A 72,089-nucleotide genomic window follows, 5' to 3' on the forward strand; every position below is an offset into this window, starting at 1 on the left:
TTCAAAATCATCTCACCATTGAAAAAGCAGTCTTGGGTTCTACGTGATTAGATTACAACCACTTGTGGAATGTTAAATGGCTTCACATAGATATAAACATACCTAAGAGAAATAATGGGAAAATCGATAGAGTAAGGGCTCACTCTGATATCAATGTAATGTTAGCGAATATTGCTCATGCTTTAGTCTCCGCTCTTCGTCTGAAGCCAAATCTATTCTTGAGGTTCCAACATTTTTCAAAAGCAAGTTGGTTTTAAATGTGAGTTGTCGATCAAGTTATTTTCTGTCCCGTCGTTTGAAGCATACCTGTTAGCTCCGGCATTGATCTTCCATTACTATTTAACATTCACGGTTTGATTTAAACTCCAGTTTCAGGCTCTCGCACGCCCCCCTCATTTAGGCAGAGTTACTGTTTGCCTCCCCTCAGGCATTAAGCTTGTGAAAGTGGGAAAAATCCATAAATAAGCCGCGTCATTGTAAAAGCCGCGAGGTTCAACGCGTGAGAAAAAAGTAGCGGCTTATAGTCCGGGAATTACGGTACATATGTCTGAGCTGCTGATGACTGATGATATGAATCTGCTTGCTTTTGATTCTTTGTGCCCCAGGAACAACTCCAGACCACGAGATGGCGGTAAGATACATCTTTGTGAAAATGTGCCAATTCAGATTCGTCGCCGAGAAACGCAAATTTACATGGGTTAAGTTCTATTGGTCTGTTTAGGTTGTCTGGGCAGAACAACAATGCTTTATATATTTAACAACACACTGGCTATGCTAGTTTCGTTTACAACATTGTAACATGACGCTTACATTGTGTGCGTTAACATATGCCTAACTACTGTCTGTAAATTCCAAACTAGTTTAACGTTAGCCTGACCATTAGCTAGCTAGCTACATTCAAATTACTGTACATACCCAGCCATTGAACAAGCATATCTTGCTCGAGGAGAAAATACATTTGTGTAGATTTCATCTTAACACTGATTTAATTAATTTAACTTATTTAATTTTCATTTAAGATATGTATTATCACAATGAAATACATTCTCAGATGACTTTTCCTCTCTACATTTTGAAGTAAAATGCAGATCCGTTTTAAGTGGCACAAAGATTCAGTGAAGACACGTGCATGTCCATGTTCTTTTATTCACGCTGTTATAGGGGGAAAACCTACTTGAGGTGGCCATGACGGAGGCAGAGTTGGTCATTCATAAAAAGAACAAGAGCAAGAAGCAACTTTTAGAGGCGATGCCAGAGGCCGGCAGTCCTGCTGAGACCACCACTACGGAATTCGACTCTCATAAGAAACATAAACACAAAAAGAAGAAAACAAAGAGTGAGAAAGATGACTGTAGACACGTCGAGAGCCAGTGTGACACAAGAGAAGGTCGAAACAAAAAGAAAAGAAAACACGATGCAGAGAACGTAAGTGTGACACAAGAGGCTGCAGATGCTGCTGCTGCTCAGGAGAGAGAGGTGAAGAAAAAGAACAAGAAAAGGAGAATTGAAGAGCCAGACCGTCCTGGAGAGACGGCAGAAGCAGAGGCGGCACTCACAGCAGTGCAAACCAACCGTGAACCAGTCCCCCAGAAACGAGTGAAGCGCAAGGCGAAGGTCAGAAAGGCACACACACAGCCTGCTGCAGACACACACTCTCCCACAGACGCACAGCTTCACCCAGATTATGTGGCTAAAGCGCTTGTACTGGACGTTGAAGATCCCATCAGGCAGGAGATCCTAGAGTTCCTGCCTAACTTCACGTTTTGCAACACCGTCATGGTTAACGCTGTCATCAGGTACGACCTGCCCCGCTTCAGGGTATATAAGAAGCAAGGTGAGTAAGCAAGCTTTATTTTAGCCATTGGGAGTATCCAAAGCCTGCAGTGCACTGTGAAACAGGGTGATTAAGTTTACATTTTGGGGCGAATGAGTTTATCTCCATTCAGGCCATAGGGAATATGTGAGGCCTGCAGCAGTGCTATGTATACTAGTGCAGTGCCCGTAGGAATTATGCATTCTGTAGTGTTAGCAGACGTAGTGATAGGTGAAAAATTCACCCTAGTTAGTTCAGGACTCCGGAGCTGCATGAAAGTACATTTATTAGACAGACAAACAACAACAATTGCAATTGGGCTCCCCTCCCAGCCGAGGCTGACAGTGAAGCCATGATAAACTCTTCGCACCAAGTTTATATAGTCAGAAGTTTAGCTTTCAGCAGGGATGATCACGTGGTGGATTTCTCAAGTCCGAGGCTCCCTGTCTTGTAAGGATGGCAGTTTTGCACAAGGTCGGAAGAAGCACAGTTCCTTTCTTATCTCCTCTGGTCTAAACATGCTCTTGTTCATATGCAGACTTAGTGGCACCTAATATTCTAGTTACACACACAGAGAGAAAAGCCATGCTCCTGCTTTCAGAAGCACATAATTCACAGGAATATATTCAAACAAGTCACTTGATTATTATATTCTTAAGTCATTAACAGTGTTTGGAAATAATCTCTATCAATCCCTCCTTTTATCCGTTTCAATGGATAATCAAAAATTAAAATCAAAATCACAAATCATCTTTCTTAAGCATTAATGATCAATTTCAATGGATAACTTCAAAATCATCATTCTGAGCTTCATCACATGGATTTTCGGAACAGAGGTCATTAATGAGCATTGTTTCATCTACCTTAGTAAGTAATTATTAAGCAAAGTTTCCATCAGAGGCACAGGCTACGTATTTGTAAGGCAAGGTATTCGTCGTCAGCAGTTTTAATCATTCCAGCCACCATCTTCTGTATACAGGGTTCTACACAGCATGCACATGTAGCCAACACACAAAGAATACCCAAAATCAATCCCACACAAGACATCAACATTCCTTCCCATGAGGAAAACATTGTCGACAGGGCACACATAAACCAATCATGCGTGCCAGAACTCGCTTGCATTTTATTTGTAGGATCAGATCTAAGTCTTTCCCATCTCTGGTGTTGTCAGGGACATGTGTGCAATATTGGTCAGTACCAAGCATGACACAAATGCCTCCATTCTCGGCAGTGAGGATCTCAAGCACAGCCGTGTTTTGCTGTGTTACCCTGGAGTTGGCGTGTAGTTCTTCTCTGATCATTTGTAGTCCGTCTCTGGTCAGGTTTTGGAATATCATCTCAGCGTAGTAAAGGAAATTAATCCAATCTGTGTGTGCTCCGATGACGCACCAGGGGCAGGGGGTAGATGCCAGGCCATTCGCTGCTGGGTTCAAGGCCTTGTAGTCGTCTGGAATGCCCTGGGGAATGCCCAGGCTGTCGAACCCTGCTTCTCTCCTCCCTCGTATGGAATGCATTGGAACGTTCCTCAGGTACTGGTGTATCTTGGACCTGGGGGTAATCTTAAAAGGTTGTACTAACATTGTTCTAGACCAACCCACAGGCAGTGTAGCTCTTAATTCACAATTCCCACATAACCACCACATATCAGCTATGGCTATGTCCTGTACTTCAAGAAGTCTGCCATTCAAACACATCCCCGCAGTTTTACATTCAGATGAAGTATTTAACTGTATTTCTCTTCCATGATCAAGCACATATGTAATGGTTTTACATTGTGTCCAGTGTCCTAGGTGTGCATCGTTCTTTTCCCCAGGTTTTAAATAGCATTCAAACACAGCATCTTTGCTAATAATGTGTGGAGGTGGTGAAGCATTGTCTGGCATTAAAATGTGAAAAGTGATGCTGTATAGCTATCATTTATAAGCATGTTATTAGACCAACAATGTAAAATCCCACAGTCGTTACTAGGAGTCCCCCACATACTTTGGCCCACTTTGCGTAACCTCCCATGACTTTGCAGAGGAATAGACCTTTTACTCCACAATTTCCACTCGGTTCTAATCCCACAGGACAGTACTATATCTACTGCCAGCGTTTGAGACGAGAAGAATCTATACATCAACCCCCCTTTGTAGACTGGTCTTTCTGTCACTGCGGGCAATACCTGGAAACAGCAAAGAAAGATGGTCCTTACTCCTCTGCATCCGCCATCTGCAGGCTTACCCATTTACAGTGAGTCAGATGAATCCACGTGGCTTAGGGCTGGGCGATATGGACCAAAAGTCATATCTCGATATTTTCAAGCAAAATGTCGATATAAGATAAATATCGATATTTTTTGACGCAATAATAACATAGTTGCCGTTGGCACGCTCCAACTCCGCATTCTGTGCTCTCTTTTTCAGTGACGTCGCTGTGCTTGTTCTCAATCCTAAATTTGTTAAATGAATCAGTCTACCTTCATGAAAAGAATCACGCAAGTTGCTGATGTGCCTGTTATATTTGTGTGATGTCATTAACGTATCTCATCAAATTATACAGCTCTTCAGAATGTTCCAAAAAGTTCCGTTGATTATTTGATTAACACCCGCGTAAAGTGAATTGACTTGTCATTTGCAACGGTTTTTGTGCTTCACATCTTTCATAGCAAGTAGTCTGGTCAACTTGTATTGAAACTGACGGCTGACGAACTGTGTTCCTGGTAAGTGTACACTATGTAACCTTTTAGCCTATTTAAATCACATGTATGTACAATTTCCAACAAAGTGTGCGTCAACAATGTATCTATCAGTCAGGTGTCAGCCACAGATAGCCTAATTGCTAACTAACTAACATTAGCAGTGATGCTACTTAAACCGTACTATTCCTGATCAAGTTAGAGAGGAAGAGACCGACCAAGCAGCTGCACCTGCAGCAAGTTGCAAAGTTCGCAATCCTGTTGAGACAACGGGCGGTGCAGAGTGTAACCAAGATTTTCAATGAGTCGCAGCATAACCATTAACTTACGTGACGGCAGCTGCATTAAAATAGGCAAATTCATAAATCGTCCCGACCTACCGAAACTGCACGTAGCCTCGCCATAGGGATCTTTACCGTCCGTTCATTTGATATTGGGGGTAATCGGGCCTACGTGTCGTTTAGATTCGATGTAGCCTGCGAAAGCGCAGTCGCGCATGAGATGCCTGCCAGTCTTTATTCGGCCCATGACAGAAAGACGCATCTGCAACGTTTCAGTCAAAGCCACACGTTGTGTGATGTTATTTAATTGAATTAAATGTAACTTAAACATGACAGGAATCTCAATCGTAACAGAAAATTATTTTCGCGCTGTAGGGGATTTAAAAAAAGTGACGTGAGTGAGGGCGGGTCTGTGTTTGTGTGAGCCGGAGGCAGAGCGGGAGACAGAAGCAGAGTAGGAGGCGGCAGCCGCGGCTCGAAATGGCTGTTATTTGGAACAAATGTGCTGTACTTTAAACGGAAATGAAATTATATCGATGTTGACGATAGCGTCTCATTCCATATCTCGTTTTTAAAAATATCGATATACCTCAAATATCGATATACCGCCCAGCCCTAACGTGGCTCTCTCAGCTATTTTGACTGGTAGATGTTGACAGTAGCACTTGGTCTGCTCTGTCCCACTTGGGCAAGTGGAAGTGTTTTCTTTAGAGGCTGTTGATTAGGACCCAATCTCCTGGCCCAACCTTGGATTCAGCCTCACAGTGTTCCTGTGTAGGGAAGAGAAGTCTGAGAGCATTTAGTTTCAAACATCATCTTTGCCATGTATTTTCAATCTCTTTGTCTGTTTTAGCAAATGGTTTGAGAGTTTAGGCAGTGTCGATTCTTCCATACATCATTTCAAACAGTGATATCGACATGCATGCTTAATATCACTAATTTCTCTCTCTGAATTGGCTTACAATAGATCGGTTCTTTCTTTTCTACCAGTCTGGCTGACTGGAGGTTGTATGGGCAGTGATTGTCTATGGCTAGACAATATTTCTTTCTTTCGTTGGGATTTAACTCAATAAAATCTATAACTGAATGTTAAAACATCTTTCAAACTACATAATTCAATAAGAAGTAAAACAATATAAAATCAATGATGAATGATTAACTTTCTTTCTCAAAAAATAAAAACAAGAACTAAAAATAGATGCTTACTATCCCCTCTTATTGAGGCATGTTTTCACCATGGCTCAATACTGCAGCATATCTTTTAGTATTGTGTGTTTTAATTCTTCAAATGTGTATGTGTCAGATGGTTGTTGCAGTTGAAAGTGTTTTACATAAAATTAGTAAAAGCAAGCAGCAATAGCAATATCTGGAGTAAAATAATGGTCAACATCGTATCAGAACCTTATGTTCCAATAGGCTTCTTGGATTACTAAAATCATAATAAAAGAAATAAAAGTAATAAAACTTTCTGCTAGGTTAGTGGCTTTGTCTGCTTTGTGGTTTCCCAATGAAACCCTTTTGCACCTGTGTGCACAATCAGGGCAATCAGTTCCGCTGCCTGTGCGGAATAGTGTGGAAGTAGTGGCTATGTGTTCAAGGTTTGTTTGCTTGAACCATCAACAATGGTTAAATCAGCTTTTGGAATAGGCATATCTTGTAGGTCAGCTCTGGCTGCCATAGTTTTTATCTGTTTGTGCTGTACGTAAAAGTGTAGCTGGCTTAAATGTCACGCAGTGCTCAAAAGTGATATGAGGCTGTGAGAGCAAAACAAATTAAATAAAAAAAATAAGCATGTGGAACTTTCAGTGTAAGTGTCTGTTTAGTACAATAGGAGCAGAGGCCTGCACCGTCAAGGCTGCAGCCACTCCTGCTTGTAAACATTCAGACATTGCTTGGGCTACTGGATCTAGCCGTGTTGAATAATATGCCACTGGTCTCAACTTTAAGTCCCCACTTATGCATTAACACAAATATCATACAACCTTTTTCCTTTTTCCTTTTTCTTTTTTTTTTTACAGTCTACAGCTTGTACGAATGGCTTTGTCGTGTATATGCTAAGACAGTAGAACTAACCAATAGTTTCTTAATGTGATCAAATGCTTGCCTTCCCGCTTCAGGCTTTTTAATAATATCTCCAGCTGACATGGTCTGAGAATAAAGTAAACTCTGCAACATTTGTGTTTCTAATGCATGGTTAGGATTCCATTATCTACATAATTAAGTTATTTCCAGAAAATGTATAATTTATTTTTTTTGTGTCTGGCAAAGGTGCTTTTTAAAAGATAGCTTTACTTTAGTGAACCACAGCTGCTAATTTTGTGGCCTTGTTTCTGCTAAAATCTTCTTATCTGGAGAACAGCACAAGATGTTCAACAACAATTGACTGTCTCTCGAACTGTAGCTAAGTTTGAGCTCATGGCTTGTGAGAATGTAGTCTTTTGAGCCAGCACTCAGCCCCCACCCATCCTGTGTTAGTCCAATGCATCAATCTAAGTTAATATAGTTAGTGTCACAGGCTTAAATTTCTCTTTAAATCGTTTGGCCTAAACAGTGTATATTCTATACATAACATTTTGGGACAACATTATTTAATTTATTCTAAAACCCATGTATTGTTGGAACAATTGTAATGCCCATCCCACATCATATCTCTTCCTAATAAGTTTGTAGAGCATGTTTTTTAAACATAATCTGCATTTTTAATATCTCTCCCGTTTCAGACTCTTCAAAAGTAATGGGTTATGTGTATGACTGCTTTTAGATGTCTCATTCTTTTTCTGTTCTGTGCATGTTATTCTCTGGTTACTGAGGCTCTGGTTCTGCAGGCACCAAAGTCACACAAAACAAAACAAAACAAAAAATCATTGGCTCTCCTGCCACCATTAACGTAAGCTTTTCTCTGTTTGGCGCAACCAATAATGCAAAAACATTTTCAAAGCTGTGTTTACAATTTTCTTTTTGTTGTAGACATTTTAAATCCATCTCTTATTGCCATTATCATGTACGTCTTCTGATTTTGACGCACTTTTTCCCATTTCTAAGTCAATTTTTCTTCTTGTTGTAGTCATTTTATGTATTTCTCCTTAAACTGATATTGAAACCTTTTAAATTACCGTTAGTTTATTCTTCACATTAGGGTTAGTTATGTTTCTATTTTCAGACTCTCATAGTTTGTTCTTGAGATCGCAATGCTGAGTCAACCCGAGCCCGACCAGAGGTCCTCCATCTCACTCGTTTTCTGAGGAGGTTGAGGCCAGGGAATTTCCCTGGGGTGATCAGTCCCCTACTGGTTCCGGGTCAAGGCATCTCAGTAATGAGAAATCTTTAATTACATAGATTATAACTATATTTATCTGGTTTTACCCATTGTAAAAAGTTTGTCTCAACCCCACAGGAAAATAACAGACAAGTATTAGTATATTAGAGTATCTCTGACTCTTTTTCTTTATCTCTTAAAGAGACTCCTTAAAATCCAAAATCTTGTTTCCACATATGTCTGTGCATTACACAGTCAGCATTTTCTTGTATTGCCATATGTTTCATGTCCCCTTCTAACTGGGATATGTCATCAATTTTAGATCCCTTGTTTCCCATTTTTTCTTATTGTTAAAATCCGGCTAGACAGGTATGTCTCTATATGTTTCAGACTATATCCTTCTTTATAGCCCTTTTTTTCTTTTTTAACAATGCACCAAGAGGCCTACCAGAAGGCCCAACAGGAAAACAGAAAGTGAAAAGTGTGTTCCCTTCATTCAAGGCGAACAGGAATGTATACAGAAATATCCGGAGAAAATAGGCCTAGGAAGTTTTCAAATTCAGACACAAGCACTATCCTTCACATAAGGAAAATGGCATTCTTTACATATAACCTTTACCGTTTAAAACAAAACTTAACGGTACCCTTCCTTCCACCCTTCATACAAGGCAAACAACCGGAAGGTGAACAGTGCTTATATAACCATATAGCGCGCGCTATCCTTCACATAAGGCAATTGGCATACTTTACATATAACCTTTCGAACGGTACCCTTTTTTTCCCTTCAAACAAGGTGCTATCCTTCACATAAGGCAAATAGCAGGTACGTGAACAGTATTATATAACCTTAGCGCATCTCTGAATAGGAAAATTACAGACAGGAGTCTCTCTAACTCTTGCAATTCGTTCAACACACGGGGCAAACAGGAATAAATCCCTCCATGAACCTTAGTTCCCCTTTCCACCCCACGGCAAACAGGCAAAAAGTTAGTCACAAACCCCACCTGAAGACAAGTGTACGCAAAACCGAAACAACCAAGAACCACATACAAGCGTACACTTACAATAAAACAACCAATATACTCACAAACAGCTCGGAGTCCTCCCCTTATAGTCAAATTCAATTCCTTCACTCTCGGCTCTCCTCGCTGGCAGGCCCTGGCCTCCATCCAATTCAATTTGGAGGTCTTTGGAGTCTCGTACTCCTCCATACGGTTCAGGTCCTGATGATTAGACCAGCAAGGAGAGTCGAAGAGGTTGTTGGAATCCCGGACGAGCCCCCAATTATGATAGGTGAAAAATTCACCCTAGTTAGTTCAGGACTCCGGAGCTGCATGAAAGTACATTTATTAGACAGACAAACAACAACAATTGCAATTGGGCTCCCCTCCCAGCCGAGGCTGACAGTGAAGCCATGATAAACTCTTCGCACCAAGTTTATATAGTCAGAAGTTTAGCTTTCAGCAGGGATGATCACGTGGTGGATTTCTCAAGTCCGAGGCTCCCTGTCTTGCAAGGATGGCAGTTTTGCACAAGGTCGGAAGAAGCACAGTTCCTTTCTTATCTCCTCTGGTCTAAACATGCTCTTGTTCATATGCAGACTTAGTGGCACCTAATATTCTAGTTACACACACAGAGAGAAAAGCCATGCTCCTGCTTTCAGAAGCACATAATTCACAGGAATATATTCAAACAAGTCACTTGATTATTATATTCTTAAGTCATTAACAGTGTTTGGAAATAATCTCTATCACGTAGGTGTAGCTGTTGGGTAGTGTAATAATGACATCATTCACGTTGCGCGGGTCCGCCCCTCTTTCTCTGAATTACTACACTACCCATAGTGCCTACGGCAAACGATAAAATTCAAATATGTCGCAAACTATGAATTCAGAAATCTTCAAAATCAAGGATGCACATGTTCGTGACATGCGTAAGCTACATGTGAAATCTCATAACTAACGTCAGGGAGATACCAGGGTTCCCGCAGGGACCTTAAAAAGACTTAAAGTCTTGAATTTTGATATCTGTGTCTTAAAAAATTTGGCAGTATAATTTCTCCGTATCACATTCTCCTCAAAAGTTTCATTTGTCAACCACTATTATTTTGATTAAATAACTTAGCCTAAATAAAGAGTGGCGGAACTCATAATTGAGAGCGCAGCGCTTCCCCGGGTCGCAAAATGGTCCTAACACGTCACTTTGCTACAGCAGTGCAACTGCAACACAGGCACAGACCACAAGCAACAAGCCAAGCAGAAGCGCGAAAAATCTAAGAACATCTCAGCAGAACACAAGAAAGTTTGACTAACGACGTTATGTTATTTTCTAACTTTTTTACGTTAGCTTGCTACCCATTTTATGCTTGGGGTTATGGGGAAGTGGAAGATTAATGAAGCGTGGAAGGATAAGCAAGCATTTTGCCACTGGTTGAGGTAACCAGCCAGCTGCTAGCACTAGCTCTTCCAGTTACGACCGCTAAGGTGGATCTGCGCACATATTTTGGGTCCACACCAACTATGAAAGCAGCTGTTGTGGACCCTGAACACCATCGCCAAACACCAGTCCTACAATGGAAATCCAAGTAATCTGCGAACGCCAGCTGTCATTCAGGTGAAGGCATTTTCAAAAAACTTTTAAAAAGTTTTTAATATGATATTTACGGTAATGTGTGACATTGGTACACTGCAAGGGCGTTTGGCTATGTAACGTAGGCTATCCTGCTAATGTCAGACAGTTCTCTGACAGACGCCTCGCAAATCACATTCACCATTTTTGCTGGTTAGTGGTTACAATAACGGTGTTAACAGATAGTACAGTGTCTATTTCTCGGTCACTTAGGAAAAATCTAAGCGCGAAAACACAGAAAAAATTTACATAAAAGACACGGTCGTCAGCGGAGTTTAGTTGCTAATAAGTTACAGATGCAGTATCTTAAATAACCATTAAAGTGGCAGCTTGCACATTCATGACAGGTTTCTAACTTTTCCCATTATAGTTTTATGAGTTAAATCGCAGAGACTATAACATCAGCTAGATCACTAGCTATCATTAAATGCAAATTGAACCCTTCTATTTAGCAACCAGAAAACGCAACTTTAGCTGCAATTTAAGTTTAATTTCTCAAAATCAGCTCACCAATAAAAAGCAGTCTAGGACTTGTGTGGTTTTTAAATTCACATTAAAAAATCCAGGTTCCAAACATTTTCGAAGCAATTTGACCTTGAATGTGTAGTTGATCGAGTTATCATCTGCCCCGTCTTTTGATGAAATCCTTTTAGCTCTGGCATTGGTCGCCCATTATGTATTTATCACTTCACTGGATTGTAAGTCCACTTTCCAGGCTCTCGCACGCCCCCTTCAGTGAGGCAGAGGTTACGTTTGCCTCCCCTATGTGGAATGTTTATGATAAAACTGTTACCAGAGCACAAAATAGTTTACAACAGCAAAACGTTCTTCATAGATCTAGCCTCATAATTTTGCTGTCAAAGTTCACCAGTTTGATGCATTGAACTTCAAAATGTGAAACATTCTCATACTGTATATAAAATATACTCCCCGTGGATCATGCCCCAGATTCTCCTAGGGTGTTCACATTATTGTCACCTTTTTCATCACTGATGAGTTTGCACCCCTGTATTTATTGTGGAGTTGAGTTCATTGTTCATTGTTGAGTTCATTGTTTATTGCTCTACTCCCCATAACCCCAGCATAAAATGGGTAGCTAGCTAACGTAAAAAAGTTAGAAATTAACATAACAACGTTAGTCAAACTTTTTTGTGGTTGATTTTTCAAGCCTCTGTTTGGCTTGTTGTCTGTGGTCTGTGCTGTGGTGTTGTAGCGTAAGTACAGTCCACATTTTTACATTTGTTTGATAAAAAAAAAAAGTTTTTGTCTTTGCCGGTAGGTCTGTTAAATAGGCTGTGATAGGTATTACGTTTTTATTTAAATGGTCTTCAAAAGGTCTTAAAAATACTTGAATTTGACTTGAAGAAACTTGTAGGAACCCTGGATACGCCCTAGACAGACTGACTGACAGACACACACAGGGTGTCCGCGGGGTCTTAAAAAGTCTTAAAAAGTCTCAAATTACACATTTTCCATTTTAGGCCTTGAAAAGTCTAGAATATAGCGATTTTTTTGCACTATATGTCTAAAATTGAGTTGGAGTAATTTTAGACCTACGTTTCAATGCAAAATATCGACCCAAAAAAAATATTTTTTTACGTCCTTTTCCACGCCGTTCTGTTTTTTCTTTTCCTGTAATGGGCGCAGTTATGGTCCGTGTAGTTCTACATGACATGTTGCTGTTAGTGGAACGTAATAAGAAAACTACGGATGTGAAACGGAAATGTACTCTCGTCACTTGCAGTAGCAAGTATTTTGATTCCCTGTGTGCGAGCAAGGCGGGAAGTTATGAAGTAGAAGACAACTAAATGGCAGAAGAAGATGGGGAAATGCAAATTTAATGATAACTGGCTCTTGGGACCGGAATTTTCGGACTGGTTGAAACGCGTTCCCGACGACAGTGAGGCTTACTGCATTCTCTGCAAAAGAACTCTAAAACTCGTCACCCTGGGCATTAAGGCACTGGAATCGCACACAAAGTCAAGCAAGCACCAGGACTCGGAAAATGCGGCGCGACATCGCATGGTATAGCCCAGTTTTGTTCTGCAGCTAGCATAAATAATAGCTCTACCGGTAGTACTAGTTCTAGTGCTGCGTCCAGCATTCGCGAACAATTGGGCTCATCTGACACTATGGGCAAGGCTGGCAGCAAAATGGCAGAGCTCCTCTCAAAATCCAATGCTCTGAGGAGGGCTGCTAAAGACAAACTCTCCCAGCTTAAGGTTCTGGAGGATGAAATTGCCACCAAAAGTGCACAGCTTAGAAGCATGTAAAATAATGGATGTATATACAGCAGCGGAAAAAATTAAGAGACCACTTCAAAATTATCAGTTTCCATGCTAGTTTGACCAATTGTCATTTTTCTGCAAATAAATGATCTAAATGACAATATTTTTATTTGAAATTTGGTAGGAATGTTGCCAGTAGGTTATAGAATAAAACTAAAATGTACGTTTTACTTTAACACATACCAATAAATAGTAAAACCAGAGAAACTGATAATTTTGAAGTGGTCTCTTAATTTTTTCCGCGGCTGTATGTTTGTTTCATTGACAATAAATGTCAATTGACCGCAGTCTGGCTTTGTTATTTCTTTTTTTTGATACGCCGTGAAGGTCTTAAATTGAACCCATGATGGTCTAAAAAAGGTCTAAAAAAGTCTAAAATTGCACTTGTTAAAACCTGCAGACACCCTGCACACAGAGATTTCTGGATTTATAGATAGATGTTGCCCAGGATGTTTTCTCAGTGCATAGTTGCATGATTCTGGTATGATATGTTATGACATCCTGGGCCCTATCTTGCTGATCAGAAACGCAAGTAGGACGGCGCCAAACGCAATAGCTGTGTGGGCGGCTCTATGGCGCAGTTGCTATTTTAACGGCGGAAAAAAACACTTGCGTCCAGCGCAAGTGTCAAAAGGGTTGGTCCAAAGGAGGTTACTCAGCCATAGGTGTGGTTTGGGCGTAATATGCAATAAACCAATCAGAGCGTCATCTCACATTCCCTTTAAGAGCGAGGAGCGCATATTGCAAAGCGGCTTGTTATCGTAATTGCGGAATTACCGGGAGGAAGACCGTGAGGCCACCAGAACGTGTGTTACCAGAAACAATCACGGCAATATTTTCCCATGCTTGTTTGGAGAAATGGTTCTACTTTTCATTTCTCGTTTGTATTTTTTCAGTTACTAGCATTCGTTTTTTGGTGGCAACATATTTGAAATAAGTCACAAAAACATACTTTCCGATGTTTTGGGTTCACCCTCACTGAATCACTAGGTTATGTATGCATGGTAATAATATTGCACCCATCCATGCAGTTCAACCTCACGTCTTCTAAAGTCCTCTAATCTATCCTCATTTATGTCATTGACACATCCATGATTCATGGCAATGTTGTGTAAAACACTGGGGGGGCACGTAAGTGAATATGGGTGCAGTCTGTAGCGCCAAGGACGCCAGGGAACCCATACTTACCCGATTCAGCACCCTCCCGCGGCAGATGCACCCCCTCGAGGGCGCGCACCACTCGCTTGATCGGAAAGGAAAGCAGTTCGCCTAACAAACGCAGGGAAAAATACTATACTACGATTTCATTATTTGTGAAAGAGATGGAAGAGAAGAACACAAGTGATTACAGTCTTTAGAACTGTTCTAAAGAGTACAAACAACCGATGTTTTCCTTCCAAAAACCTCAGATAATAGCGAACGCAAAAGAACACCTTTTTGTTCTGTGGAAATATATAGCCTACCCCAGCCATGACTACAAAATGAATTAACTTAATTTTCCTTTGAGCAAGTTGAATGTATTTGACACGGCGTTTCACAAGACTAAATATCGAGGGGGTGCATCTGCCGCGGGTGCTGAATCGGGTACAACACTGCCATTACAATTAACCTGAATCATTTGGGTAAATGTGTACGCTAGATGTATGCCTATTTTTAAAATATCTTGGATATGGATATCACAATGATTTCCTCATGTGGTAAATACTTTATTTTCCTTGTAATTATATATGGCTTGCCAAAAAATTGGTGTAAATCTCTCGTGAAGACGACAGAAGTAAAGTGTAGCCTATAGGTCCTATACTGTGCGGGCAAGCACATGCGCCCTTAAAATAGCGTTCTGAATACGCGTTACAGACTTTAGACATTGCGCCTCTGACATTAGACCAGCTTTTTTGTGGTCAATGGTGCACGGCGTTGTTTTGAAACTGCAAAATACCACTTGCGCCAGAGAAACGCCTTCTCTGTTCCGCCCCCGCCCATGTCGACGCAAGTTCATTTCGAAGTGCGCCTCAGGAGGGTAAATCGCGCTGTGCGCCGGGTGCAAGATAGGAATGATACATGCGTCGGTGACAATGTCAATTTCGTGGGTGCAAGATAGGGCCCCCTGAGTTAAACATGTCATACTGGGTTCATGTGTCCATCATCATTTAGGTTTTTGGGTGGACTGTGTTTGAGAAGTTGAAGGACCACTGACCACTTGAGTAGGGCCAATAGTTTTCCGCGTCAAAAAAAAGCAAATTCCGTGTCACGTTTTTGGTAATTCCGTGATTCCGCGTCAAAAAAATAAAAACAGCCGTATAATGCCTTTCCGCACGTTAACTGTATGAAAAACTCTGTTGATAGTGATGTTGCCTAGCAACGCTGTTTGCGTGCGTGTGCAGCACCCTCAGTTAACATACTGTCGAGTTCAGTTTGTCGCTAAGTAGTTGACCATACTGTGCCTTATACATTTCCAATGCGTAAATCATCATTGTTCGACCTGTATGTGAGGCATTATGTGCATACTTAATGAAAGTAAGGGTTTTCATGAAGTTGCTTCTGTGATATATCGTGTATTAAATACCAAATTTTGGGCTACCTGCTCGTGCTATTAGTAGTGATTAGCATGATGCTAAGCGGAGATTTAGCTATGTTCTGTTCTTATGTTGATACGCTGTAATAAAGATGGGTTCAATCCTGTTAAGATTTCGACTGGATGAGATATGAATGAGATCCATGTTGCCTAGTGTAATGTCCACTATTATATGTATCTAGTAATATTAGTTGTGTAATTGTTATTGTGTAGCAATAACTCTGGTAATGTAATTCAGTGCAGTGCTAATTAGTCCCCATAAATTAGACTGCTTGGTAACTCAGTGAATAATACGTGCCCTTCTTAGATTGTTGTTTGACAGCCATCAACACAACAGAAGACTTAACATTTTTAGTTTTTAATGCGATTGGGAAGAGAGTGCGTGACTACCGTTGAAAAGGGGGGCGTGGCCGGAGCAGAGTTCAGCGCAGACGTGACATTTTCTGACTGCTTTGGTTCTTTAATTAATGTTTGTTCATTGTTGCGATCGTTGTTGAATTTATTTGAAAGAAATTCAGTCTTACAGGGTAAAATACAGGGGGTTTTGGGCGATTTTGATGCACAAAATTATGTTTCCGTTTGAAAAGTTGCAATTCCGTTTTCAGTGGTCCATTCCGTTTCAGATGGTCCATTCCGCGTATTCCGTCCGTTTTCCGTTTTCGCGGAAAACTATTGGCCCTACTTGAGGGATAACTTCAGTCATGTGATCCAGGGTTTTTTGGTTTACTGCTTTCCCTCTGCCCCCACCATGCCACAGGGATCCCTCTGCGAACGGGGCAGTTCACCGCGGGCGAGAACAAGCAGCTGAAACAGAACGTGAAGGACTTCCTGGACGTTTCCGGGATCGACAGCGAGTTCAAGCTTTTTAGACCCCAACGCTTCCCAGATGAGATGGTTACCATCAAAAGGCTGAAGAGGAAGTTCAACTTCGTCAGGAGTGTATGTGAGTATAGATATCAGATGTCATGTCATGTATGAGCATGAGACGTGTGAGTGACACAGGCTGAGTTTGTTCTGTGAGAGTGCCCACTGCTGGCATGCCGACATTTTTTTTTTTTGGAGATGTGATTTGTCAAATTGTATCAAGTGACTGGAACTAAGAGGTATACAACAGTCCAGCCTGCAGTGCAGCAGTGAATGGTGTCCTGTGCCTGAACAGGTGCTGGGATCCCTCGTTCCTGGGATAATATACTACAGAGAGCCAGGAGGTACTGCAACAAGGAGAATTACAAGGGGAGGTAAACACAAGCTTCTCAACAACTGGTTCTCTTTATAAAGAAATGTGCCCAGACAGACATTTTAATGTGGCCTAAGGTAACTTAAAGTTCTCCACCAGGTGAGCAGCACAGTTCAGTGTGTGTGTGTGCGCGTGTGCGTGTGCGTGTGCGTGTGTGTGCTTGTGTGCGTGTGTGAGAGCAGCATCATGTTAGGGGTATTTTCAGTGTTATGACTGTGTCCCTCATCTGCAGGTTTACAGAAGATGAGAACAAGGACTTGAAGAAACTGTATACGCAGCATGGGTCAAACTGGACGACCATATCAGACAAGATGGGCCGCAGTTGCACAGCCGTGAGGGATCGCTTTGGCGCGATGTGTGAGTGATCATATGCACACCAGAACATCCATAGTGATAAAGGTTCAGTCTGCAAATCTAATCCCATACACCTATTGTCAATTTCAGTTAATTGCTCTTCATGGCCCAATAGATGTCCTTTCAGTGTTTGCTCTGAAAAGAAATCTGATGTTTGTGAGTAATTTGTGGCAAACAGTGAATTTCAGCCATAAATCATTTCCAGGCCATCAATGCATTACTTCAGGGTTAGGCTGAAAGGGAGGGGTGTAATGTGACTAGGGTTGGGCGATGCCTCCTTATTTGGCAGAAGACGATGTTTACATTGAAACGTCGTGATGGACGATGATATTGTCTCGTCGGGGGGGGGGGGGGGGGGGGGGGTGTACACTACTCAGTCCCATTTATTTTTTTAAATGCCGTTACCAATGTTGAACAGTGACTAGCGGTGAGCTTCGTGGCTGCGGAGGCACCGACTCTTGCAGTGTCAGATTTACAAATACAGTCCCGCTCAGCAGTATTGGCACCCCTAGTGAATATGAGCAAACAGGCTATGAAAAAATATGTCTTTGCTGTTTATCCTCTTGGTCTTCCACTCAAAATATTCATAAAAATCTTACCTTTTCATTGAGGTAAAATAATTGAGAGAAAATTAGTTTTTTTTACATTAAATAAATATTATTCTTCAAAACATGTGTGCACAGGTATTGGCACCCCTTAATTAAATGTTTTGTGCAGCCTCCCTTTGCCAAGATAACAGCTCTGAGTCTTCTCCTATAATGCCTGATAAGGTTGGTGAACACATGGCACGGGATCTGACACCATTCTTACATACAGTATCTCTCCAGATCTTTCAGATTCTGAGGTCAACGCTTGTAGACTCGGCTTCAGCTCATCCCACATATTTTCTTTGGGGTTTAGGTCGGGGGACTGTGATGGCCATGGCAAAACCTTTATTCTGCGGCCGGTGAACCATTTTTGTGTTGATTTTGAGGTATGCTTCGGATCATTGTCCTGCTGGAAGGTCCAACCATGGCCCATTTTAAGCTTACTAGAGGGGGCTGTTAGGTTTTCATTTAATATCTGCTGGTATTTGATCCTAACAAGATTTCCAGTGCCTTTGGAAGAAAAACAGCCCCACAACATCAAAGATCGGCCACCATACTTCACAGTAGGTATGGGGTGCTTTTCTGTATGGCTATCTTTCTGTCTACGCCAAACCCACCTTTGTTGTTTTTGCCAAAAAGCTTTATTTTGGTCTCATCTGACCATTTAACTCAGTCCAATTGAAAGTCTGACTTCCAATTGGCAAACTGTAGGCACTATAGTTTGTAGTTGACTGACAGCAGAGGCTTTTTTCTGGCAACCCTTCAAAACAACCTGTGGTGATGAAGGTGGCGTCTGATGGTAGTTTTGGAGACTTTCTAACCCCAAGATTCAACTAATGTCTGCAATTCTCCAGCTGTGATCCTTCGGGATTATTTTGCCAGTTGAACCATCCTCCTTACGGTGCGTGGCCTCAATGTACACACACGTCGTCTTTCAGGCTGATTCTTAACATCACCTGACGCTTTAAACTTCTTTATTATTTCCATGATACTGGAAATGGGTATTTTCAACTGGTACGAGATTTTCTTGTGTCCATTTCTTGATTTGTGCAGCTCAACAACTTTTTATTGCACATCGTCACTGTGTTCTTGGGTCTTTCCCATTGTGATGAATGACTAATGGAATTTGGCCTGTGTCATCTCATATTTGTACATCAGTGGAACAGGAAGTCATGGTTAACCTCTTCAGAGTTCATAATTAAACAGGTTAATTTAAAACTGTAAAACATGACTGGAAATATACTTCAGTTAGATTTCAATTATAAGATTTTTCTAGGGGTGCCAATAATAGTGGTACACATGTTTTTGTAAAAAATATTTATTAAATCTCAATCGTTGTTTTCTCTTACAATAATTTGACTTCAATGTAAAGGTAAGATTTTTGTGAATATTTTGAGTGAAACACCAAGAGGATAAATAGCACAGACATATTTTTTCATACCCTGTTTGCTCATATTCACTAGGGGTGCCAATACTGCTGAGCGGGACTGTACATGAACCCAATAGAGGAGCTTAAATCACCACTCATTTGGTAGCTTGCACATTGACAATTGGTTGTTTTTCATATTTCATATCAGTATTCTTTACATACACATTGGTAAGGTTCATACAGTTGGCAGTTGCTAGCCTGTGATGAATTCGTTTTAATATCTGGATATATGGACTCATGAATATGAACTGTTTCATACGAAGTTGCACAGGCACCTGAGGGTTTCTACCAGTTTCCATTATAATTGTATAGTTAAATCGAGGAGACTAAAACATCAGCTAGATAACTAGCTGTCATTTCATGCAAATTGAACTCTTCCATTTAAATCGTTGAAGGTAATTTAAAGTGTCCTTAGCTAGCTAGTAAGCTAGCATAGCAGGTATTTAACCGTAACAACCAGGAAACAACTTCAGCTGGAGTTAAATTCCTAAAAATCAGCTCACCAATAAAAAGCAGTCTTAGGTTCAAAGTGATCACAACCACTTGTATGATGTTAAATGGCTTCACATAGATATGAAACAATCCTCAGATAAATTATGTGAAATCAACGGAGCAAGGGCTATTCTGATAACAATGTAATGTTAGCGAATGAGGGGTGAGAAGCTCCCCCTTGCTAATATTTAGGCCGAATCTCGATTCTTCCCCTTGCCCCTTTTGCTTTGTCTTTGTCTTAACCCTAGCACTTACAAGTGTAAGGGCCAAGGGCTGAAAACTTTCCCCTATGAAATGAGACGCCACTCGGTTTCGAGTACGTCATGCGTGACTGTATGAGCTATGAAACTAGCGATTAAAAAAAAGTTTCAATGAAGAACATGGTTGCAAATATATATGTATACAACTGTGTAGAGCACGAAACAAGACTGTCGTAATTTTTTAATTAATTATAAGCCAAAAATACTTACATGTAGTGTATGTAGCATCTAGCTAGAAAGCTACCATATAACCCAATGAAGTGGTGGCATACGCGCTAATTGTAACCTAAAACTACCGTTTGAAAGCTTCAGTTAAGACCTACAATACTATGCATCGTTCGAGTAGCACATTTCAGATCAAACCGAGTCATTATAAACATATAAAAAGTTGTGTAGATAGCTTTATTCATGTAAAATATTCCTCGCTTCAAGCAGCCATGTTTTTTTGATCATACCCGAGCTGGTTTCGCTGTGTGCTCTGGGATAGCCCTTGGAGGAGCAAGTGAGCTCCAGACCTGCCCACATGTACGCATTTTGCGTACCTGGCACGCATTTTGACATCAAAGTATGCTGGTACGAGTTGATGGTCTAAAAGTACCCATAACCAAAAACAAATATATACTGTATATATATATTTTTTTTAAGAACGCATAACGCTCAATAATGCATTGCCGGTTTTCAACGGGTTCAAACTTCACAGTCTGTCTCGAGTCACCAATGCGTATAGGCAGCTGCAGCTGCAGTAGAGCAAGAAGCAGAAGAGGAGTTTGACCAATCACAGACCCCCTGCCGTTACTATCGTTACTATCACCATCGAAATCAGAGAATACTAGGTTACTCTGCGGTCACAAGAATCAACCGCTGTCTAGGTGTCAGTTAGCGATTTTTTCATTCATGAATACTTACCTAACTCTCCCTTCCCGACCACATCTGGCCAATTCTTCAAGTGAGTACATTAAACCAAGTCAAAAATCACTGAAAGGTAAACTAACAAGTAATGTAGAGATAAGACGTTAAAAATGTATTTAATTTTTAGCCCAACGATGTTAACCATGTGGTTTTCGTGTTCGCCATCGATTTAAAATGGCAAATAAATCTAAGTGTCTTGGCTGTGTTAGAAATGGTTTGACTTTACGCTTTTTGGGTTTTTTGAAACTACTTATTTTAGACAAACTCTTGTAGTATGTTACCATGGCAGAACCACCGGATAAAATAACAAGTCCGACCGGACAAAGATGCGTCCGGGAGCTCCAAGCCAAAAACTCAACTCTGCCACCTTGTGGACACAGGAGGGAATTACAAGTGAAAGAATGCGTTTCAGACGGACAGACCGACCGACCGACGGACGGACATACCCTCTTAGAGATGCCGGACGCATCTAAAAAGATCGCAAAAAAAATCATTGATAGTTACCGGGAGAGATGGCCATGACTCCGCTCTTTTCAGACATCCCCACCATGCTTTCTGCACAGTGTGCAATGTCATTATTGACATCAGTCACCAAGGAGCAACAGGTAACGAACACAGTAAGATGCATATTATCAGAAAATCATAGGCCTATCTGTCAAGTTCATGCTAGAGGTCCGCGGCAGCCTTCTACGTACAGTGTCCACACATGCTTACGCACAGCTGTTGTCATGTCACAGTGTAAAAGGCTGTATGTTTTAACTCATAAATGAATAACAATAGGCTAATGATAATAGCAGACATCCAAAGTCTCCCGGAAGTTCCGGGAGTCTCCCGCATATTGATAACCACTCCCTGATGCCCGCAAATGACTTAAAATCTCCCGGAATCTAGAGCGACCGACGTACTCCAAACCGTGTTAGCATCTGTGTAGCGCGCGCACGAGGGAGAGGGACCTGGAGACTGTGCGTGTGTGAGGCAGTGTGGGTGTGTGCCTCAGGAGCATCCTGATTGGCCTGTTTCGGTAAGTCAACCAATCCATTTTTAGTGTGGGCGGCCTTTTATCTCTTCTCCCGGACCGAATTAATCAGTTCAGTGTATCTAGGAACAGGGGCACCATGACACAGGGAAAGTGCCCCCCCCCCCCCCCCAAAAGAAAATATAAGACATTTTACAACAGACTATACAAAGGTATACCCCTGTCTTATAAAATTAAATCACAATGACAGTCTTGCATGCTGTACTATCTGTAACAGTGATTTCAGCATTGCCCATGGTGGGTTAAATTACTGTAATAGACATGTTGAGGTAAGTTCAACAAGTTTCATTTCATGTGCATATTATTCATGCCGGCTTGTTGCCAGGGTGACATGAAAACAACAAGCTCCTTAAACTTGTTTAAAGTTGCAATGGAATACAAATAAATACAATGTAATTGGGCTTGCATTCGAACATCAGACATGGGGAGAAAAAAGAATGATGAATCATGACACTTGATAGGTATGAGGTAGGGAAAAAATACAACATGACCATTGTTGGAGAAGTTTCTTAAGTAGCCTAGAGTGAAATAACATCCCAGAGGAAATATAATAGGCCTGCTGTGGAGAGAAATGTCTCACCAGGCTACAAATTTGTTGTCACAGTTATCACTTATAAATGTTATCACAGTCTTTTTTTTTTTTTCATTAGGCCTTCTAAAGTGGTTCAGAACTGCATTATTTATTAGCTCAGAATGTCGTCGATTGGTTCAAACATGCAACAACAGCATTATAACTAATAAAATGAAGGCCACAAAATCGCGTCGCACCGCACTGCGCCACACCGGGGTGGTACTCAAACACATTTTCCAATGTTAGCAGGTCTGGAGCTCTCCGATCATCTTAAAAACGAGGGCTACACGGCACTCAATCTTAGCCCTTGATCTTGATCAAATTGGGTATTGAGACACCACTAGCTCTCACATGAACGCGCAAATTCAAGGGTAAGGGGTAAGATAAGGGGTAAGGGGAAGTATTGAGATTGGGCCTTAGTCTCCGCTGTTTGTTCAAAGCCAAATATATCCTCGTGGTTCCAAATAGCAATTTAGCTTTGAATGTGAGTAGTTGATCGAGCTATCTTCTGTCCCTTCGTGTCTATTCTATTTTGTAGCCATTGCACTGAAGTTAATGCTTTCGCTAAAGTTGAACGTCATATTTCTGTTGACATGAGCAAGTTTCCCGACGCAGGAGCAGGCTTAGTTAACGTGAATAACATGAAATGTTTGACGTGGGAAAAACGAAGAAAAGCTGTAACCTAGACATAATACCATAATAATAAATTGTATAAGAATAAGCCCATTAGGCATATTGTAGCAGTAGCCTATTTCATTTTCATGCCTGACTTCAATTCATATGGGGGGGGGGCGTGGCATCACGATGGTTACCATCCATCGTGAAGGTGGATCAAAAATGACGATGGACTATGATATCGTCCATCGGCACAACCCTAAATGTGACTGGCGGTTAAGCTTAAATATTAATAACCATTTTCCAGAATTGTGGACTGTACCTTTAAGCTAATTGTGTGATTGGCAGCCAGCTAGATTGACAGTACATAAACTGAAAGACACAGGGTAGGTAGACATTAAAACTAATGCATGACGAATGAGGTCTGTGAATACTGACCCAGTCTTGTTTTATGCTTTGACACTTTCTCTCCCTTAGCTGAGAATCATGGGGCATGGTCAGAGCCAGAGTTGAAGGTCCTCCTGACGTGTTTACACCAGCAGCTGCTGAAGAAGGCTGAGCCTGGAGGAGAGGGGGGTGACAGGTCTGCGGTCATCCAGAAGATGGACTTGTGTAACAAACTGCCCTGGATTCGTGTGGCCAAGCAGGTCAAGACTCGCAGCTGGATGCAGTGCAGGTCGAAGTGGTGAGAGCTCATGTGACAGTCACATCAAATTGTCAGTTCAGGTACATTTTTCTCTGACCGGCTGAATAATCCATCAGAACATAGACAACACTAGCAGGGAAGAGTTTTCCTTCAACACAGAGACCATATGCAGATCCTGCTTCTGTTTGTCACAGCTTTGATCTGCCAGCCTCTGTCTGGTAGGCAAAGACAGATAACCACTAACTCTCATCCAAATGGCAACTTCCTTAAGCCTCTCTTCTCAAGCTTCACCTGTCTCTCTCTAACTTCACTCTGTTATCGAAACAGCTGCTTTAAGTAATACTCAAGATTAGATTTTCTATTGAAATATCTCCGTCTGAACATTCAAGAAATCCCACTTGTGTGAGAATCTCCTGTGATCTCCTTATTTCGGAAGTTAACCCAGTTTCTGTGTGCCCCGACCAGGATCAATGAAATGGCTGTGGAGGAATCTTCAGACATAGACTGGGATGACCTCACTCATCTCTTTGGGTAAGATAGATAGATAGATAGATAGATAAAGTGTTATTAATCCCGTGAGGGAAATTCAGTTATCAAAGCAGCAAGGTAGTAGGAATAGGATTCAAATATATACATAAACTATTTTTTTATTTTAATGAATACAAATTTGAAATGAAATAAATAGACAACATAGTGCAGTGTACATTACATAAAACTAAATGTTTGGTTGTGTTGGTTGTGGGGCCATGTAAGGGGCTCATGTTAGCAAGTACATGCAGACATGAGAATCACTCACCTTTCAGCGAAATTCGCCGTTTTGAAAACAAAATAGGTGACCTACGTGAATCGTGTAGATTCGATGAGTTTTGTTTTTGTGTGTGTGGGGGGGGGCATATTCAGTGGCGGCAGGCGTCAGTGTTGCCAGATTGTAAATAAGGCTCCAAATGATCGTATTTGGAGGATAATATCTGTCAACACTGGGAAAGTTTGACCAATGACAATTCTGCCTACAGTCAGAGCTCGCGCAAGAAGGTGGAACGTAAGTCTTAGATACAGTTTCCAAACGTGTAAAGACGTAACTAATTGGCAAAATCCCGGACAATTTTGGAATCCCTGCTGGACGCATTTTTTGTGTGTGACCGTAATGTAAGCATATACAACGTTAAAACACGTGTTCGGTAACTTAACGAGATAATTCATTTCAAGGGGTATAACATTCAGATACATTTGTATAAAAAAGTTAGCAAGCATATGATGTGATTAGCCTGGTTACGAGACGGCTACGGTGTGAATAACTGGAGTACTGAATAACTGAGTAAGCTCATTTAGCTACATTAACTCAAACGCCACGGAGACTCCCTGTTCTAACTTTGAATCGCTCTGTTGGGGCAAAGTGACCATTGCAAAGGTGTTTGACTACAGACTGTTAACGTAGCAAATAATTCCTACTATTGCAGCCAGTCAACCTACAAGCCTTGCAGGTATAAAACAAATCTTGACGTCAGATGACGATTTTCAGTCTCGTTACCATAAACAAGACCCTGAGCACTGACATGATAAGCAATTTGGTGAAAGGTGAGCTCTGCTCAAAAAGGCCAAGTCGCCAAGCTATGAGGCAAAGCAGTCAAGAGCAAGTGCCACTGGAAGTAGAAGTAGTAGATTGATACTTTAATAGGAGCTTAACATATATTTAAATATATATATATATATATATATATATATATATCCAGTTATTCAACATAATAAATCAGCGGCGAAAAAAACAATAGAATCATATTTTCTTGACAAGAATTCCATAAATGAAAAGAGATCCTTACATTTTGCATCATTTAGTACTTCTAAAGAATATATGATTGTATTGTTTTTTTCGCCGCTGATTTATTATGTTGAATAACTGGAGGATGCGAGTGCATGGAAATATTAACGCGAAGGGCCTTGCCAATAAAATGTATTGAAATCTGAATTACATAACATTGTATTGGCTGTCAATCATGGATGGAAGAGTAGACAAGTTAAGTTACGGCATCTCTCGTGGGGGCTATGCATTAAGCCTTTTGTGGTGCCCTTACCACATTGTGCCTCATATACTGTAAATGATAGACCCAGTGACAGGCTGGCATGAAATGGCTTGCATAATACTAAGTAAGGAGGCCAAAATAATTTTTTACTCATGGCTGAAGCTAAGTTTCTCCAGATCTCCCCAGGTTGGAAAAAAAGCATCTCAAACTGCATCAGATTGACGCTTTAAAATATGGAATATTAAAATTTTACTTACGGGGGGGCACACCCCGGACCCCCCTAGAGGGGTAATATCCTCCTCACCTTTTTCACCCCTGACCCGTTTTCATGCCTGTACATGGGAGACGGACAAGTACAACGCTTCTGTTCTTGAGTGCTGATTACTTCCTGTTCTGCTAAGGTCATAATCAATATGAGTTGGCCTATTGGCATTGAAACAACTGTTTGACCTGGCTGCTAGACACAAGAATAGTGTATTAGTGTGATATTTAAGTGAATTGTGTGTAAGTGTGATATTTAAGTGAGTCGTGTGATATTTGAGTGATTGTGTGTTAGTGTGATATTTGAGTGAGTTGTGTGTTAGTGTGATATTTTATTGATTGTGTGTTAGTGTGATATTTGAGTGATTGTGTGTTAGTGTGATATTTGAGTGAGTTCTGTGATATTTGAGTGATTGTGTGTTAGTGTGATATTTGAGTGATTGTGTGTTAGTGTGATATTTGAGTGAGTAGTGTGATATTTGAGTGAGTTGTGTGTTAGTGTGATATTTAAGTGAATCGTTTGTTAGTTTTTTATTTGAGTGAGTTGTGTGTGAGTGTGATGTTGAGTGAAAGTTTCCTGTGATTTCTCTATGAAGCAACAGCATACCTGCCTTCCTCCAAATGAAATTCCACCGGCTGAAGGTGACCAATGTACCAGAGTGGAACAGGAAGTCTTTCTGTGGTGAGTACTGACCCCTGCTGGTTTCATGTATCTCTCTCGGTCATGTTTAATACTATAGTCTGTTTTCTGGTGGAGTTTGCAAAAGTGACCTTGGGTTTGAGAAAAGCACTACATCACGAAAAACAACAATTTCACAATGTCTTCCCTTCTCCTCTGCTTCTCCTCTTCTGTCTTGCTCTTCTTCCTCTGCCGCATTGTCTCTCTCTCTGTCCCCTTCTCTAACCTCCCTCTGTCTCTGATGGCATTGTCTCTCTGTCTGTCCCCTTCTCTAACCTCCCTCTGTCTCTGATGGCATTGTCTCTCTCTCTGTCCCCTTCTCTAACCTCCCTCTGTCTCTGATGGCATTGTCTCTCTCTCTGTCCCCTTCTCTAACCTCCCTCTGTCTCTGATGGCATTGTCTCTCTCTCTGTCCCCTTCTCTAACCTCCCTCTGTCTCTGATGGCATTGTCTCTCTGTCTGTCCCCTTCTCTAACCTCCCTCTGTCTCTGATGGCATTGTTTCTCTGTCTGTCCCCTTCTCTAACCTCCCTCGGTCTCTGATGGCAGACATCATTGATTTCCTGTACGAGAAGACCCTGCCTATGCTGGAGGAGGAGCTGAAGGTTTGTGAGGATGATGAAGAGCCCACAGAGCAGCGAGACTCTTACAAGCTGTCAAAGATCTTCCCTGACCTCTGAACCACCCCAACACCACCCCTGCTCACCACCATAGAGACTCTTCCAAGCTGTCAGAGATCTTCCCTGACCTCTGAACCACCCCAACGCCACCCCTGCTCATCACCATAGAGACTCTTCCAAGCTGTCAGAGATCTTCCCTGACCTCTGAACCACACCAACGCTACCCCCACTCACCACCACCAGATGGACTCTTCCAAGCTGTCAGAGATCTTCCCTGACCTCTGAACCACCCCAACGCCACCCCCACTCACCACCACCAGATGGACTCTTCCAAGCTGTCAGAGATCTTCCCTGACCTCTGAACTACCCCAACACCACCCCTACTCATCACCATAGAGACTCTTCCCCAACCTCTGAACCACCCCAACACCACCCCTTCTCATCACCATAGAGACTCTTCCAAACTGTCAGAGATCTTCCCTGACACCTGAACCACCCCAACGCCCCCCCTGCTCATCACCATAGAGACTCTTCCAAGCTGTCAGAGATCTTCCCCAACCTCTGAACCACCCCAACGCCCCCCCTGCTCATCACCATAGAGACTCTTCCAAGCTGTAAGAGATCTTCCCCAACCTCTGAACCACCCCAACACCACCCCTGCTCATCACCAGAGGGAAGGGTCACTCTTACATCTTTCAGAGATCTTCTCCAAACACTGACAATGCCCCAAACTCTTTTCTCGCCTAGAGACTATTTGTTTAATTTTTTCTTGTCATGTTCCGGGTTGTTCGAATCTTATTTTTCCGCACTGTTTTGTGCGTTATTAGGATTATGACTGAGATTGCTTACTCTGATTTCCCCAATATGCTCAAAGCAGATCTGTTAGCCACGCAGATTTTCATTATCCAAGCAATTATATTAGCGGCAACTGTATAGATTTGTCATACAAATATAAAAATGGCCCCAACAGATGGATAAAGAGAAGTTGTTTGAGAAGTTTGAAACGCCAGTGACTCTTTATATCTGAATTAACATTTATTTGCTCAGGCCTTTTTCCAAAGAAATTCATATGTTATATTTTCAGGAATTTCAAAGAATGAAGAAAATATCAGCTTCGTAATGTTTAACTGCATCTGATTATGTATTTTTATGCACTTTATAAATTCAATAGTAAATCAAGGAGTTTTTAACCCAGTGTCTGTTGACCATTTTGTTTTATGTGGATTTTCTTCTGGTCACAAGTGGAGAAAGACATTAGGCACTTTCCCCAGAGTTTTACTTCATCACAGAGTGTCATCATCGGTTAGCCCTTTGCCAACAGACTGACCAAACTGCCTGTCACAATCGGGCCGGTCATACAGGCACGTTACCCCTGCCGTAGTCTCATATTAGTTTATGGAGCTGGAAGGGCTTCTGTGGCTTGACTATATACAATCAGTATACCGTAAATCCTCCAATTGTGGCCGGGGCTTTTATTTACTTAGGCTGCACAGCGCTCCGGCCTTTATTTGAGGCAGGCTTGTATTAGGGGCAGGCCTTTATTTCTTACTTATCTTCTGTTATAGAATTGTATTATTTAAATAATGGGCATAATTGCAGTAGGCTAATCTAATTCATTGCATATGCGTTCAACACTTCCTGCACATCGCGTAGCGCTTTAGGTGCGATGTGTCAACGTAAAAAATAAACATCGGAGTTATGGTCTCCACTGTCAGTCACGGAGAAAAAGATTCCCAAAGCCTTGATTTTAATCATTTTTCTAGACACTCTATTATGCTTATCACGGACTGAAAAAATGTATTCAACGACCTGGTTTGATATCCAGCCTAACTTTCTTTCTACCTCCACCTGCTAGTCGTAGCCTATCGCATTCGTCTCGGGTCAATGTCAAACTTCTTTGCTGCTTTTTCTCCCGAATGTTCTTCAGCAATCAATCAGCATACACCATCTCTTTGAATTTAATATCAAAGTTACGTAAGTCTACAACTGTTTTATGATACCTACTGGAAAAAGTAACCTAGCCAACTAAAACGTTACAGATAAACAACAGTAGGCTATACGATACGTGGATTTAGGCTAAACATTCGCCTAGTAGTCCTACGTGGGGAAATTTCAGCCCATGAAATTAGCCAACAATATTACATATTATAATATTAAACATGAGGAGAACATCTATTTGTGAAATGCATTCAATTAAATTGTGATGCCTACTTTGAGCCGAAGGACTGATGTTGGTAGGCTACAGTAATAGGCTACTTTATTTTACCCCCGGCTTGTATTCGGGGCCCGGCCTTTATTTGTTCGTATGGACCACGACCCCGGCTACTATCTGAAGCCCGGCTTCTAATTGAATCCCGGCCACAATTGGAGGATTTACGGTAATAACCAGTGGGTAGAATATTAGTAGAATATTAACAATCATGATTAACACTAGGATATTCATGATAACAAGCTATTAACACTAATGTACTACTACTACAAAATGATTGACACTATTGATATGAGTTACTTTTTTCTCGGTTTAAATATGCATCAAGTCTGGGCCTAGGGATATGTGAGGGGCCTTAGGGGCGACCGAGATAACTATCTACACTCATGCCCGCTGAAGGGGTGACCGAGATAACTATATACACTCATGCACACTGAAGGGGTGACCAAGATAACTATATACACTCATGCACGCTGAAGGGGCGACCGAGATAACTATCTACACTCATGCCCGCTGAAGGGGTGACCGAGATAACTATCTACACTCATGCACACTGAAGGGGTGACCGAGATAACTATCTACACTCATGCCCGCTGAAGGGGTGACCGAGATAACTATCTACAGTCATGCCCGCTGAAGGGGTGACCGAGATAACTATCTACACTCATGCCCGCTGAAGGAGTGACCGAGATAACTATCTACACTCATGCCCGCTGAAGGAGTGACCGAGATAACTATCTACACTCATGCCCGCTGAAGGGGTGACCGAGATAACTATCTACACTCATGCCCGCTGAAGGAGTGACCGAGATAACTATCTACAGTCATGCCCGCTGAAGGAGTGACCGAGATAACTATCTACAGTCATGCCCGCTGAAGGAGTGACCGAGATAACTATCTACAGTCATGCCCGCTGAAGGGGTGACCGAGATAACTATCTACAGTCATGCCCGCTGAAGGAGTGACCGAGATAACTATCTACGGTCATGCCCACTGAAGGGGTGACCGAGATAACTATCTACAGTCATGCCCGCTGAAGGAGTGACCGAGATAACTATCTACAGTAGGGATGCAAATGATTAATCGACTTTAGATTAATTGTCGATTAAGAGGTTGCTCGATTAAAAATGTATTAATCACGATTAATCGCTAGAGGGCGCTAGCGCGAGAGACCGGTTGAAAACAAAATGAAGCGAGCGAAAAGAAGTGCGGTGTGGGACCACTTCAACATTGTTAATTCAGGCAAAGAAGTCAAATGTTCTCTGTGTAATGCGGTATTGAAATACAATAGTTCCACTAGCTCACTCAGTTATCATTTGAACACTGTGCATGCTGCTGTCCTGCATGGCACCACCAGTTCACCTGGTTACTGCCGCGAGTTCAGGCTGTAGTCTTAAAACTCAGGTTCTAAACCTGATTGTTCAAATCCTTGATTGTGATTGGCTAAAAGCCGTTGTAAAATCCAGCATTACCTTACAATTTGACCTGATTACATTCCATATTACTGCGCAGCGAATGGCAAGGCATTCATATAGCGCATTTCATACCCAGTGTTCCATCTGGCTGTTGCGTTGCTTCAAGGGTTACTCTTTGCGTCGTGCCTAACAACTCCCTTACCTGTTCTAAAATCAGCGCAAAGCACGGCCTCTTGGGGCTTATTGCTTAATTAACTATTAGTTCGTTAGCGGGCTAGCTCACCTAGACTTCATAGAGTTAGCTACCTAGCTCGTTAGCGGGCTAGCTCACCTTGCTATGAATATGAATATCTCTGTCTACTCCCGCGCTAACGTGTGCCCGCGAGTTTGGCTCATGAGAGTTAGTAAGTAAGTAAGAGTTGAGTTGGCTATTTAGCTTGATAGCGGACTAGCTCACTCAGGCTTAATGATATTAGATACCTAGCTCGTTAGCGGGCTAGCTTACCTTTGCCTGATGGCTTGCCATTAAGAATGTAACTACTCTATCCCTCACTAACGTGAGCGCGAGTTAAACTTCAGAGAGTTGTGTTTGCTATTTAGCTTGTAATAGCCTAGATGCAGTTTCTTCATAATCTATCCACAAGTTAGATACAAGATTACATATATAGTTACAAGATAGGCTCAATAATATTCTGTTTGGCTCTCTATTTAATTTCTTCTATTCTTTTTTTTTTTATGTCTGTTTCAAATGCAAGAACTGAGCCAGTCTATCATTTATTTCTTTGTTTTAAATTAAAGAATGTATTTTGTTATACCATAAAAAAGACTTTTCTGCTTTTTTTCCTAATGCATAATAACTTGAGGAATGTAGAATAGAATTATCATCATGTAATGTAATATAATAACTCAACTATTTAGCTGATATTTGTAAAGGCCCTATTGAAGCACTGAAACTCAGGTGAAAAACGCCGCTTATCAATTAATCGAAAGTCGATCGATAAGATTATCAACTAATGATTAATGAATTAATCGATAATTTGCATCCCTAATCTACAGTCATGCACACTGAAGGAGTGACCGAGATAACTATCTACACTCCTGCACACTGAAGGGCCTTCTTTCCAGAGTAGCCGCAGGGCTTACGCCCGACTCACATTGTTGCGTTGGAAGCCGTTGATGCGTCAGGGTTAACGCATCCCCATTCACTTTGCATGGGGTGACGTCATCCTTTGCCGAACTGAATTGTGGCTCCGTTTGGTTCGCGTGCGTTGCGTTTCATGCTTTGCTCGCGACAAGAGTTGAAGAAGGTTCAACTTTTCGACAGACAATGCATGCGTCAGCCAATCATATTGCCGTTCATGCATAACTGACAGCACACCCACACAGCAGGAGACTCAAACGCGGATCCGCATTCGAATCGCCAAACCCGCGTGACTGTCACATTCGTTTTGATGCCGTAGGACGGATCAGCGCCGCCTCCGGCCGGCGAAGTAAATGCTGCTATCGAACAGCAGCTCCTGAGCGGACCCACATCTGATCCGGGGGCCGGACGCGCCTTTGAGGACCGTTTTGGCTCCGCCAAGAGGATCAGGATCGGATCCACGAACGCGGACGTGCCTTAACGGCTGTAACGGCCGTGGCTACATATCAGAGCCCATATCAGTGGAATTTTTATTTGCCGCCTCTCATTGCTTCCAGATTTTCTTTGAAGTAGCCTGAGCCCTCTTAAGTAAGTGTATTGATTTATTGATATATTGCGAGATTCACAGTAAACATTTTCCTTTGTGTTTTTTTTTAATCATCATGTATATTAATGCTGTGTAAATAATATTGTTTGATATTGTATCATACCATTTATGCATCAGACTATTAGCTGATGTGATGATCATGTGAGGCTGAAGCTATTTGATTTAAAATGGGATAGCAATTTCGGCAGAATATGTTATGGTAGAGTGATTAAAAAAAACACATTGTTATTAGGTCTGGTCTGTTTTAATGAGTTACTCATATGTAGCCTATGGTAGCGGCATGTAGCTGCTAGGTGCGATTGCAACATTTTGCAAGTTATTGCTAGTGAATGTGTTAATGTTCACGTTTGCAATGCAAACTATACATCAAGCTGATAATTTCGCTTGTACTGGTTTTTCGGTCAATAAAGTAGGGTGAATATTAGTCAATGAGCTTGTATGCTATGGTAGTAGTAGTTAGGCTACAATTTTAGCGTATTCACTCGAGGGAATTAGCATTATAATCTAGATGCATCTGGCGGCGATTTAATGCGCCCCGCATTGCGTGTCTTTCAAGCGAGATGGACAGCAGATTACTTAGGGGCCGATCACACAGGAGGGTCCAGGGTCTACACTTATACATTATTATTGTGGTGGTGACTTGTTTAATTCGTTGCATATTATATATTAGTTTTAGTTTACTATTGTCACATGGTATAGGATAAGCCTGTGGCTAGTTAACTTGGGGGCTAAGAGGTTGGTAATGACTAGCATTGTAATGTATTGTAATGTATTGATATTTATGTATGCTATTGTTATTTATTGTAGGTTAGGATTCTCAGTGCCTTGTCAACTGCTGTCTTCCAGGTGTGTCATTGTTTCGTTTATATTCCTATTTGTTTGTACACTCATTTTGTTTAGTTAGCTTGTCATGCTAGGTTTCGCTAGCATTTATGGTATGGTTTTGGTGTGGGGCTAGGCTACTCCCCTAGCCTTGTGTAACGGAAGTTCGCGAGTTTTCGTGAAGGACTTTTTGAGGGCAGACTGTTAAGTTTTTATTTGCTGTTCGTGGCTTGTGTGGTTGTATGCCCTGTCTCTTAATTCTAAGGAAGAGGGTAGGATTCTCACTGCCTTGTCAACTGCTGTCTTCCAGAACAATAAATATTCAAAACAGAGTCGTGTGTCCGCTTGCCAGCACAACACAACGCAGAGTGAACAAGCCACCGGTTACACTTGGGACAGGACCCGCCTAATGTGTTGTAACCATGTGAGTTATCTAGTGTAGTGTTGATTTGGGAATGTTTTATGTGTAAGTCGTCTTTTTTTGTTTTCTTAAACATACAATCTGTCTGTTTGATTACAGGTGCAGTCAGAAAAAACGCTCTGACACGGTCCGCTACGGAGGCTAAGGTCACGCGACACATTATAAGGTGGTTCAATCTGACTGGGGATCGGGCTACGAGAAGACGTGCCGTGCCGTCCGCACTTGAGTCCCCACACACGGAATAGCCTATTAAATCGAATCGCCTGACTAAATCAACTGTTGAATAAACTTTTTTATTGCACTTCTCGTCATTCATCAGTTATTCATTTTATGATAGTTAAGCTGTGCTTATGGACAGATATAATGCAAATTGTAGAAACAGGGCAAAGTAGAATAAGGAGACAACTTAGACTGTTTGTGGCGCAGCATTTCATTGAAGTTGAATAGGCAAGCTATTTGATGTCTGCAACGTCCTAGGCCTATTATTATTATTATTACTATTATTATTATTATTATATAGCACTAAATATAGGCTATTTCGATGCTGTTTGAAGATGAGGGTATAATATAAACAAATATTCCTACTTTCATTATCTACATTAGGCTACAGGGTTCTCTAGGAATAGGTTTTGACATAATCTCACAATGAATGTAGGCTAGGCTACTAAACAAAAGAATATGTACAATATACCTCCACCTCCGCGGAGGTAATAAGGTGTTAAGCGCGGATGCGGATCGGATTCAGTGCAGTGCCACGACTGGTCCGCGAGGTATGCACGGATGCGGACCGGATACAGTGCGGAGCCATGGCGGGTCCGCGAGGTATGCACGGATGCGGACCGAATTCAGTGCGGAGCCACGGCGGGTCCTCGAGGTAAGCACGGATGCGGACCGGATACAGTGCGGAGCCAATGCGGGCTCCACTACCGCCTCCGTACCGGATCTGTTAGACTGTGCAAGTGGACCCCGATACGGGTCTGTTTCGCGGGTCCGTTGCGGAACCCGCGACACCTCCGCGGCGGATCCGCTGCGGTGTCCTTTTGCTGTGTGGGCAGGCACTAGCCAATCATATCCCGTATATGCTCACGTCTACAGAGCGGCAAACTCCAAAAAAAAAACATGGCTGCCAAACTCCGTAGATGGTCGTATTTGTACCTTCAAGTTGGTTGTTTGACTTTTTTTTGGTTAGATTTTTTAAAAGTTACCGAGAAATAGACACTGTACAATGTAAAAACCCCTTTATTTTAACTGAGAAATACGTATCGTAGGATTTGCGAGGTGTCTGAGCACACTGTCTAATGATGGGTTAGGGTTAGCATGCTACTACTCACAGGGTAAAAGCTTACTAATGACGTGATTGGTTTGTTGACCTGTCAATCTCACTATAACGTCTCCGTTATCAACAGAACCCCATGCGCCAAACTCCTCCTCCACCGTCCGTTGCATCAACGCAACAATGTGAGTCGGGCGTTAGTGTGATCGCGGTATTCGACTGGCTTGTGAGCGTCATCTTCTTTTGTCATTTCTTGGCATGCTTTCCAGGCATCTCTCTTCAGATACTGCTTGCCAATTGCATGAACCGCATGAACTGTTTCTGCAATCTATTGTTTGAAGTTGCACTCGCGCTATTTCATAAGACCTAGCCGTGTATATTGCTTTGTCTAGTGTCAAATCAGATCTGACATTAAGCAGCTTTTCATGAACTTAAAGGGATAGTTCGGTTTTTAAGACATGAAGTTGTATGGCATCTACATCACCAGTGTAATGCAATCCACGCTGACTTACCTCCGACAGCGTCCTGTGAGCAGAGTTCTCGTCCAGTTTAGGTCAAACCGAAAGTAGTCCGGCAGGTTTCTAGACCCAGGAAAATAAAACGTTTCTCTTCCCAAAACATTATGTGTTCAAAAGAGTGATATATTTGCATCCCAAAACCGTTGTAGTGGAAAAAGTCACACCTCGTTATCACTTGGCCCTATTTTCATTACGCTCGATAATGTAATCTCACAGCTAGTCTACCTGTTGATTCTCGAAAGTTGATTCGCGAAAGTTTGATTCACCAAAGTTGCCTGAGAGAAACGTCCATCACAGGAAAACGATGAAAACTGAGACAACATTTGATAAAATTTACATAAAGCATCGTTTTCCTGTGATGGACGTTTCTCTCAGACAACTTTGGTGAATCAAACTTTCGCGAATCAACTAGAAACCTGCCGGACTACTTTCGGTTTGACCTAAACTGGACGAGAACTCTGCTCACAGGACGCTGTCGGAGGTAAGTCAGCGTGGATTGCATGTAGATGCCATACAACTTCATGTCTTAAAAACCGAACTATCCCTTTTTAATGTGATTCTACTCTGAACACCACACGATCCCTTATCATTTATTTACTGTTAGAATATCCAAAGTCCTTTGTAAGCAGTCTCAATTCTGTGATAAACTGTTCAAAAGGCTTGCTATTTTAAAACTTTTGCTTTTGCCTCTGTTAATATCCATGTATGATAGATGTCTCTACCTTTTTCTCAGACCCACAAAATAAGATAGCTACACTTCTCCTCTACTGTTTTCTTCTTAAACATCAATTCACATGTATCGCCATGCAACAGGCAGGTTGATGGAATCCCAATTCATAGCCTACGAGGTGAAGGAACTCCAGGAACGTCCATTCTTTTTCAAGTGTTTTCCAAGTTCACTCTGACATCATGTCTTGTTTCGTATTGTACGTACAAAAATCAGGAACAAGCCGACGTGCTTTAAACTGTATTTAATTAGCACTGATGCGGGAGTAACATAATGTGTGACCTGGCTGGGTCACGTCTCACTCTAAACGCACACTGAGGATGCGCAGTAGGAATGCAACATAGAAATCATGAAGCGCACTGATTGGCCAGCAGGAACATATCAAATAATATTCAATGTGAATATTACACCCTGTTTTAAGTTTCTGGGGGTGCAGCTCACTGAGGACCTAACATTGACCCTCCACACACAACATCTGACAAAGGCATCTAGGCAGCGGTTGTACTTCCTCCGGAGGCTGAGGTTTCCCCTCCCCAACATACCTCAGATTATTTGTTAGCAAGTGTAGTAAACTCTTAGGAATATCCCTTATAAGATTGTAAAATAAACATTATATTATATCTTAAACAAAAGTTTGAGTAGGAAAGGATAGTACAATCCCTGTCGTTTTTTAAAAGTTATTTACTGTATGTAATAGAGCATTGTCTTACATTATATTTTAAGTGAAACTTCCCATTTGTTGAACTTCAGTAATATGTTGTGTAATATTTGTACTATATGGTTCATGTGTTAGCAAGTATGAGTTAAACTTACAGTAGCCATTAGAGTGAGTTTGTTGTTCTTGTGGCCTGTGAGGGACCGCTTGGTCACCCCAAGTTATTGTGATGCGGCGACTGGAGATTAGGGCTGGGTATCACTAGGTACCCCACGATACGATACTATCACGATATTTTACCCACGATAACGATAATATCACGATACAGCGATTCTGCGATTATCGATATATTGCAAGAAATTTCACCCACGATACATCACGATATCTGTGTCACTGAAGAAATTCAGAATTTATTAATTGCACTGAATCCATTTCACATGAATTTCACATGAATTTCACATGAATTGCACGAAAAATCAAGAATCAAGAAAAAACAAGTAAAATAAAGTGTACTGCACAGTGTACAGAATGATGCAAAGTAATGCTTCAAAAATATTTTCTGCAAAGTAACAGAAAATTTGAAAACAAAATAAATGCAGAAAACATATTTCAGCTCTTAGTTATCAACTTTTCTGTAAACAATGGACACAGTGCTGCTGAACAAGCAGAATCAAATTGTTTTATGAAAACTTTGTTCTTTGTGAACACAGAGCATTTAACCTATGCTTAGTATTTAACTTCTGTACAATTCAACTACCGTAAATCCTCAAATAGTGGCCGGGGCTTGTATTTACTTAGGCTGCACAGCGCACCGGCCTTTATTTGGGGCAGGCCTTTATTTCTTACTTATCTTCTGTTATAGAATTGTACTATTTAAATAATGGGCATAATTGCAGTAGGCGAATATAATTAATTGCATATGCGTTCAACACTTCCTGCACATCGCGTAGCGCTTTAGGTCAGGGTGTGTCAACGTAAAAAATAAACATCGGAGTTATGGTCTTCACTGTCAGTCACGGAGGCAAATATTTCCAAAGCCTTCAATTTAATACTTTTTCTAGACACTCTATTATGTTTATCGCGGGCTGAAAACATATATTCAACGAGCTGGTTTGATATTCAGCCTTTCTTTCTTTCTACCTCCACCTGCTAGTCGTAGCCTATCGCATTCGTCTCAGGTCAATGTCAAACTTCTTTGCTGCTTTTTCTCCCGAATGTTCTTCAGCAATCATACACCATCTCTTTGAATTTAATATCAAAGTTACGTAAGTCTATTACTGCTTTATGATCCCTTCTGGAAAAAGTAACCTAGCCAACTAAAACGTTACAGATAAACAACAGTAGGCTATACGATACGTGCATTTAGGCTAAACATTCGCCTAGTAGCCCTACGTGAGGAAATTTCTTTTTTAATTGCAAACAGCCCATGAGATTAGCCAACAATATCATATAATATAATATTAAACATGAGGAGAAGATGTATTTGTGAAATGCATTCAATTCAATTGTGATGCCTACTTTGAGGCGACGGACTGATGCTGGTAGGCTACAGTAATATACCGGTAGGCTACTTTATTTTACCCCCGGCTTGTATTCGGGGCCCGGGCTTTATTTGTCCGTATGGACCACGACCCCGGCTACTATCTGAAGCCTGGCCTCTAATTGAATCCCGGCCTTTATTTGAGGATTAACGGTAAATCTGTAATGTGCAAACGTTTCAAAACAGCATGTTCTTCTTCAGGAAGAGCAACTGGTCAGCATGCTCAGAGGTGAGACAGCTCCTTTGAGAGCTGATTATGTCACCTGCTGTAGAGAAGACACGTTCCGCAGGTAAAAATGTAAACAAAGATGGCGGACCAACTCAGCTGACGGTCTTGTTTTGTATGTACATGTACATGTTGTCAGCGTTTTCGCGCTTAGATTTTTCAAAAGTTACCGAGAAATAGCCACTGCACTATCCGATAACACCATCATTTTAACCATCAATAATGGTTGATGTGATTTGCGAGGCGTCACTCAGCCAACTTTCTAACATCAGCACGTAACGGTGCAAATCCATACAAGCGATCTGAGCGACGCGATCAAATTCCATTGCTTTGAGTGGGCGTGTTCTTTCTCTGAAATGTTGGCCGCTGCCGGTGAAATATCGCTCCCCATTTGCATAAGTTTGAGCATGTTCGAATTTTCATCAGGCGCGTCGCTCAGATCGCTGGTTTACATCACAATGGAGCTGGCTCCCGTTGAAATGCATGGGGTCGCCCAGATCGCGTCGCCCAGATCGCTTGTATGGATCTGCACCGTTAGCCTACGTAAGCTACGTAAATAACCTACGGTATTTCAGCATACTAACGTCTTCTTTTTTTTTCACTGACTGCAGTGGACTTCACTCTAATTCATGAGCGCCCTCATGTGGGGTCTTGAAGTAGTGACTCTGTAGATTAAGTCTGTAGCGGGTTTTTGTGAGAGAATCTGTTTAGAACGGCTGTATGTTTATTGTTTAAATATCGATATTTGGCGTCAGTATATCGATAACGTCCCGCAAGACGAAATATCGCGATATATCGTCATATTGATATTTTGGCACACCCTTACTGGAGATAGTGGTGAAGAGGAACAAACCACTGTGTAGAGAGGAGATTTTATTCTAAAATATATATTGGTATTTATTTGGCTCCAACACCAAACATATAAACAAACCTAAATATGAGGTAAACAGTACTCAAAACTAGCTTACTTTATACACAGCAATGCAACCATATTCCAACTGTATCTCAATAGCATGTTATTGCATTCACCTCACATCAACAAGTACTCCTCTCTACCACCCCTTCCAAAGGAATGAGGCATGTTAAATAATGCTGCCCATTGGGCTAGAATGGACCAATAAACTCCAATTGGATCTAACCATGTCAGTGGGGTTAGTCCTGTAATGCACATAATACATTACATTAACAAATACACCAATTCACCACCAAGTTCACCATTGATCCAACAACAATACGTTTACCATATTTACAGCTCTTACACATATGACCCATGATATTAATAAACATTCATAACAAACGTTACATCAAACACCCCTCAATTCCCATCTCCCTCCCCCGTGGGACGTGGACTCCGGCCTCAAGGTTGATGGTAGAACTACCTGGAGGATCTCCTCTGCCCCCTCAGGGCGAAGGATCCGGCGGTAAAGCACACCGTCCTGTTCCACAAGACGGTCCCACTGACGGAGCAGGGTAAACGCAGACTTGGAGAGCTGACGGCGTTCGTCAGGACCAGGTCGGGTCTTACGCCTCCAGAAATCAAATACCTCCCTCAGAACTGGATCGGCCCTCTGTAAAGAGTGGACATCAGTAGGAGAACGACAAGGTAAAGCGTCAATAAGTTACTGGCTAACCTGAACAGTGGGCCCTTGCTCCATGGCTTGCTGTAGAGAAGGCGGGACGGCTGTGCCCGGGATAAGTCCTTGCACCCCAGAGGGAGCAGCTTGGTTTTGCCGGGAAAGGGCATCGGCGTTTACATTGCTCCTTCCTGACCTGTACCGCAGCTCAAAATCAAAAGATGCTAACTGGGCAGCCCAGCGTTGCTCAGTTGCTCCCAGCTTAGCAGAGGACAGATGGCTAAGGGGATTATTATCTGTAAATACCAAACACTTATGTCCCAACAGATACTCCCTAAACTTCTCCGTCATGGCCCACTTGAGCGCCAAGAACTCTAGCTTCATAGAGCTATAATTGTCCATGTTGCGCTCAGTGGGCCGAAGACCACGGCTAGCATATGCAATGGGTCGTACCTTACCTCCTTGATCCTGGGAGAGTACGGCTCCTAGCCCCCCAAAGCTAGCGTCTACCTCCAGGATGAAGGGCAGCGAGAAGTCCGCATAGGCCAGCACGGGGGCGGTGGTGAGCTTGGCCCTCAAGGCCTCAAAGCTCGCCTGACAACCCGCTGTCCATGCACTAGCCAGACTCTGTTTGGTGGACCTGTGGGACTTGGACCCGGTTTGCTCGGCCACCAACCTGTGTAAAGGGGCTGCCAGTTTGGCAAACCCCTCCACAAAGCGCCGGTAATAACTGGCAAACCCCAAGAATGAGCGCAGTTCAGAGACGCTGGTAGGGTTACGCCACTGAGCCACTGCCTCGATTTTACTGGGATCAGTTGCGACGCCCTGGTCTGATATGACATGGCCCAGATATTTCACTTCCCTCTGAAAGAAAGCGCACTTAGTCAGTTTTGCCTTAAGACCTTGGTCATGCAGCCGGTCCAGAACAAGCTCCAACCGTTCTAAGTGCTGAGACACTGTGGACGAAAACACCACAATGTCGTCAAGGTACAACAACAGGGACTGGCACTGCTGATCACCAAATATACGCTCCATGAGCCGCTGGAACGTAGAGGGAGCATTGCAGAGCCCAAACGGCATTCGATTCCATTCGAATAATCCAAATGGGGTACAAAAGGCGGTCTTGGCCTTATCCCTCTCGGTGACAGGGACCTGGTTATACCCACTGGCCAAGTCCATAGTGGAAAACCAACGGGCCCCTGTCAGCGCATCCAGCGACTCCTCAATGCGAGGTAGGGGGAACGCATCCTTCCTGGTCTTCGCATTCAATTGTCGATAGTCGACACACAAACGTAGTGCACCATCCTTCTTTTTAACCAGGACAATTGGGGAAGCATATGGGCTGCAGCTCTCCCTAATTACCTGAGCCTCAAGCAGTTGATTGATGTGGGCCTTCACAGTCTCGTACTCTGATGGAGGTATGCGGCGGTAGCGCTGCCGAACAGGCGTTTCATCAACCAGGGGGATGTCATGGGAGAGCAAATTAGTGCAGCCCAAGTCTCCATCATGAGCCGAAAAAACGGTGTGATGCTTCTGAAGCAAGGCACTAACCTGCCTCTGCTCCGAACTAGACAGTGATGGCAGCTCAAGCGCTTTAATTTGGTCTAGTATGGAGTGCGGTGATGGCTGAACAGTGTGGGAATTAACAGTGGCCGTGATAGGCTGAACTTCAGTCACCCCTGAAGGCAGACTGACCACATACACACTCTGTAATGTGCCCAGGGTGGTACGTGGATACAGGAGCACATCTGCAGTACTGACATTGACCACTGGTATACAGGCAGTGCCACGGACAACCCTCACCAGAGCAGGGGAGGCCAACAACCCAGCCGGTAGGCCAGACTCTGGGGGTTCAAATAAAACAGTGCCATGAGCGTACAGTGCTGAGCAAGTGGACGGGATAAGCTTCATAGTCCCACCAGGGATACGACACGCTTTTCCACCACGCACTTTCACCTGACCCACCATATCAGGGAGGGGCTGTGTCTCAGCATGACGGCACTGTTGCAATGCCTCAAGGAGGGGAGTAGGGGCCTGTGAGACCAAGGGCAGTTTGAAAAGAGCTGGGCCATGTTGTCCAAAAAGTTCCTGGTAGCACTTGCTAAGGACATTCATCCCTAGCACACCAGGAACTTTGGCGCACAGGTCACCAGGGGGGTCCTTTACGACCAGGATCCCACAGTTTGGTACAGACTTGCCACAAAGCTCCACACCTAACTCTATGTAGCCAACGTAGGGGATAGCAAGCCCGTTGGCTGCGCGGAGCTGAAGCCACTGACAAGACTGGAGACGGTCCTGACCCAGTGGCGCAAAATGCTTTAAAAAGAAAGACTCCACAATGGTGGACACCATGGACCCAGTGTCTATTAAGCAGGGTACCAACACCTCGCCAATGCTTACATCTAAATGGGGACAAGACGACATTAAAGATGATACTGTACCTACACTAACCCCAACTACTGAACCAGTAGGCTCCCAAACCGAACTGTGGCTCTGCAGTCCGGTGGGCATTAGTTTTCCGCCTGGGGGAAGGGCTGATGCTGTCTGCGACGGTTAGGCCCTGAAACAGTAAGGGAAGGAGGCTGTATGCTAGGGGGCATCCGTTCTCCGTTGCACTCCCTGGCATAATGCCCGGGTTGCTGGCATCTCCGGCAAATAATAGAAGGATTCTGAGGAGGCCAACGAAACTGTGGAGCACTTTGCAGTGAAGAAAGGCTCTGTGTAAGCTGGTTCAACTGAGCTTGTTGTGCTTTTAAGATCTCTTTTAACTCACTTAGCTCTGAGCCCTGAGCCAGATTACTAGCTGAAGGCTGTGAACCCCCCCGAACGCCATACTGAATGCCATAAGTAGACGGGAGAGAGTGGCTACGCTCCCTAGCACCCCCTGGCATACCCTCTCGCTCCCACCTGATTGCTTCAGCACGTAACTCTAGTAAAGTTATGACCGGCTGCCGTCGCACCAATTGCTTCAACTCCCGCCGAAGAGCACCATCGCGAACATGCTCTGTGAATTGGTCTCGTAATAAGACTGCCGCATTGGGCACAGAGTCAGGGGCACACTGCGTAACCTTATCCATTAAGCCCAGTAAAGCTAAGGAAAATTCCTGGAGAGTTTCGCTCTCCTGCTGTTTCCGAGAGAAAAAGGCTTCCTGTAGGGCTATATATGACTCTGAACACCCATACAACTCCCTCAGTATAGAAATAATCCGATCAGGGTCCCTACGCTCAACAAGGGGCCGATACTTAATTTCCTCTCTTGCCTCACCTGCAAGATGATCATACAGGAAGAAGGATTGATCGGTGGCAGAGAGGTGAAGGGCATGCATGCAGGCCTGAGCTTCCTCAAACCACTCATTAACACTAATGCCAGTGCTGCCACTGAAATAAGGGCACTTCCTGTCTCGTGGCACGAAGACTAACCGGTCCTGTAGTGAGGCATTGGCTCCACTAGGTCCAGTTGTGGGTGCACCAGATGGCGATGGAAGAGCATAAGAGGGGCCGGCACCAGGCAGATTAACAGATGCTCGTTCCTGCGTTAAGCGGTCGTTATCTGCCTTTAATTGGCTACCAAGTCCCTGAGCTCTCGCATCTCCTCTTCCATAATAGCCAAGATCAAATGAGTGAGGACTTACGACAGGTAGGTTAGGTTGACCAATAGACACCCGCTGCTGTTTTGCTTCTATGGGAAAAGACAGAACACAAGACAAGACAAAAACAGGGGAAACCAAAACAAACCAATATACTGAATATACAAGCCAATAATGAACAGAAAATAATAAATGGATCACACGTCTCAGCTTGTAGTCAGTAAATCCTGCCGGACTACGCCAAATTGTGGCATAACAATATGGTGAGTTGATGGGACTACCTCAAGCACGACTACGCCACCCTGGGGATTTCGCCCAGGGAAATAGTTGATTTAATCTAGCACACACACACTAGGGCACACAGGTTGGTGAAACTGAGGAAGCTTAGAGACGTGTTTCCATAAATAATAAATATATGTTTATTAATACACAGGTATAAAATACACACACACCACACAAAGACAAGGAACAACAAACACAACAGATGGATGAACACAACACAAACAGACACTGGACTGAGGCTTACCAGTCAGGCAGGAGTTTTAGACAGCAGGGATATATCTCCGGGAGGGGGGGGAACACAGCAACCGTGCACTGCTCACACCAAATGCATATACAGTAAAGGGGTGAATCCACACACAAACACACCAAAATGGGCTCAAGACCACACACACACACACGGGAGATATTACCACCGCTAGGGTGGGGAAGGAGGAACTACCTTACCTCGAGCACAGTCAACAGAACATTGAAGACGTAACAAACAGAAACAAAACAAAAGTACCCACACGAAGATGGACACAAATAAACAGAAAAGAAATATGAAAACAGTAACACAACCACGCAGACACAAGCACACGCAGGAGCAGCTGTAGCAAACTGCAGCTGTGTGGGAGGACGACGAGACGTGAAGGGAGACGAGACAAACGATACAGTCACTGTAAGCAAAACAGCAGCGGCAACCCACCCAGGCCAATTCCTATGGGAGAGATGAGAACGTTACCGCCACACAACGTTAATAGTAAATATTAAAACAGGCAGCAAGGTAGCCTACCAGGCATCCAAGGGTATGAGACGCAAGATGACAGGCAGCAGCTTCTATGTGTCCGCTAGCTAAATACAAAGTGTAATAAACTGTGAGTAGCCAGCTTAAACAGAGTAACCGTTTGTGCAGATCAAGGACCCAAACATACCTGTTTGCAGCGGCACACAACGAACACGTAATCCGTTTGACTGAACAGGATACGGAGTAATGGCTGGAACCACGATTTAAACAGGCTTAAACACACGACGAAAGGTGAACTGAGCTTTACGCAACAGGTACCATGAAATACGACGCATGCCCAGATGGCACGTAGTTGCCCATAGATAGGAGCTAAGGAGAGGCACTTAATTAGGGCTCAATGAGACAGGCGGGGAGAAGCAAACAGACAGAGCAGTGACGTCAGCTTCTACCCGTCCTGCTACATTCTACCCCCCAGTCTTTCGTCGTCGCCCCGACGATGGACACCTCAAAGCTACAAATACCCCTTGGCTAACTCCATGGTCGAAACCACCCCGAGATAGCACGAGAAGTAAGGCTGGCAGGGTTTGCAAGCCCTCCAGCAGCTGCTTGGGGGAGCCGGTGAGGGTTGGAGTGCTGGCCAGCCGAGGCTCTAGTGGTTCGTCGCAATGGCAACGCATTAGCGTTGGGCTCAGTTACAAAAGCGGGAACTGGGGACATTGAGGGCAAACTCTCAATCTCACCCAGGGCAGCAGGTACAGCCGCAACTGGGGCCGTCGGGACCATGGGTTAGCCAGAAGCACACATACTCCTTGGGGCTGGGTCTGGCCATGAGCTAGAGGATGGTTGAGGTGCTTCCGGGACCAGGATAAGCCAGTCACCACTATCTAATTCTGCACTGCTTGAGGCTGGAGAGGCACTGCCCGGTGGACCAGCTGGTGGGTTGGGGACAGGCACGTTCCTCTCCAGCACACGTTTTAAAAGAGTGCGGTGGACCCGTTTGACCTTCAGCAGGCTATCTACGGGTGCAATGGTGTAGACAGAACCTCCCTCCGGAGGCGCTTTCAACACCTGATACACCACTGGGCTCCACAGGTCATGAATCTTGTGACGGCCTCTCACGCCGTAATCACGAAGATAAACCCGCTGACCCTCCACCAGTGGCGCATCGCGGACATGCTGGTCATGTTGAGCCTTGCGACGGCCTGCAGCCACCTTGAGTCGTTCCCGTGCCCCCTCAAAAGCTACCTGTAACCGGGTTTGGTGTTCCAGAACCCACTCATGCACACTCCCTGCAGCCGGCTCTGACACCCTACCAAGCAGAAAGTCTACTGGCAGTCGGGGTTCTTGGCCAAACATCAAAAAATGTGGTGTCTCACCGGTTGCCTGATGGGGGGTGCTGTTGTAGCAGAAGAGCAGCTGGGGGAGACACGACACCCAATCCCTCTTCCTGGACACTGGCAGGGTGCGCAGTAGGTTGTGCAACGTGCGATTAAAACGCTCGCACTGTCCATTACCCGCTGGGTGGTATGGGGTAGTGCGGGACTTCTGGACCCCATAGAGGTTGCAGAGCTGTTGAAGGAGCCTAGACTCAAAACTCCGACCCTGATCAGAGTGGATGCGGCCAGGCGCCCCAAACTTACAAAACCACTCGGCCACTAGTACTTGGGCCACCGTCTCCGCTCGCTGGTCCCTAGTTGGCACAGCTAAGGTGTATTTGCTAAAAACGTTGTAGAACCTGATAATGTAATAATTTCCTGATAACGTAATAACCCTGATAATGTAATAAAAAAATCCCTCATAAGTCCCTAAAAGATGTAATAAAACCTGATAATGTAATAATATCCCAATAATGTAATAAAGTGCATTTCCCAATAATGTAACAATCGCCATACCAATAATGTAATAAAATGTTACATTAATGGGAAGTTATTACATTATCAGGTTAGCCTCAATTTTGCAGAACCTGATAATGTAATAAATTCCTGATATTGTAAAAACTTTGGTCAGTGCTGAAATGTTGGGACACCAGTTATTCAGACCAAGTAGTGATGCTGTGTAGACAACCACCCACTATTGTTTTGCTCATATTTTGATCCCAATGGTATAGGCCTTTAGCCTCGCAAGCCAAACCTGTACAGCAAGAAGCTGTACAAGGGTCTGGCACAACACGATTTTCAGTGTGGGCGGGATTAACGGTTGTCTGTTAAGTTGCCTCTGCACGCAATGCCACACAATAGGAATGGCGCTACAACCAATCCGAGCGACTGACGAATGACAAAAGACGATTTGATTGGCCTGGTACAGTGTAATTTTTAAGGGACATTGCCACACAAAATCAAAAGAGAATTTGATATAAATCAAATAGCGAAATGTCAGCTATTGATGATCAATGAGGACTTAGAAACTCAATGTTCTATGTGCCCATTAGCTGCCGGTCTATAACATACCAAAATGTTCTCATTATTTCTCTATTAGTTGATTACCACTGAATATCCCTTTCACCATTGTAAAAATTGTGCATTCGCAATCATATAAAATATATACTGTATCTGCTAATAGTGAAGCAGCAGGTCTCTGGACAGCTTCACTGTTTGGACCTCTGAAACTGGAGACCTGATGCTACAGCACCAACCAAAGTTATTACAATATCAGGTAATTATTACATTATCAGGTTTTGCAAAATTGAGGCTAACCTGCACTTTATTACATTATCGGGGTATTATTACATTATCAGGTTTTATTACATCTTTTAGGGACTTATGAGGGATTTTTTATTACATTATCAGGGTTATTACGTTATCAGGAAATTATTACATTATCAGGTTCTACAAACGTCCGTCATTACTAAGACGTTCTCATGCCCAGAAGCAGAGGGCTCCAGCAAGGTAAAATCAATTGCCACAATCTCGTGTGGACGCCCAGCTAGGAGATGGCCCATGAAGCTCTGCGCAGCCGGCTGGGTGTTCTTTGCCAACTGGCACCGCTCGCACTCTTGACACCAACGTGCCACATCAGAGGACATACCTGGCCAATAACAACGCTGCCGCAGCAATTCTGTGGTGCGCTCAATGCCCTGATGCCCATGCTCCTGGTGTAGCAGTGTCAATACCTCCGGCCTCAAGGTTGATGGTAGAACTACCTGGAGGATCTCCTCTGCCCCCTCAGGGCGAAGGATCCGGCGGTAAAGCACACCGTCCTGTTCCACAAGACGGTCCCACTGACGGAGCAGGGTAAACGCAGACTTGGAGAGCTGACGGCGTTCGTCAGGACCAGGTCGGGTCTTACGCCTCCAGAAATCAAATACCTCCCTCAGAACTGGATCGGCCCTCTGTAAAGAGTGGACATCAGTAGGAGAACGACAAGGTAAAGCGTCAATAAGTGACTGGCTAACCTGAACAGTGGGCCCTTGCTCCATGGCTTGCTGTAGAGAAGGCGGGACGGCTGTGCCCGGGATAAGTCCTTGCACCCCAGAGGGAGCAGCTTGGTTTTGCCGGGAAAGGGCATCGGCGTTTACATTGCTCCTTCCTGACCTGTACCGCAGCTCAAAATCAAAAGATGCTAACTGGGCAGCCCAGCGTTGCTCAGTTGCTCCCAGCTTAGCAGAGGACAGATGGCTAAGGGGATTATTATCTGTAAATACCAAACACTTATGTCCCAACAGATACTCCCTAAACTTCTCCGTCATGGCCCACTTGAGCGCCAAGAACTCTAGCTTCATAGAGCTATAATTGTCCATGTTGCGCTCAGTGGGCCGAAGACCACGGCTAGCATATGCAATGGGTCGTACCTTACCTCCTTGATCCTGGGAGAGTACGGCTCCTAGCCCCCCAAAGCTAGCGTCTACCTCCAGGATGAAGGGCAGCGAGAAGTCCGCATAGGCCAGCACGGGGGCGGTGGTGAGCTTGGCCCTCAAGGCCTCAAAGCTCGCCTGACAACCCGCTGTCCATGCACTAGCCAGACTCTGTTTGGTGGACCTGTGGGACTTGGACCCGGTTTGCTCGGCCACCAACCTGTGTAAAGGGGCTGCCAGTTTGGCAAACCCCTCCACAAAGTGCCGGTTATAACTGGCAAACCCCAAGAATGAGCGCAGTTCAGAGACGCTGGTAGGGTTACGCCACTGAGCCACTGCCTCGATTTTACTGGGATCAGTTGCGACGCCCTGGTCTGATATGACATGGCCCAGATATTTCACTTCCCTCTGAAAGAAAGCGCACTTAGTCAGTTTTGCCTTAAGACCTTGGTCATGCAGCCGGTCCAGAACAAGCTCCAACAGTTCTAAGTGCTGAGACACTGTGGACGAAAACACCACAATGTCGTCAAGGTACAACAACAGGGACTGGCACTGCTGATCACCAAATATACGCTCCATGAGCCGCTGGAACGTAGAGGGAGCATTGCAGAGCCCAAACGGCATTCGATTCCATTCGAATAATCCAAATGGGGTACAAAAGGCGGTCTTGGCCTTATCCCTCTCGGTGACAGGGACCTGGTTATACCCACTGGCCAAGTCCATAGTGGAAAACCAACGGGCCCCTGTCAGCGCATCCAGCGACTCCTCAATGCGAGGTAGGGGGAACGCATCCTTCCTGGTCTTCGCATTCAATTGTCGATAGTCGACACACAAACATAGTGCACCATCCTTCTTTTTAACCAGGACAATTGGGGAAGCATATGGGCTGCAGCTCTCCCTAATTACCTGAGCCTCAAGCAGTTGATTGATGTGGGCCTTCACAGTCTCGTACTCTGATGGAGGTATGCGGCGGTAGCGCTGCCGAACAGGCGTTTCATCAACCAGGGGGATGTCATGGGAGAGCAAATTAGTGCAGCCCAAGTCTCCATCATGAGCCGAAAAAACGGTGTGATGCTTCTGAAGCAAGGCACTAACCTGCCTCTGCTCCGAACTAGACAGTGATGGCAGCTCAAGCGCTTTAATTTGGTCTAGTATGGAGTGCGGTGATGGCTGAACAGTGTGGGAATTAACAGTGGCCGTGATAGGCTGAACTTCAGTCACCCCTGAAGGCAGACTGACCACATACACACTCTGTAATGTGCCCAGGGTGGTACGTGGATACAGGAGCACATCTGCAGTACTGACATTGACCACTGGTATACAGGCAGTGCCACGGACAACCCTCACCAGAGCAGGGGAGGCCAACAACCCAGCCGGTAGGCCAGACTCTGGGGGTTCAAATAAAACAGTGCCATGAGCGTACAGTGCTGAGCAAGTGGACGGGATAAGCTTCATAGTCCCACCAGGGATACGACACGCTTTTCCACCACGCACTTTCACCTGACCCACCATATCAGGGAGGGGCTGTGTCTCAGCATGACGGCACTGTTGCAATGCCTCAAGGAGGGGAGTAGGGGCCTGTGAGACCAAGGGCAGTTTGAAAAGAGCTGGGCCATGTTGTCCAAAAAGTTCCTGGTAGCACTTGCTAAGGACATTCATCCCTAGCACACCAGGAACTTTGGCGCACAGGTCACCAGGGGGGTCCTTTACGACCAGGATCCCACAGTTTGGTACAGACTTGCCACAAAGCTCCACACCTAACTCTATGTAGCCAACGTAGGGGATAGCAAGCCCGTTGGCTGCGCGGAGCTGAAGCCACTGACAAGACTGGAGACGGTCCTGACCCAGTGGCGCAAAATGCTTTAAAAAGAAAGACTCCACAATGGTGGACACCATGGACCCAGTGTCTATTAAGCAGGGTACCAACACCTCGCCAATGCTTACATCTAAATGGGGACAAGACGACATTAAAGATGATACTGTACCTACACTAACCCCAACTACTGAACCAGTAGGCTCCCAAACCGAACTGTGGCTCTGCAGTCCGGTGGGCATTAGTTTTCCGCCTGGGGGAAGGGCTGATGCTGTCTGCGACGGTTAGGCCCTGAAACAGTAAGGGAAGGAGGCTGTATGCTAGGGGGCATCCGTTCTCCGTTGCACTCCCTGGCATAATGCCCGGGTTGCTGGCATCTCCGGCAAATAATAGAAGGATTCTGAGGAGGCCAACGAAACTGTGGAGCACTTTGCAGTGAAGAAAGGCTCTGTGTAAGCTGGTTCAACTGAGCTTGTTGTGCTTTTAAGATCTCTTTTAACTCACTTAGCTCTGAGCCCTGAGCCAGATTACTAGCTGAAGGCTGTGAACCCCCCCGAACGCCATACTGAATGCCATAAGTAGACGGGAGAGAGTGGCTACGCTCCCTAGCACCCCCTGGCATACCCTCTCGCTCCCACCTGATTGCTTCAGCACGTAACTCTAGTAAAGTTATGACCGGCTGCCGTCGCACCAATTGCTTCAACTCCCGCCGAAGAGCACCATCGCGAACATGCTCTGTGAATTGGTCTCGTAATAAGACTGCCGCATTGGGCACAGAGTCAGGGGCACACTGCGTAACCTTATCCATTAAGCCCAGTAAAGCTAAGGAAAATTCCTGGAGAGTTTCGCTCTCCTGCTGTTTCCGAGAGAAAAAGGCTTCCTGTAGGGCTATATATGACTCTGAACACCCATACAACTCCCTCAGTATAGAAATAATCCGATCAGGGTCCCTACGCTCAACAAGGGGCCGATACTTAATTTCCTCTCTTGCCTCACCTGCAAGATGATCATACAGGAAGAAGGATTGATCGGTGGCAGAGAGGTGAAGGGCATGCATGCAGGCCTGAGCTTCCTCAAACCACTCATTAACACTAATGCCAGTGCTGCCACTGAAATAAGGGCACTTCCTGTCTCGTGGCACGAAGACTAACCGGTCCTGTAGTGAGGCATTGGCTCCACTAGGTCCAGTTGTGGGTGCACCAGATGGCGATGGAAGAGCATAAGAGGGGCCGGCACCAGGCAGATTAACAGATGCTCGTTCCTGCGTTAAGCGGTCGTTATCTGCCTTTAATTGGCTACCAAGTCCCTGAGCTCTCGCATCTCCTCTTCCATAATAGCCAAGATCAAATGAGTGAGGACTTACGACAGGTAGGTTAGGTTGACCAATAGACACCCGCTGCTGTTTTGCTTCTATGGGAAAAGACAGAACACAAGACAAGACAAAAACAGGGGAAACCAAAACAAACCAATATACTGAATATACAAACCAATAATGAACAGAAAATAATAAATGGATCACACGTCTCAGCTTGTAGTCAGTAAATCCTGCCGGACTACGCCAAATTGTGGCATAACAATATGGTGAGTTGATGGGACTACCTCAAGCACGACTACGCCACCCTGGGGATTTCGCCCAGGGAAATAGTTGATTTAATCTAGCACACACACACTAGGGCACACAGGTTGGTGAAACTGAGGAAGCTTAGAGACGTGTTTCCATAAATAATAAATATATGTTTATTAATACACAGGTATAAAATACACACACACCACACAAAGACAAGGAACAACAAACACAACAGATGGATGAACACAACACAAACAGACACTGGACTGAGGCTTACCAGTCAGGCAGGAGTTTTAGACAGCAGGGATATATCTCCGGGAGGGGGGGGAACACAGCAACCGTGCACTGCTCACACCAAATGCATATACAGTAAAGGGGTGAATCCACACACAAACACACCAAAATGGGCTCAAGACCACACACACACACACGGGAGATATTACCACCGCTAGGGTGGGGAAGGAGGAACTACCTTACCTCGAGCACAGTCAACAGAACATTGAAGACGTAACAAACAGAAACAAAACAAAAGTACCCACACGAAGATGGACACAAATAAACAGAAAAGAAATATGAAAACAGTAACACAACCACGCAGACACAAGCACACGCAGGAGCAGCTGTAGCAAACTGCAGCTGCGTGGGAGGACGACGAGACGTGAAGGGAGACGAGACAAACGATACAGTCACTGTAAGCAAAACAGCAGCGGCAACCCACCCAGGCCAATTCCTATGGGAGAGATGAGAACGTTACCGCCACACAACGTTAATAGTAAATATTAAAACAGGCAGCAAGGTAGCCTACCAGGCATCCAAGGGTATGAGACGCAAGATGACAGGCAGCAGCTTCTATGTGTCCGCTAGCTAAATACAAAGTGTAATAAACTGTGAGTAGCCAGCTTAAACAGAGTAACCGTTTGTGCATGTAGTGAGGCCAGTAAAGGGTATGATGGTTATACCCCAAAGTAGAGTCCGACTACGCCACCCCAGGGAATACTTACACCAGTAAGCCCCAGGGAATACTTTCTAAGTAATTTTCAGTATAGTGTTGATTATACTGTTAAATTCAATTCAAATACACAAAGGCAAAACAGGTTCGTATGCACGAGGCGACAGACGGGATTCCAGTTTAAAGAAAGTTTATTGATAACTGAGGGGAAAGGGTAGTGGGAGTAGAGGTAGATGGTGAAGTAACCTGTGAATGAGACCAGTTAGCAAGGTACAAAAATATATTTATTGATAATTATGCCAGTAAGGCTAAAACAGGGAAACACTAGACTATATGCAGTGCTAAGGAGAACTTACCTGAGGGAGGCAGACTAGCAGACGGCGTGCTCTTGGATTCACACCGCACACGTGCAAACACACACAAAGAAGTGGTTCTAAGGTGAACTATTACACGGTAAGCAACCCACAGCACACTGCACACACAGCACACAGCACACCCAGAGCACAGCACACTAACCAGCTTGATACACCCACATGCAGTGACAGGGGCCCACCACCATGTGCCTAGCCTCCCTCTGGAAGCACCCAGCGACTGCTAAATGGAGAAAACTAAAACAATTATTGCACCAGGAGAAACCAACAGTCAATAGTAAACATGAATCACTCATAGACAATAATAGCTATTACTCATAGTTATTAAACACGGACCAGAACAAATAACAAACATGCACCGGGACAAGCTACAGCGCCACCAGGCTTATCCAGTCACATGCAAACGGAAAATACACAAGACAGATGCATTGCCACGGTTTCAAGACAAAAAGAAAATGACAAACAAACAAAACGAAAACCCAGCTCCTCAGAAATACGTCAGACAGGCATGCACAACAGGGTAGTATAACTCATGCACTTGCTAGATCATAAAACTGTTTTCTGACCAAACAAAACAGCAGCACCCCTGTGTTCAGACTCTCCAGCAGTCTCACAGGCTAAACAGATTGGATTCGATGAACACAGCCGGAATGGCGAGGTCAGCGGCGAAGTACGGCTCCTATCTATAAAATACACGCTAATTAAAGTATGTATGACAGTATGCATAAAGCTACGCATTTTCTAGTGTTACGTAATACAAACAAGGCATACCTGAACATGCAGGGACAAGGGCATACCCGAGGTAAACGGCAGAAGGAAGGCTATGATGACTGGGCTACAAAACAAACATGGAAAGGTAAGCTCAAAAAGTTCTAAGTAAAAGTTATGCCACTTGCTAGCGAGCAACACCTACCCGGCTGATCAGGAAATCACCTCAACAGGGGGAAGGGGTGTGGTTACAGACACCGTCATGCACGCACACAATGTTTGGTCCTTTTATCAGTGTCTAAGTAGAGGCTACCAATGACTAGGCTGACGCTAGTTTGACGCTGATTGACTGCAAAATCAGGGAGTGTAGGTGTAATGGCACCACCCTACCACAATTTACCTAGGGGTCTTGCATCGTCGTCCCGACGATGGGCTAACAAAAGGGTACGGGCATCTTTAACACAGGACTTATGGCACTGATGTGGGAGAGTCGACAGCCCCTACTGCAACCCCCAGTGCTGGTCTTGGGAGGTGATGCATGTTGGAATGCTGACCCGCTGTGGTCCGGGCAGTCCTTCGCACTTCGGTGGCATTGCCGTCTGGTAGGCAGATGGGTACATCTGCAACAGCTGACAATTCCGGTCCCTCTTCAGGTTGGGGTCGTGAGCTGGAAGGCCCAGACAGCAGGGCTGGGCAAGGAGAACGAGCAGCCACTGGTACTGGCATTGCTGCAGGGGCAACCGAAACTGCAGGTTCGGGCTGTGGAGGGGGGTCAGGTATATTGAGCAGCAGGAACCCTGGATCATCATCAGGTTCCTCTTCTGAAGGGGCCAAACTGGGTAGGACAGGAGCTGGCTGGAGGGAAGTCTTGGCACCTACATGTGGCTTCAACATTGTGCGATGGACATGCTTCACTTTTTCCAGGTTGTTGACTGGCGCAATTGTGTACACCACCCCTCCCAGCTTAGGGACCGTCACCACTTGGTGGAGTTGTGAGTTCCACAGGTCTTGAATTTTGTGTCGGCCCCGGACTCCATGATTGCGGACATACACCAACTGCCCCTCCTGCAATGACACGTCCTTCACCCGATGGGCATGGTAATTTTCCCGCTGTTCTGCAGCTGCGGCCAGACGTTCTCTGGCCCCCTCCCGGGCGAGGTGAAGTCGTGTCTGGTGTTCCACAACACAATCGCTCACAGTGCCTGCCATTGGCTCTGCTACTCCTCCCAACAAAAAGTCCACTGGCAGCTTTGGATCTTGACCAAACAGAAGAAAATAGGGCGACTCACCCGTGGACTGGTGGGGTGTGGAGTTGTAACAAAACACCACCTGGGGGAGGCAAGAGATCCAATCTCTCTTCCGTGAAGTGGGGAGCACACGCAGGAGATTGTGCAGTGTTCTATTAAATCGCTCGCATTGGCCATTCCCAGCCGGGTGATAAGGGGTAGTCCTGGACTTGGCAACATCATAAAGGACGCATAGTTGGTGTATCAGTGCGCTCTCAAAACTGCGACCCTGGTCTGAATGGACACGGCTGGGAACCCCGAACTTATAAAACCATTCCATCACTAGTACTTGCGCCACGGTTTGGGCACGCTGGTCTCTGGTAGGGATCGCCAAGGAGTATTTGCTAAAGACATCAGTCATTACTAAGACATTTTCAACCCCATGATGGGAAGGTTCCAGTACGGTAAAGTCAATAGCCAGAATTTCATTTGGACGAGACGCTAGAAGATGTCCCATGAAGCTGTGCGCTACTGGCTGAGTGTCTTTACTGATCTGGCAGCGTTCGCACTCTTGACACCAGCGTTTAACCTCTGCAAACATCCCAGGCCAGTAACACCTCTGCTGCACCAATCGACTGGTCCGCTCGATGCCCTGATGACCATGGCTCTGATGGAGCTGAGCCAATACCACTGGCTTCAATGGGGACGGCAGGACTAGCTGGAGAATTTCCTCGCCACCGTCTGGGCGGAGGATCCGACGGTACAGGACTCCATCCTTATCCACCAGCCGATCCCATTGCCTCAACAGCACAAGGGCATTAGGAGGCAACTTGCGTCGCTCTGTGGCAGTCGGGCGTTCCTTCCTCTCCCAACAGACCAACAAGTCCTGAATGTCCGGATCTGCTTTCTGCATAGCCTGCAACTCAGAGGAAGAATGATGAGGGAATACAGCAATTGCTGATTGAGTCACCTGAGTCACCTGGGTGGAGCTCTGGTCAACCACCGCCTGCTGCAGGGATGTGGGAAATGCACTCCCAGGGGCCTCAGCTGATAAAGGGCCTGGGTCCAGATACTGCCGGGACAAAGAATCAGCATTACTGTTACTCTTGCCAGATCGGTACTTGAGGTCGTAGTTGAAAACGGCAAGCTGCGCCGCCCATCGCTGTTCCGTAGCACCTAACTTGGCCGTACGCAGATGACTAAGTGGGTTGTTGTCCGTAAAGACAACACACTTCTGGCCAAGTAGGTACTCACGGAACTTTTCAGTCATGGCCCACTTGAGCGCAAGGAACTCTAGTTTCATAGAGCTATAGTTCGACATATTGCGCTCAGTGGGCCTCAAACCACGGCTGGCATATGCAATAGGACGAACTCGACCACCTTCTTCCTGAGAGAGAACTGCTCCCAGACCACTATGGCTTGCGTCTACCTCTAGGATGAATGGGAGGGAGAAGTTTGCGTAGGCCAGCACAGGTGCCTCCACAAACTTGCGCTTCAGGCCCTCAAAGCTCACTTCACACTCTTCAGTCCATGCTGCGGCTAAACTCTTGCCCGATGCCCTACGGGACTTGGTCCCTACCAGCTCTGCCACCAACTTGTGTAGTGGAGCCGCCAGCTTAGCGAACCCCTCCACAAAGCGGCGATAGTAGCTGGCGAAACCCAGGAAGGAACGGAGCTCTGAAGTATGGGTTGGCCGCCGCCAGTTTGCCACTACATCCACCTTCTTTGGATCTGTGGAGACACCCTGGCTGGAGATCACATGACCCAAATAGCTGACTTCTGTCTGAAAGAAAGCACACTTCTCTAGTTTAGCTTTCAAGCCTTCCTGTTGCAGGCGGCCAAGTACCACCTCCAAGCGCTGCAAATGCTGTGAGACAGAAGAGGAAAAGACAACCACATCATCCAAATACAGCAATAGTGACTGACACTGCTGATCTCCAAAAATACGCTGCATTAGCCTTTGAAACGTGCTAGGAGCATTACAGAGTCCAAAGGGCATTCGGTTCCACTCGAAAAGTCCGAATGGCGTGCAGAAAGCAGTCTTGGCCTTATCAGACTCAGCAACGGGCACTTGATGGTACCCACTCGCAAGATCGAGCGTAGAAAACCAGCAGGCGCCAGAAAGAGAGTCCAAAGTCTCCTCGATGCGGGGCAGTGGGAACGCATCCTTACGGGTTTTGCTGTTCAACTGGCGGTAGTCTACGCACAAGCGGGGTGTCCCATCTTTCTTCTTTACCAGTACGATAGGGGACGCATAAGGGCTGCAACTCTCCCGTATGATCTGCGCCTCAAGTAGCTGTTGAATGTGCGACTTGACTACCTCATACTCAGAAGGTGGGAGCCGGCGATAACGCTGCCGGACAAGGGTATTGTCAACTAGAGGAATCTCATGAGCTAAAAGGCTGGTACAGCCCAGATCCCCATCATGTGCAGCAAAAACTGAGCTGTACTGCAGCAGCACTGACCTGACCTGTTCCTGATCTTGATCTGCTAGGGCGGATAAGTCAAGGGCTTCTATCTTGGATTGAACAGAGTCAGGGGCTATCGGCTCGGACACAGATGCATGTACTGCCCTTACTTCAGCTACTCCTTGGGGCAAGCTGCTGATGTAAACTTCCGCCAAGCTACCAAGAATGCAGTGGGGATACAGTAAAACATCGTTCATACCCACGTTAACTACAGGGATATAAGCTGTACCCCTAGTTACCTGGACTATTGCTGAAGATGCCAGAAGACCACCTGGCAACCCAGAAGATGGAGGCTCAAACAGGGCAGATGCCCCTAACATTGTGCTGGAACAAGTAGTGGCTATGAACTTAAGTGCTCCCCCAGGGACACGGTGAGGCCTCCCCCCACGTACTCTGACAATTCTGTCCGGGACCTCAGAAGTTAAACTGGCATGGTGGCATCGCTGTAAGGCTTCAAGTACTGGACCAGGGGCGTGCCCTACAGTAGGGGATTTAAACAAGGAGGGGCCGTGTTGGCTGAACAACTCGTTATAACATTTACTAATAATGTTCATCCCTAAGATACCAGGAACCTGAGATGGACAACCCCCTGTGGGGTCCTTGACTACTAACACCCCGCACCCTGGTATGTCTTTATCACAGAGCTTAACATCTAGCTCCATGTAGGCAAGATATGGAATTGCTAGGCCATTGGCTGCACGAAGCTGCAGCCAATGACACAGCCTGAGACGATCCTGACCCCATGGCTCAAAATGACTTCTGAAGAAAGTCTCAGTGATGGTAGACACCATGGATCCGGTGTCTAACAGACAAGGAACCTCTACACCCCCCATGCTAACATTCACATGGGGACATGAGGACATCAGCTGAGGCGCAGGCCCTACATCCCCCCTTCTAGTTCCAGAACCACTAAAAACCCCACCCGAGCTGCGGCTCAACAGGTCGGTGGGCGCTAGTTTTCCTGAACCTGACTGGACTGGGTGGCCCTTTGAAAAGACTGAGATGGATTAGAAAAGGTAGCAGCCCTAGGACGTGGCGGGACCCTTTGGCTTTCACAATCTCGGGCAAAGTGACCTGGCTCCTGACACCTCCTACAAATGACTGGACCAGGAAACACTCTGTTCTGGGGTCTAGAGGCCTGGAGGAGGCCGACATTACGAGTGAGTAGGTCGAGCTGTTCCTGCTGGCGTTTCAGAATCTCTTTTAATTCGACCAACTCAGGGTTAGGGGCCGGGCTACTTGGTGCAGGGTGCGTGTTACCCCTCACCCCATACGGTATACCGTAGACAGAAGGGACAGACTGACTCCTGTTTCTCATAGCTATTGGCATCCCCTCCCGTTCCCATCTCATAGCCTCCCCCCGAGCATCAAGTAAAGTGGCGTCAGGCTGGCGACGGACAAACTGTTTCAAGTCTCTACGTAGCCCCCCATCAATAACATGCTCAATAAACTGGTCACATAGCATTACCTCTGCGTTTGGGATAGCCTGAGATGATGCCTGCCTTATCTTCCCCATCAAACTCATCAAAGTGAGGGAGAATTCGAGTAAGCTCTCTCCATCCTGTTGCTTTCTCGAAAAGAAAGCCTCCTGTAAGGACACATGGGACTGGGTGCAACCATACAATTCACGCAAGATAGTTCGAACTTTCTTGGGGTCTGTCCTTTCATCAGCAGGCCGATATTTGATCTCCTCCCTTGCTTCTCCTTCTAGGTGGTCAAAAAGAAAGAACGCTTGGTCAACTAAGGAGAGGTGACGAGCCCGCATGCAGGCTTGCACCTCCTCCTCCCATTCGTCAAAACTTATACCAGCCCTACCATTAAAGATTGGACATTTTCGGTCTCTAGGAATAAAAACAAATCTCTCAGTGTGCACATTACTAGAAGGACCTGCAGGGGGTGGGTCTGCTTGGCGTGCTGGCCGTTCTTGCCGCAAGAGGTTATTGTCTGCCTGAAGCTGTGCGACCATATCCCTAAGCTGCTGCATTTCTTCATTAGACATGGTAACTGTAACCCACTACCACAAATAAATAAGGAGAAGCGTTCTTAACTATAAAAGAGAGGGGATCAACTACACCTGTTATCTGCTCCACGAAGGCTGCTGCTGTTTTGTTTTTCACACAATCAAAGACACAATTAGTAGGCCTACAACAGGAGCGATAATAAACACACAAAAAAATAAAACAGTTTCACAACACTGGATCAACTGGTGCAAAAACAAAATACAGAAAATAAATAGGAATCCACGTCTTTTACCTTTACTGTGCAATCCTGCCCGACTACGCCAGATTGTAGTGAGGCCAGTAAAGGGTATGATGGTTATACCCCAAAGTAGAGTCCGACTACACCACCCCAGGGAATACTTACACCAGTAAGCCCCAGGGAATACTTTCTAAGTAATTTTCAGTATAGTGTTGATTACACTGTTAAATTCAATTCAAATACACAAAGGCAAAACAGGTTCGTATGCACGAGGCGACAGACGGGATTCCAGTTTAAAGAAAGTTTATTGATAACTGAGGGGAAAGGGTAGTGGGAGTAGAGGTAGATGGTGAAGTAACCTGTGAATGAGACCAGTTAGCAAGGTACAAAAATATATTTATTGATAATTATGCCAGTAAGGCTAAAACAGGGAAACACTAGACTATATGCAGTGCTAAGGAGAACTTACCTGAGGGAGGCAGACTAGCAGACGGCGTGCTCTTGGATTCACACCGCACACGTGCAAACACACACAAAGAAGTGGTTCTAAGGTGAACTATTACACGGTAAGCAACCCACAGCACACTGCACACACAGCACACAGCACACCCAGAGCACAGCACACTAACCAGCTTGATACACCCACATGCAGTGACAGGGGCCCACCACCATGTGCCTAGCCTCCCTCTGGAAGCACCCAGCGACTGCTAAATGGAGAAAACTAAAACAATTATTGCACCAGGAGAAACCAACAGTCAATAGTAAACATGAATCACTCATAGACAATAATAGCTATTACTCATAGTTATTAAACACGGACCAGAACAAATAACAAACATGCACCGGGACAAGCTACAGCGCCACCAGGCTTATCCAGTCACATGCAAACGGAAAATACACAAGACAGATGCATTGCCACGGTTTCAAGACAAAAAGAAAATGACAAACAAACAAAACGAAAACCCAGCTCCTCAGAAATACGTCAGACAGGCATGCACAACAGGGTAGTATAACTCATGCACTTGCTAGATCATAAAACTGTTTTCTGACCAAACAAAACAGCAGCACCCCTGTGTTCAGACTCTCCAGCAGTCTCACAGGCTAAACAGATTGGATTCGATGAACACAGCCGGAATGGCGAGGTCAGCGGCGAAGTACGGCTCCTATCTATAAAATACACGCTAATTAAAGTATGTATGACAGTATGCATAAAGCTACGCATTTTCTAGTGTTACGTAATACAAACAAGGCATACCTGAACATGCAGGGACAAGGGCATACCCGAGGTAAACGGCAGAAGGAAGGCTATGATGACTGGGCTACAAAACAAACATGGAAAGGTAAGCTCAAAAAGTTCTAAGTAAAAGTTATGCCACTTGCTAGCGAGCAACACCTACCCGGCTGATCAGGAAATCACCTCAACAGGGGGAAGGGGTGTGGTTACAGACACCGTCATGCACGCACACAATGTTTGGTCCTTTTATCAGTGTCTAAGTAGAGGCTACCAATGACTAGGCTGACGCTAGTTTGACGCTGATTGACTGCAAAATCAGGGAGTGTAGGTGTAATGACACCACCCTACCACATGCAGATCAAGGACCCAAACATACCTGTTTGCAGCGGCACACAACGAACACGTAATCCGTTTGACTGAACAGGATACGGAGTAATGGCTGGAACCACGATTTAAACAGGCTTAAACACACGACGAAAGGTGAACTGAGCTTTACGCAACAGGTACCATGAAATACGACGCATGCCCAGATGGCACGTAGTTGCCCATATATAGGAGCTAAGGAGAGGCACTTAATTAGGGCTCAATGAGACAGGCGGGTAGAAGCAAACAGACAGAGCAGTGACGTCAGCTTCTACCCGTCCTGCTACACTTACTACGTGTAAAAAAGACTAGAAATTGAATGCTTATTTTTAAACCTCGAAAGTTGCACTGGGTGCCTGTAATTCGTTTTAAGAAGGGAAGCCTGATTTTGTACAAAGTACAACACAGCATATTATAGCAACTATTTTGTCGATGTTGGTTTTAAATATTGCATGTGTCTGATTCATTTATTCGTGGCTCAATCTAAGTAGCTAACTCTTTTGAAGCATATGGCAAAGGTGGAGAGAAGAAGCTTTGTAATGAGCAGCTTTGGCAAATATAGCTCACATTTGATTTACAGTGTTTTACCTCAGTCCTGACAACTTTAATCGACTGGAGATTTATCACAACTTCTTTTCCAGATTTTATGCTGCTTTGTAATGAGAGTTTTATGTTAAGGCAGATGTATGTTAACAATTTAATCCAATGTAATGTCCAATGCCAGGGGTCTGCAGTGGCAATGCTCGTGTTTTTCAACCCTGTGGAAAATCGGTGTTTCTCACAATGTGTTTATACCCATCCATTTTCCTTCTGTGCGGCACAATGTGTTACCTCCTGGTTTGAAATGCGCCGTACAAATAAAGTTTGATTTGATTTTTAGGTCGGCGTGGGGTTGTGGGGAATTGTGTCAATATGCCTTTAAAGCTCCGCAAGTTTTTGGGCTACAGACATACAAATAACACCCACAGTAACCCAGAGTCTTGTACTCAAATATAGAACGCTCGAAATTAAAAGAAATTAGCACTTTGTAAGGGAATTAAAACTCAAATCTTGTACATTTCAGTCTGTGAGTCGGGCAAGGCAAAGGCAAGGCAAATTTATTTATAGAGCACATTTCGTACATTATGCAATTCAATGTGCTTTACATAAACAAACAGTAATAACATTTAAATTGAAACACAGTAAAAGAAACTTAAATAAAAATAAAAATAATTATGAAAGTAAATAAATAAATAAAACATTAAAATCAATAAATTGCAGGTAAGAGACATGATTAGCAGCACTAAGAAGCAGCATACCGTAATAAATAGAGAATTTCACATGCTAAAGAGAATAGGTTTGTTTTTAGTCTTGTCTTGAAACTGTCTATGGTGGGGGCAGTTTTGATGTGGTCTGGTAGTAGATTCCAAAGTTTTACTGCATAATAACTGAAGGCTGCTTGACCTTGTTTAGTTTTAACAGTAGGGGCCACCAACAAGATTCTATCCTGGGATCGGAGGGGTCTGGGAGGTACATACGGCTGGAGCATGTCCTTAAAATATAAAGGTCCAAACCCATGCATGGACTTAAAAACAAGCAGCATCACTTTAAAATCAATTCTGCGGCTAACTGGAAGCCAGTGAAGAGATTTCAGTATTGGAGTTATATGTTCTGTTCTCCTGGTTTTGGTAAGAACTCTAGCAGCCGCATTTTGTATTAGCTGGAGCTTTTTAATATGCTTTTTGGGGAGTCCAGTGAAAAGACTATTACAATAGTCAATTCTGCTGGAAATGAATGCAAGGACAAGTTTTTCAAGATCAGCTTGTGACATGAAACCTCTTAGTTTTGAAATGTTTTTTAAATGGTAAAAGGCTGATTTAGAGATGGATTTTATGTGTTGATTGAATGACGGGCAGCAGCTGCTAATGACCCACCCATTAGCAAATGAGGTCTATTCATATGATAACAGCATGGTAAATCGGCGATCGCTATTGGGTCATGACGTAGCAAGAAAAACTGAGAAAACACCCCTTTTCACCAGTATAAACAAGACCACGTTGGATATCATTCATTCACAACTTGCTTTGGAGAACGAGGAGGAGAACTATTCTGGATGAAAGTAGTGAAGACAGCGAGGACGAACGTAGCCACTTTGAGCTTCGTCTTGGGTATTTGAAATGGTTTTCAACAAGAGTAAGTTATATTCGCTGATTAGCTCTTGTAATTAATGTTGTTGTTTAACTTAGGGGAAAAAAATCATGCCTCTATGCTCTGAGTTTAGTCTACTACCACACATTATATGGCTATTATACATCACATTATGTCGCTTAGAATTACACAGTAAAATGCAATTCCTATCATGCTCAGAGGTGCGTTATTTTTGTTGGGCTACACACGTCGATGTTTCTAGTCTGCGGAGACATGAGTATTAGGACCCTGTATAGTTAGTAGGCTCCTGTAAAAAAAAAAAAAAAAAAAGATCATATGTTGTTATCTATTGAGTAGCCTACAGCTGGAGAGGGCATATTTTTGTACTGTTTTGGACTTGATGGGTTTTGGGGACACCACAACGGCATTCCAGGTCCATTATCTATTGGCCGCTGTACTTGTCAGATGGGCCATAAGCAGTGGCAATGGGGAGGGGCAATCACAGGTGTTTTACACCTCACCAGTATTCACTGTGTAGGGAAACTGGAATTGGAGAGGGATAAGGTCATTAATATTTAGTAGTCAACCAAGTTTACAGGGTTTTGGTGATCAATGGATGGATCAATGGCCGATATTCTTTATAACATGCGCATTGCTTTGTGACTCCTGCAGCTTCAAAAATGGCGACATATACACAAGATCAAGTGATTCAGATGCTCTTTGACAGCGACGAGGAATACCACAGCCTTGACGAATGCTATTCAGGTGATTCAGATGGAGCTAGCTTAGATTCCTCTGAAGAAGAGGTGTTCTGGGGACGACTGGACCCTGTCCTCGACATGTAAGTACACATTGGCATTCATGGTTGCACACACGCATAATACTATATTAGCATGCAGAAGTTAATGAGTTGCTAATATGTTATGTGCTAATGACAACCTATACATGTTGTTTATCATATATATATATATATAATGACTATTTACCGAGTTTTGTTGGTCGAATCAGAGGACATATCATCGTAGCTGCATAACAATATAGGCAAATTATGTTTTGTTATTTTACAATGTCTCTTGTAGTTGTTCAGGTATGCTTACTCAGTAATGTGGTTAGTGTAGTTTTATTTTGGCTTGTGCCCTGCATGCTTGCATGTGTTTTTGCTACTGGATTGCTGGGTTGTTTGTGTAACATTTGCCAATTTCTTCTCTCCCCAACTACCCAGTGTTTCTTCAAAGGTTCCAATGAGTGCATCTGTCCCCACCCCTCTCCCAACGCAGCCTCCTGGCTGGAGGAGCAAACCCGCCCCACTGGTGGACAGGTGGCATGATGGTTCTGAGGAGGACGTGTGCCCCCCACAGTTTCCATTCTGCCCTGAGAGGACGCCTGGCGCTCAGCTCGATTTCCAGAAGTCATACAGCCCCCTGGAAATCTTCAAGCTGTATTTCACACCTGATGTCCTTCAGACACTGTGCACCAACACCAACAAATACGCTGCCCGGAAGCTTGCGGCGGGTTCAAGGCCGCCGTGGACAGACGTGACGCCAGATGAGATGCTCAACTACTTGAGCCTTGTGGTGTATATCGGCCTGGTCCAGGTGACTGTGAAGGAATTATTCAATTCTATATAGGAATTTATCATTTATGGTTAACTATTAGTATTCTCATTTAGTTATAGGCATTTCTGTATTTCTTTGTCTGTGTTCCAGTGGAGACAAAAAGTCTGCTTGTCTTGTACGGGTTGGTATGAGAAAGGGGCCCGGATAACTTGCATGTCAAAGAATGTTTAAGTAACTTGGTTTATGAGGGGCTGGGTAACTTACATGTCAAAAGACTGTTTAGGTTATTTTGAAATATGGTATGGAGCAAGACTGTTTCTAACTTCAAAGGGAACAAAGGAATTGGGGAGTGTCTTCATGTTAAACTGTGAATATGTGAATATTAATTTCAATAAAGAGCAGACATTTTGTAGGAGAGGTTAGTGCCTTGCGTGAAGACAATCATGCAGGTCACTCCTCTGGGGCCCAGAGTAAATGTCTGTATTTTAATAATATTCTCGGGTGTGTGTCTCAATTCTGAGGTAAAGAATACAGTCCTAGGTTAAGGGTTATTTCCTTGACATTTTGGTCCATCGTAGCCGGATCTCAAGATGGGTAAGAAACGCCGGGGGATCAGAACTTCAGAAGCCGAAGACGATGCGCATCGCCTGCTCAATAGGCTTGGGCAGAAAAAGTCCCCACGAGTTGAATTCTTCGTGTGGCCGGTGACCTGACTTCTCCCCCCCGTCGAAGCTGCCCTGACGAGATCCGAATCCAGAGGGGACGCACAACAGAATATTAAGTAAGTAACCGGGTTACCGAATAAACAGACAATAAAGATTGCTAATGTACGTAAAGACGCAAAGACAAGGTATATCGAAAACTCAAAGGAGTCAAAGGAATTGATCCCTATGAGCACAGCAACTGGTCCGGGGACATCAACCTGTTGCCCAATTTCTAGCATCCATATATCTATGAGTGTACATGTCTATGCTCGCGCCGACTTGTTTGTGCCGCGGATTCCCAAAATGCGTTGCGTTCATGACGTCACATTAGCAATCACTATAGCTATAAAGACATCTGGAATGTCATCAGATCGGGGATCTGATAAGAAAATTTTCTTCATAAGTCGGGGACTTATTTTTGTTTGAGTGAAGGCCTATGTATGTATGTGTATGCATGTATGTATAAATGGAGTAGTGATGACTCAGAATTAACACAGTGAAAAGCCTCTGTGAGTCCACAGAGATTTTACTGACCAATTGTGTGGTATTCTGAAGTAATCAAAAAAGCTCACCATAATGGTTAGAAAGGTTGTATTGGCGATGAGAAGAACATGGAAAGAAACATGCTGATAGCTATACAAAATACGTAGAAGGTTAGATAGAAAAACGTCGTTGAGCGAAAAAAAAAAAAAACCTCTGTGTCTCGGTTTAGTTACAAGGCGTGGTCGAACAAGCATGACGTCACCACTAACAAACAATTTAAATGGACCACGGTCCCAGAAGTCATACTTATGTATAACTTAAACAACTGTTTGCAGAACCAACAAAGGTGAATTATGTACGCCACATTCACTATAATATATTCATGTAATATATACAAGTTCGTTTTACGTTTGCAGCTCTCATAATTATGATTAAATAAGAAAAGAGTGCAAGGCAAGCTGAACAGATTAAAGATTGGTAGAAGGAAACTCAGCAAAGAAAGAAACGTGCATGTTAAATAGAAAGCATGAGAGAAGACAAAGAAAGTAGTTTTAAAGCTCTGAAAGAGAGATGAAGAGTAGAGACTCGAAATATAGCATAGCAAGATAAGTACTAAAGTCCGCCTCCTTTAGGGACGCAGACGAGAGGACATTATCGTCGCAGCTTTATAGAGATATAATGCGGGTATTATGAAAATGATGAGGATACTGCTAAAATAAACAATACAATGCAGATCGATTAGAGGATAAAGGAATTTCGGTTTGGCCACCCGGAAGGTACTTTATCCAACAATTGATTGCTTAATATAGTGCAGAAATACACTCGGGATTTAACAATATAAGAGCGAAGTTATTCATTAAACTTAGTCGGAGTTGGAAGAGCAACGAGATCCTGTCAAAGGGAATAAAATAGTTCGCCTGAGTCGGATTTTCAAACCAGAAACGACATGTAATGGTAGCCTACAGAAAGAAAGTTAGTGTCATAACGTTATAAAGACACATTCCGTCGCTTGAGCTTACAAAGCATTAAAATAAACATCAAATAATGACACTATATGAGTATAGTATGCAGAAGAAGGTTCTAAACGTTTATCAAAAAAGTAACTTCGGAGAACTAAAGCCTATGCGTTTACATGGCTGGGTTGTGTGGTGCTACACTCACACGGACTTATCATTTGTATGATCTGTCTTAAAACTCAGCGAAAGTAACTTCTGTTGTTATCTATTTGGTTAAATATAGCATTAATAGTGTAACCAAGCGTTGGCACTTAGAGCTTAATATCACAAGAATGCTACAGGTGTTGAAGAGAAACGTTTCGTTTAGGATACTTTGTACTGAAAAGACGTGAATCAGTCACAGCGTGAGCTGGAATACTATTTTCAAGTACGGAAACCCCGAAGGGATCAAATACATTAACTCTTCACCATACTGGTCTGATATACAATAGTTGTTAAGTTATCTGTCTTGCAGGTATAACTTGGCGTACAAGTATAAGCGGAACGTCAGTGTAATAAGTATTCAATATTATTCAATGTGCACCGGCTATCTTCATCCGTCTCTATACAGCATTCAACATTCAACTAAAATTAACGACACACCATACACGCAGGTATGATAAACCGTAACACATGTAATATAATAGCAATGCTATTACAGTAACACATATAAGAGCGTCATTCATAATGACAGTTTAACAATAGTCATACAAAGTATGTGGTGTTTATCTCCTTAATGGTAAAGCTATGGTGTAAACACTGGAAATGCCTCCTTGTCCGTGCGAATTAGAATGAGTGAAGTAATCGTAATATTAACTTTCCGAATGAAATAAAAACCCTTGACATCGTCCGAAAATTCTTAAAACAAAGAAAATTACTAGAAGGTTCACCACGTTAAAATGAGATTCTTAAATGTGTAACTTTTGTTTATCCGTAGAGGCAGCGCATGATCAAAAAGCATTGTCTGACCTCACAAGTAGCCTAAAGTCCTGTAAGGACCACAGTGGCTGGAGTGGCATTTTACTGCAATGAGCCTACATGATTATTTTTCCGAGAAACGAGCAGTGTATGTTGTTACAATTACGAGTAATTGTTAGCATATTTTTATGGAACAAAGTATTCGTCCTGTGTGTATGTTTACATACATAACGGGGACATTGACTGAGCCCATACTGTTTGTTAGAGTGACTGGCTGTTTGATAGCCTAGTCAAAATACACCATTGAATATTACAGCATAAGGCTGTGTAGTTGTTGGTTTGTCTTAAGTGAGATGGAAATAATTCAATGTTGGCTACTATAGACGAGTATGCGGGAATAAGAGAATGTGCGTAATTTGGAAATTACGTGTTGCGGTTTGTTGCATGTTACATGCTTTTTCAGCTTTTATGATAAATGCTAAATGGTTTTGGGTTCTAATCTGCCTTGTTTATTTCATGTATTCAGCTAATGCAATGTTTCTGACCGGTTTCGGTTGTCTAGTTGTCTCGTCTTGTTCATGAGTTGATCATGAGGATCAGGATCATGAAGATCAATGGCATTGAGATGAAATCGCGTTTTTCATTCTCTCTGTGATTTTTAGGGGTGATTGAATAGTAAAAGATCATTGCACTTGATTAAGAAAACTATGACTGACGATTAAGAAAGCTATGACTGACTGTGGTTATTTTCAGCTAACTCAGAGGTATAGGCTAATAAACGCACCCACACGGGGGGATTCACACTTAGCTCAGAGATTCTAGCTTGTCAATGGACTTGATTGATGACCGTCTAGCTTGTCTGATAGTTACATTGACCAGGGCGTGTCTGTTATACAAAAGTCAGGAATTGATTGTACGGACAGCCAATTTGATTTTGCTGCAGTGGGATATTTTTTTATGTTCAGATGAACATGGATTATTTCATCTGTATGAAAGTCTCACTTAGGGAAGGAGTAAACTTAGCCGTAGACATGATTCACTGATGTGAAAGTCAGCAATGGAGTTACGACATAGGCGCATTCCAAGAGAATCCCTGATGGGGGGTTAGTCTCCGGGGGTCTCGCAGGAACCACGGGGAGACACACACACACCACATTTTACAGGCTTTAAAATGGCTTTCAGAACATTCATACAATGAGACTGATCTAATCTAAGGAACATTTCCTTATTGTAGCTTATTGATTACAATAATGAACCTCCAGATTTCTACATCATGTCTCTGGTCTTATGATTGAAAGAAGAGGTGTAGTGAGATCCTATTCTTCACAACACTGCTTCACACATTTTCTGTTAGATATAAAAAGTTACTACAAGATCTACTTGAAGCAATGTAATTGCCTTACAAGCGAGATCTTTATGGACAGTGATTTTGATTCATGGGCGGGGCCATGGATCAATAGGGGGAATATGTAGATAAAGGTATACATAAACAATATGTATACATGGATTAATAAACTATGTATACATGGATTAATAAACTATAAAAAAAAATGTTTTAGTCTTTTAGTCAGCAATGTGAAATTATAATGTCTGAAAATGGATTACACTTTGTGAATGACATGCTGGACAGAGTGGGACAACAATTCAAAATTGACTTGAAAAGGCATTGTTCATGCCACACCCAGATTGCTGGATTTGTGGAATGATCGAATGGTACGGTTAAATCTAAACTTCAAAAGACTATGGCAGAAACAGGTAGACAATGGCCTGATTGTTTAGATTTAGTATCTTTAAGCATGCACATTACCCCTACTCAAGGCCAATTGTTGTCACCTTTTGAAATGCTGTATGGTAGACCATACAGAATACCAGATCTCACTCCAACTGTAAAAGCCAACCCAGATGACATTTCCACACTAGCAGATTATATGAAAAGAACTTTACTGACTAGGAAATGTACAAAGACCACATACTGTTCGAGTTTTTCTGTGTCTCCGCAGGAACAAGGCAAGGTGAAGGTGGGAGACTGGGTGTTCATCAAAGTCATCAAAACAAAAGACTTTGTCCGACGACAGAGGGGAGTGACCATACCAAATGCTACTGGCCACACGAACAGCCGTCAACTTTCCACCTGTATTCATCTGTATTGATCTGTATTCATCTGTATTGATCTGTATTCATCTGTCACACTGTAAACTTTGTTTATTTGTTTAGGATGCACCACTTACGTTGAGTAGCGTTTAGTGGCTCCCTGAGGGGGTTGAGAAATTTAGATCTTTTCCGTCTGAACGTCACCCAGCTGGGGAGGTAGCGCCCCAGTTGGAAACTCTGCTCATCATAGAAGCTTGGTGTATCTGTGTTTATTATTTTATTGTGTTAATTGGGTTTATTGTTTTTCTGTATAAATCATATCACTCCCTTATAACAATGTTTAAGTTGTTGCTACTAGTGATTACCTCAGGGGTAATGTTAGGTTTCTGGTCCTCTACAAATTTGATTGAGAGAATCCATAAGAAGTTGATTTCATATGGGGAACATGAGGCCATGAGGAACGTTACTCATCTGTATTCTACTAATTCATGGTATAGATATCCATCGTTGCAAGCAAACAGACGTAACAAGACAAACTGTTATGTATGTAGTTTAATGCCAACTTCCTTCTCTCCTCACCCTAGACTTGAAGCTAGACCACTTTCAGAACAAGCCACTATCTGTGTTGGAGAGAGGTGTGGCCCAGATAGCTGGGGCTACAATACTCCATCTTATGACACAAATGGTACCCAGGTACAGGATGCATGTAACACCACCCACCCCCTAGTAGAGCTAAATACTACATCTTTGCTGTCACCTTATGTGATAGTCCATTCTGTATTGCCATTATGTTTTGCAAATAATGGAACAACTCTCTGAGACGGCGACAGTGTAACAAAACTGTAATTCCTACTAAGAATACTGAGTCCACAAGCACCACTTCCTCATCCAACGTCAGAAAATGGGTATATATTGTGCCATGTCCATGCATGGGGAAACTTTTCCTTATGTTGGGGTTGGAATGAAAAGCACTGCCCCTCTGACAGGGGTACCCGTACGCTGGGATAGGTAATGAGGGTGTGTGTTATTAGATGGTACAGTCATCTCCCTTCACATTGGGGAGGCCTTTGCGCCCCCGCTCAGGTCATGGACCATATTTATGTTGGTAGTGCTACCTTACAGCCAGAGTTATCTCTAAGAAGAGATTTTCTGTTAAGGATCACGACAGCGTGTGGAGGACTGACGTGCCTTATAAAAATAAAAAGATTTGGACTAAGAGTATCAAAGTAATTTTGTCTCTGATTCCGTCTCTAGGATTAGGTAGAGTCATCTTAATAACGGACAGACTTAACTATAGGTTATGATTATTTGTTAATGTCACCTTAGTCAGCGTGGAAGGCCTTTGGCTGATGGGGTTGTAAAATAGATTACTGCTAGATTTACTTAGTGCCGCTAGTGGAAGGGTTTGTGTTATGCTGAATGATACCTGGATATCTGATGACGTCCATCTGTTTCTGAAGCCTTACAGCAAATGAGGGCTGATTGTGATGCTATAAAACGTGATAAGGTGGTGGATGTTCCGTGGTTTAATCCTTTTGCTTGGCTCACTTCTGGTACATGGTTGCGAATTATGTT

General features: G+C 43.8%; 1 protein-coding gene across 1 annotated transcript; it reads left to right on the forward strand.

Moving 5' to 3' along the window:
- Positions 1-1,185: 1,185 nt before the first annotated feature.
- Positions 1,186-27,443, forward strand: LOC308367915 (transcription termination factor 1-like; the record flags this gene model as incomplete). Its single annotated transcript, XM_080841918.1, has 8 exons — positions 1,186-1,834; positions 16,276-16,461; positions 16,678-16,756; positions 16,988-17,112; positions 23,486-23,693; positions 24,120-24,185; positions 26,530-26,615; positions 27,161-27,443. 8 exons carry the CDS (start codon positions 1,186-1,188, stop codon positions 27,289-27,291), a joined length of 1,530 nt encoding a protein of 509 aa, XP_080698044.1. The 3' UTR covers positions 27,292-27,443.
- Between the last annotated feature and the right edge of the window lie 44,646 nt (positions 27,444-72,089).

The sequence above is a fragment of the Sprattus sprattus genome (genome assembly GCF_963457725.1).
Source record: "Sprattus sprattus genome assembly, chromosome: 7".
In the NCBI taxonomy this organism is placed as follows: domain Eukaryota; kingdom Metazoa; phylum Chordata; class Actinopteri; order Clupeiformes; family Clupeidae; genus Sprattus; species Sprattus sprattus.